This window comes from Podarcis erhardii (assembly GCF_964252035.2).
Source record: "Podarcis erhardii genome assembly, chromosome: 1".
Taxonomy (NCBI): domain Eukaryota; kingdom Metazoa; phylum Chordata; class Lepidosauria; order Squamata; family Lacertidae; genus Podarcis; species Podarcis erhardii.
The window spans coordinates 59,516,342-59,587,703 of NC_138497.1; the positions used below are offsets into that span (position 1 = coordinate 59,516,342).

A 71,362-nucleotide genomic window follows, 5' to 3' on the forward strand; every position below is an offset into this window, starting at 1 on the left:
TCTCTGTCATTCTGGAGCCCTGAAGACTGCCCTGATCGCAGCACCGCCACTTAATCCAAACAGCTGGGCCTCTCCAGTTTGCTTTCCTCGACGACGTCTATTTACTTAAAGAGATCTAAAACCAATTAAGAAGGGGGAGAGGAGGAAGAGGGAGGGAGGAAGACGAGGAAACCGACCTGGATTGAAACAAACAAACAAGCAAGCAAGCAAACAAGCGAGCGAGCGAGCCAAGGAGCCCCCCTCCCGCCCGACGAGAACCACAACCTAGCGGCCGCCTAGTCCATGCGTCCCGATTGGACCCGGCGTGCCGCTGGCCACCTAGGAGAGCTGCCTCGGCCGCTGCAGCCCGGCGCTCTTCCCTGATGGGCCCGTCGGGGTTGTGCTGTGCCCGGAGCTGAGCGCCGCTGCGGCCCCCGCCATGCCACAATGGTGACCGCCTGGCTCGTCCTGCTGAGCGCCTTGCAGGCGGTGCGGGGCTCCCCCGGGCCGACGGCGACCGACGGGGCCCCTGTGGGGCCCCCGTGCGCCCGGGGAGGGCCGTCGTGCGACCCCCGCTGGCGCAGAGACGCGGGCGGGCGCGGCGGCGTCTACGAGCATCTCGGCGGAGCGCCGCGGCGCAGGAAACTCTACTGCGCCACCAAGTACCACCTCCAGATCCACGCCAACGGCAGGATCAACGGCACCTTGGAGAAGAACAGCGTCTTCAGTGAGTACCGCTTGGCCCCCTGCCCGACCCACACCCGCTAGCCGAGCTCCCCGAGACCCGACGTGGAAGCCAGCCCCCCCCCCCCCCAAAATCTGGCTCCCAAGTCGAGGCGCATTCAGCCCCGACGACCGGGCCTCGCCGCCGCCTCTCGGCGATTCGACGGCTCCTCTTCGGCCACCGCTTTTCGGTACCGGGTGACGGGACACCTGGAGAAACCCGCCCGATGAACCCCATGAGCCGTAGAGAATTAAAGGCTGCCGCTTAGAGGCATGCAAGAGGGATCAGGCGTGTGCGCTGAGAGGTTACCCACGGGAAATTTCTCACCCAAGGTGAGATTTTTAAAAAATAAAAATAAAAATCAGATCAAAGCGGGCGGTTTTAAAGCAGAGGTTGGACGGCCATCTGTTAGGGATTCTTTTGCGGCGATTCCTGCTCTGCAAGGGGTTGAATTAGATGACTTTCAGGGTCCCTTCCAACTCCACATTTGCCGAAATCCCCGTGCCCGTCCCGTCCCGTCCTTTGTGCAATCTTGATATTTTGTAACAATACCTTCGCTTTATTTGAGCCAGGGACTAAAATTTGAGCTCAAGACCCTGCTTGAGGCTTCAAGCACATTATGTTTTTTGGGTGGGGGAGGCACTCTGAAAAAGAATAAATAAACATTCGCACCTAGCTCCGGAAACATACCGTAGCATGTGTTGACTTTTGCCAATTCAGCTTGAGCGAAACGTAGAGGAATAACAGTCCCTATTGTACACAATGGGGAAAAAGCAGGCATTTTCTGGCTTTGCCAGTCCAGCCTGGAAAATTTTAAGCAATGATTGGCAACCTGTACAGAGAGATGCTTGGGATAAAGGGTCTGGCCAGGGCAAGTGAGAACCATAAGGATAGGACAACAAGACCATGCTTCTGGCCATGTGCAAAGTATTTTCTGCTGGCCATTGGATAATCACCAGCAGCTTCCATATAAGGCAGTGGCTGTAAAAATGTGCATGATAGATGGTTGGCAGTGCTTGTCTTTTTAGGGATAAATTTTAGAAAGGTTATTCTACCCACCCACCCTCAAGCAACCAGCCCAGAAGACATTATAAATATAACCCTCAAAGGAACACAACAAGTAGGTTAAACATCAATTTCATGGAATATAAAGGCTGTCAGTGGTTATACTCTGTCTCCATGGGTGCAGGCAGTAGGTTTCTGAAGTTCAGCTGCTGGAAGCCATGGGAGGCCCCACAGGCACCAGGTTTGCCAGTGAGAACAGGATGCCAGGCTGGACAGGCAACTGGCTTGATCTGGCAGGGCTCTTCTTAAGTTATGTTCTTGTGCTTGTCAGTCATCTTCCAGTGGCTACCACTGATGCAGTGGACTAATAAATGTATTAGTCTTTGAGGTGCCATGAGACACATTTGTTGGTTTTGCTGCAAAGAAAGAAAGAAAGAAAGAAAGAAGAGAAAGAGAGGGGGGGCGGAGAGGGAGAGGGAGAGAGAGAGACTACCAACACTACAGCTCTGGAAATTACCGTAAATCTGTTTCTGTGGCAAGTCTTAGTCTAAGAATTGTGGCTGTTTTGCTTCCACGTATTTAATTTCTAATGTTTTTCTTTGTTTTCTGCCTTGCACTTTACATATCAAATACTCTCTGCAGCCAAACATAAGACACAATGGGAAACAAACCTCTCTCTCTCTCTCTCTCTCTCTCTCTCTCTCTCTCTCTCTCTCTCTGTGTGTGTGTGTGTGTGTGTGTGTGTGTGTGTTCACATCCACACTATCCAGTTAAAACACTCTTATGACACCTTAACTTTAACCATCATGGCTTCCCTCAAAGACTCCTGGGAACTGTAGGAAGGGTGCTGGGAACTTTAGCTCTGCAATGGGTCTCCTAACAACTCTCGCACCCTTAATAGCCTACAGTTCCCAGGATTCTTTGGGTGGGAGCCATGGCTATTTTAAGGGCTTTAATGGATGGTGTGGATAGAGAAAGGCTAGTTCCATCATGACTAGGACTAGTGAGACTGAGATCCTTTTCTTTTTTTGCCTCTGGATGATGTGAGTGGGGAATATATATATTTTGAAAGCAGCTTCTAAAATTACCCCCACGCTAGGCTGTTCCTCTGCTGCTCCAGACAGAAAGCAAAGGGCACAAAGGAAGGGGCTGCCAAGAATCCCCAGCAAAGGTCTTTTCAGGTTTGTCTCTCCCCAAAAGGAGAGGAGCGGGTGGGAGCTCAAAGGGCTTTCCTCTCCTCTCCCTTTTGTTCCTCCTCTTCCTGGAAATCTTTCCTGGACTTAACTTGTTTCTCTCCCTCTCACTCCTCCTCATCCCTCCAAATATACATCCCTGTGAAGGAGAATCAGTGCTAGAAGAAGCAAAGAAGCTCTCTGGGATTGACAAAAGTTGAGGATCCACTGGGGACTGCCCCTTAGTTTATCGTCTCCTAAGGTGTGAGTTCCCAGGACCAGCTTTCAAATCCCTCTTCCCTTTTATGACACCAGGTCAGATTGCAGCACTAATCCTGGAGAGGGAGGCGGCTGGTTTGTAAATAATGTGTCAAGATGACTTTCACACTTCCGTCTGTTCATCTCAGCCTGTTTGTTTGGTTTCCCTTCCCCTCCTATTCACCTTGTTTGATTTGTCTTTGGAGAGTTAGGGCACATTTTCTGAATGGGCTGCGGACATGGTAGGATGGGCACATTTGCTTATCAAAGGCAGGCTGCCTGTGTTAAAGACTATCCTGTGCAAAAGGAGGAACATTGCAGCCAGAAGTCAGGACGCACTCAGACATGGACACCCATCACTCAGTGGCAAGGGTGCAGGGGTGGCATAATAACTGTCATCTCAAGCAGTGCTTTCAGGCAGCACAGTAATTTTCAGTGGAAGCAGTTCAGGCCAAAGCAAAGCACTCTAGCAACTCCTGCACATCAAAGGGACTTAAAAGAGCTTAGCTTTGGCTCGGTTTTGCCACACCTGACTATGTGCATCACATACCTGGATCATGGAATCATAGAAATGTAGAATTGGAAGGGAGCTCAATGGTCAACTCCTCGAAACCCCTGCAATGCAGGAATCGCAACTAAAGCATCCATGACAGATGGCCATCCAACCTCTGCTTAAAAACCTCAGAGGAAAGAGAGTCCACCACTTTCGGAGAGAGTCCGTTCCACTGTTGAGCTGCCCTTCCCATCAGAAAGTTCTTCCTGATCTTTAGTCAGAATCTCCTAACTTGAAGCCATTGGTTCGGGTCCCACCCTCTGAAGCTGGAGAAAACAAGCTTGTTCCCTCTTCCATGTGACAGCCCTTGAGATATTTGAAGAGGGCCATCATGTCTCCTATCCTCTGCTATGACCAGCTTATATTCATTGTATAAAACTTTCACGAAGTTTCCTCAAGACTGTGGAAAGAGGAAATATATTTCAATTAATGTATAGTGGGCAGATATAAGTGAAGCAGATTAAATGAAACAGATTAAGCAGATAAGAATTAAACTCATTGAGATGTTCAAATCTTGGTCAATTGTGTACAGCATAACCCCTCCATTGTACCACAACATCATAGAATTGTACTGTAGAAAGTGAATCAGTCCTAATCTCTTGCTTCAAGAGGTTTAATCTCAGGCATCTTCAGGTAGGGCTGGGAGAGGCTCCCACCTGAAACCCTGGGACGCTACTTTCGACCAATGCAGGCAGTACTGAACTAGATGGGCCAATGGTTTAATTTGGTTTAAAGCAGCTTCCCTCTTGACACATACCTACCCAACCTTTTTTCCTTTGATCTCAAAGGAGAGGAATATCATTTCTGGAATGCTTGCTGTTCAGAGAAGAAGTGAAAAACTACTTATGGGTAAATTTACACATACATCCACTCAGTGGCACTCATTCAAGTGACAGCTTGAATGTGTGAAACAGCCCTCACTGATCAAACACTTCAGACAGAGATTTAATAGCACAATACTTTTCAGTGGTGGCAGATCACACAAGTAACTTAAAACCATCAAGTGATGCCATAGCACAATGGTGAATGTGCAGTCAAGTCAACAGTTTTGCTAGATAGGCACAGGATAGGAGCTGAAGCTCACCGAGTTTTCCTGTAAACTTGCTAGAATGAACCCTGTGAGAGACACTCCCACTGTGCCCTGACAGAAGGAGGGCATAGCTATATATTCTCCTACCTGCCTGGGCACACCCTCTTTCTCTCTCTCCATTTCTTTCTGCTCTGCCAGCAACATGAGAACATCTGCTGGGTCTGAGCTCCAGTGCTTCGACTTCATCTTAAGCTGGACCTAAGTATGTCTTTGTAACTGAATTACCATTTTAAGCCTGAACAAAGCAGTGGTTATCTGTTACTCTTCAACAAGTATTCTGAGTGAGTAAATGTTATTTCTACCTGTTAAAAGATTGTTATTGCTTTAAGGGGGAGAAAAGAGGGAAATACAAGGAGAATCCAGTTTGCCTTAAATCATCCTGGATTTCTTAAACTAAAAGGCTAAAACTAGCCTATCTAGCTTCCCTTTTAAGCTGCAACGGGGTAGCACTCTGCTGAACTCACAAACGTGAGGAAGGATGATAGCTACTAAATATACCCTCTCCTAGCATCTAGTCACATCCCAGTGCCAAGCAATTCTATGGTCCTGCCATGCTGGCAGCCAGTTTATGCCCACATATTGTCAGTACATTACCCACCATCACATGTGACTTGGGTGAAAAGGATATATGCACAGAAGGAGCAGTATTTAAAATATGGCTTACTTCTTCATTGCCATAGAAATCCCAAAGCAGGTTACATTCAAATAAAATGCAAGATGTATATTAGAACAAACCGGGCAGGAAGAAAATTGGTTCATCTGTCTCTATCTATCTATCTATCTATCTATCTATCTATCTATCTATCTATCATCTATCTATCATCTATCTATCTATCATCTATCTATCTATCTATCTATCTATCTATCATCTATCTATCTATCTATCTATCTATCATCTATCTATCTATCTATCTATCTATCTATCTATCTATCTATCATCTATCATCTATCATCTATCATCTATCTATCTATCATCTATCTATCTATCATCTATCTATCTATCTATCTATCTATCTATCTATCTATCATCTAGCTATCTATCTATCATCTATCATCTATCTATCTATCATCTATCTATCTATCTATCTATCTATCTATCTATCTATCTATCTATCTATCATCTATATCTATCTATCATCTATCTATCTATCTATCTATCTATCTATCTATCTATCTATCTAGATCTATCATCTATTTATTTATCAATATAATAACAAATGATTCAGGAGTCCTCACAGAAAAGCCTGGACAAATACTTTATCTGGAACTAAAAAGAGTTTCCTCTAGCCATAACTGAGAAAGGAGGGAATTCTGTAAATGGGGTGTCAGTACCATGAAGGCCCTGTCTCTCCATTAGGCATCTGTGTCTTGAGCTGTAAATATATATATATATATATATATATATATATATATATATATATATAACTTAGCTCAGCAGCGTATATAGGTAGCCATTGGAATTCTTTTAGAACTGGTGTAATATGCTCACAGTAGATAGCCCCACACAACAGCCTAACTGTGGCATTTTGTGTTACCTGCTGCTTTGAACCAACCTTAAAGATGTAGAGCTCATTATAGTAATTCAGAGGTGGGGAGCTGGAGGGAGCTGGTGGGCCAGAACCATATAACACACCCCAATGAGCAACTTTGTTGGTCACCTGGTAACAGCAGGTGCGTCTTTAGTGCCAATCACCTGTTTGGAAGTGCACCTTCAAAGAGGATCCCTGTAACCATTGATCAGCTGGTCATCAGTTACTGGGAGCCCCTTTGAAGTCTCAGTAGTGGAGGAAATACTCCTAAAATGGAACATTTTCAAAGGGTCCCTGAAGGGGAAAGCCATAGTGCAGCTGATTCCAGCTGATTGTCAGGGCTTTAGTTTTGCAGGGCTCTATTCAAGCACTGACCACCAGCTTATTGCGTGGCAAGTCACCTCCCCCAATGAAATAAAGACACGGACACAATGATGTAAGGTTAATGGGCATAAAAGGCCACAACTTTATTGATTACGGAAATTGAAGGTATTGGCCTTAGGCATTGGCTCCTATCGACTACCCGGCATGGTGACCGGGAAGGGTTGAACACAACCGCGGGAGTCCTGTTGAAGTACGCCAACTAGGATCCCACGGGCGTCACCGCTCGGGGGCGTGCCGGGGGCCCTACCTCACAAGGCTTCGGACAAGGCCACGCCCCCCGGAGTCCTCTACCAGACTACCCCTTCACATTGGGGGAAGGTGATGGCGCTTCCTTCCCCCCCTCCATTTGTCTAACATTGCCCCATGCCAATGCCTAACCACCAATACCGAGAAAGTTGTGACGATTGCTACGAGGTAGGTGAAAAAACCAAAAGGCCGGAAATTGCGCCAACTTGGAAAAATTCCTACCAGGCCCCTTGCGGCGACCAACCAAAGTCTATAGCAACGCCAAGCCTGCCTAATCTAAGGGTGGGTGGGATGGGAAAACCGCTCCTCAGCTGGGCGAGGGGAAAAAGAGGGCGGTCCCCGGGCGTGCCTGGCCCTAAATAGCCCGGGCCACGCCTCCCCCGCCCGCTGATTGGCGGGCTGGGTGCAGTCACGCCCGGGGATTCCCCCAAGTCTCGCGGGGGCAAGGGAAGCCCCCGCGAATGTGGGAGGATCCTGCACGCAACACCCTCTCCGCTGGAAGGGGCGGAAAGGGCTTTGTTGGCATCCATGCTGTGCTTTGAAGCCCCAACAATCTCTTGAATGGGTTTCAACAGAAAGCATGGCTTGAAAGTGCCTTGCAACTGTACAATGATCAGCTGTAAATCCCTGTTTGGTCCAGCCGTGACTTTATTACAGGGCAGGTGACTGGTCTGGCCAGAACAGCCTGGCAGGCCAAATCAAGCCCATAGGCAGGTTTCTCATTTCTGCCGTCATCCCATGATATTCACACGTTGAGTCTGGACTCCTATTAATATTCATATTCTTGTTTAAATTTATTAGTATCATTTTCTTGCCGTAGGCAGCTCAAAGCAACTTGACAAAAAGCTAACAAAACAAAAACAAGAAACCCATACATTCATAAAGACCAAGAAAAAAAAATTACATTAAAAATATCCATACAGGATGAAAGCCTACCTAGAAGCTGAAAGCCTGCATAAAAGGCTACACAGAGAGAGGGCTAGGCTGGTTCAGAAATCCACTTGTAACATGGACATGTCAGCATGGAGCATGGGGAAGCTGCATGATATTGGCAGCATGGAGAGTGGTCCATTCTCCCTGTCCTGTCTAGGCATGGTCCCTCTTCACATTATTAGTACAGTGGTACCTCAGTTTAAGAACAGCCCTGTTTACAAACTATTCGGTATACGAACTCCGCAAAACCAGAAGTAGTTTTCCAGTTAGCAAAATTTACCTCGGTCTACAAATGGAAGCCACATGGTGGAAGGGCACCTGTGGCGGGAGGCCTCATTAGGGGAAGCCCGCCTCAGTTTAAGAACGGTTTTGGTTTAAGAACGGACTTCCGGAACAGATTAAGATCATAAACCAAGGTACCACTGTATAGGAATGGGGCTATAGCCAGAATCCTGTTCTATGTAGTGACATTGCAGGTGGACTGGGAGAAGGTGTGGACTGAGGCTATTCCTGCCCTGACATGCCCCCATTGCTACCACTCTCCAGTCCTTCCACTAGCAGAGTTGCGTCAGTGGTGGGGACTTGCCAGCATATCTCTGCTTTGCCAGTCCATCCCCGAAGTTACATCAATGATGTTTTTCTATGATCTGCCAGTGCAGAGGACTTACACCAAGTCTTGAGGCTTCTCTGCCAGTATAGGATGATGCTCTGAGTGATGTACATACATGCAGGTGAACTGGCCATAAGACAGTTTCAATGCAAAGAGAGTACAAAATAGCTCCACTATCCTTCCTGTGAAGGAGAAGGCAGTATTTTTCAAAAACTATTAAAAAACCTTAACTGAGTTTAAGCAGGAATAATTTCTTAGCAAATGAGATACCAAATACAGTAATGAAAGCAACAAGCTTTTAAACTACTGGTGTCATAATCTGAAATGAAAATAATAAATCTGTGCGTGAATAGTGTTGATTATTCTGACAGCATCTCCCAAGTGCTTTCCTATCTGTTGGGTCTCCGCACATATAACATTTTTTCAGTGTACATATAAAATCAGTTTCCCACCCCACTCTGTGGAATGTCTAAAACCATCAGGTGACTTTCATGAATGTGATGGACAAGTGTTTGAAAGCGTATGTCTAGTTATTTGTTTTTACATATCATGTTTTCTACTGTTAATTGTACAATGCTTTGTGAGTCTTGGGCTTTAAAGGCAGAATGCATTTAAAACACACACGGAAGCAAGCAGGCAAATACGTGTCACATGGCTACTTTCCTCAGAGAGCCAGGCTTGCTTGCACACTCTCTTTTGGATGTTAACATAGTGGGAAACACGAGTTGGTTGCTCTTTAATGTGTGAAGCAGTCCGGGATACATGCATACCTTTGGCTTTCTTGTTGTTTCACTTGTCTGGGCGATGAGACCCTTCCCTTTGATGGTCTGAAATAGTTCCACTCTTTGAATGTGGCTTAGACTGCCACATTGTCCTTCCCTGCAAGGGCCGCGCTGACTTTCTAAATGACAGACTCCATTCATGGTTCCATACGTGGCTTCTAAGATGCTTCAGCCTCTCGTCTGAACTCCATTTTGCCCTCTGGAGATCTCAGCCAAAGCATTGTCCCGAAATGGGCAGCTTTGTGGTTTGCTTCAGTAAGTCAAGCACCCTTGTGTCCCCTAAGAAAGGCATTAAAGGGGATTTAAACTTTTTATAGACATATAGGATTAGGTGGCCCTCTAGTTCAATGTCAGATCTTTCTTTTTCTGAGGCAGTTCAGTCTCAATCAAACAGCTGGGGATTTACTAGCAAGAGTTTGCTTCAAACAATTCCCATGCTCTTATTTTTCTTCCCCTTCCCCTTTTCTTTTCAATACAAAAGGGTTTGCTTATGAACTAAGTCATGAATGCAGGTATCTTGTGAGATGGTGTTCTTAAACGGGATGTTTCCCAGATGGAAGTAGCATTTGGGCAATTTAATATTAACAGCCAAAGACACAGCCCATTCCCTGGGAGACCCAGCTTCACAATTCTTGCTCAGTTCTAGATTCAGTCCATAGCCTTGGACAAGTGCATCATTTTTTCTGTGGGAATTATAATAATCGACTTCATCAACTTATTGGGAGGATGAATGGAACCAGAGCTCCTGACAACCAGTATGATGTAGTAGAGTGTTGGACTGGGACCTGGCAGACCAGGGTTCAAATCCTCTCTCACCTGTGAAGCTCACTGGGTGGCCATGGGCCAGCCATCTGCTCTCAGCCTAACTTACTTCACAAGGTTGTTGTGAGGATAAAATGGGGGGGGGGGGGTTTGTGTATGCCGCCTTGAGCTCCTTGAAGGAAAAATGGGATACAAATGAAATAAATAAATAAAATGAAACAAATCACTTTGCAGAGCAACATGTCAATTATGAACACAATTAAGTGGGAGATGCAGAGATCTCTGGGGTGTCTCGTCCATCACAGTGTTGGGTTTCATATTTGCAATCCGGTGATCCCCAGAGCTTCTGGGTATGAGTGCCTGGCAGCACAGATCTGAAACAAGTATGTAGCCCCAGTGACAACAAGTGGTTTTACCTGCAGGTAAACATGGGAGGTTCATGATGTAAAAGTGCTATAAAATTTGTTGATGATGATGATGATGATGATGATGATAATAATAATAATAATAATAATAATAATAATAATAATAATTCATTGTACATCATTGTATATCATTAAGCTAAAGCCTTCCTTTTCTGTTTTAGGCATCCTCGAGATTACTGCAGTGGACGTTGGAATTGTTGCCATCAAAGGCTGTTTCTCCGGCAGATACCTGGCCATGAACAAAAGAGGCAGACTTTATGCTTCCGTGAGTGCTATTTACAACAGAAGCATCTTAACTATGGCAAGGAAACTGAAACATCCTACACTGGAGTGCCAGTCATTTTCAATGGGGATTTAAATACCATTGTAGTCCAAAGGACGCAAATACTGGTGTCTATGTACAAACGTTTATAGAGAACAGAAATATGTCCTTTGGTTTTAATGTGGGGATTAAGTAGCCAATGCTTGGAGGCCTCTAGATAAACTATTATGGTAAGCGCCAGGCATGCTCATTTTCCTTTCATGTGTGCTGCTGATCAGCCAAGGAAGGAGGGAGGGAGGGAGAGAGAGAAAAAGAGAGAAAGAACTAGTGAGCGAAGGATTTATAACTACATAAATTTACATGTCAAGATATCCTTTTAGAGACTGTAAGCAACTCACTCAGGTGAATAAGTGTAAAGAGGTAAGGAAGTCTACAATTCACATTGTGATTAGGAAGGTTTCTCAAAAGAAAAATCTCCTGGGGATGTCAATGGGAGTCCCATTTGCACAATGCTATGAATGGGCTCCCAGTGTGTGTAAAGTAATTTAAGTTGGGATCTAACGCAGCAGAGAGGTGCAGCACCAAAGCTGCTAACAGACGGAAAGAATGTGCAAATGAAATGAAGTTTTCCTCCAACACTTTCCAATTACCCTTCTGTACTTTAATCCGACTTCCTGGTATGTATATGATAGGATACTTTACAATGAGGATTTGAGAGATACTGCACTGCCAGATAAGGAAGGCTGAAGAAGGGTTTTAATACACATTTACTGTGCATATTATTTAATGGAACCCAGTGCAATGTTGGGGGGAGGGTGAGAGAGAGAACTGGGAGAAAAGTAAGAGAAAAGCATTAATCTGTAGTGTTAAGATGAGGAAACGACCCCATCGTCCCTCTCAATAACCCAGGTGCAACATGTGACTGAGAAATGTTAAGTGACTTCTCACAGAGCTGCCACCCTTAAAAACCATCATTCCCAGGATTCTTTGGGGAAAGCCATGACAGTTAAAATACTATACCACTTTTAAAGAGTGCTTTAAAAGTATGGCATGGATGTCAGTTGGCTGCATTACTTAATTAATTACTGGATTCCAGGGTTAACCAACCCCCCCCCCCAAAAAAAAACTCAGAATGGAGCATATGAGTTTCCCAAGTATTTTCCCAAGCATTGGGGATTCTTGTGCTCTAGATCAAGGGGCTCCTAAACTACACTTTGGACCCCTAGTGGTCCATCAGTTTTGTTTCAGTGTCTGTAAAAACACATTTTTAAAAAAACCATACAGCATCTAGCACAGCACATTAAAATTGCTACAAAAGACCAACAAATCACTGAGTGGTCCCTCAGGAATTCTCAAATGGTCCATGGGAAGAAATGTTCTGGAACCAATGCTCTAGATGAGATGTTAGAATCAGTGGGTGAACTAGCTAGAGCAGCAGCTGATTAATTGCTGGAGGCCAAACTGCATCATTGAGGACAAATTTTAATTAGTCAGGCTGAGAGAAGATAACTTTCCTTGTAAGAGCAAATGGCAGACTTTTGTTCTTTTGCTTTTGGTAACTTAGGCATCTTTAAATATCTCCAAATGCATACACACAATATAAATCAATGCAATTCAGTGATTATAAATTTATACAAGTCATTGATTCATGAAACATTGACTAAAGAATTATTTAGGTCAACAGTCGCAATTAAATTCTACCTATTTTTGTTAATTTTTCATCTGCAGTTTCCACCTGCAACTTTCTATCAGCAATAGGTATTTTTCAGCACTTATCCTTCAACTTGGAGGGCCACAAAAATTGTGACCCACCAAGCCAAACACAACCCACTTTTCATAAAGAGATATATAAAGATGCCATATTTAGGGGAGGATCTACAGTTCTTTCATATATGAGTTGTCCACAACTCTGCCATATCTCCATAGACCTCTATCCTGTTAGGCAGCTTTCCTTAATAACTATAACTATGGTTAGCTAAAAACAGAAGCAAAATGTCTGATCTTCCCATGTCCATACCAACAGGGGAGAAGGCATGGAGTGTGAGCCCGGGCCTTACCCAGCCTTGTTGCCATAATGGCAAAGTATGGTTTAGCATTAAGTCTGAATGCAGCCACTCAGGCTTCATTTTGTCTTCTGACACTGTTGCCTTCCTTGTTATGTTGTGTTTTAATGTTGTAACCCATCCTGGGACCTTAGCTTGAAGAACAGATAACAACAACAACAACAACAACAACAACAACAACAACAACAACAAGGCACCTTGTTTGCCTATAGAAAACCATTATATAAAATAATTGCAATTGCTTCATTAAACTTCTCTTTATTAGTGTTTTTCTTATGCATTATCCTTGTGAGTTTTGCACCCTTGGATTCACAGCTGGGGTCTACCTGGGGGTCCCTGATGTAGTACAATTGAAGAATGGATCTATTGACTCCCTCTGCTGGGCTAACCGATAATTCCCTTCTTGTGGCCTTTTCAATCACATCATGCTAGGAGAGTAGCCAGTGGCTGTGCTCCCAGTTCCAGGAGAATCAGTGAGCATCAGAAGTAAAATATGTGGAGAGCTACAAAACAGATGAAGGAAACTATGGAAAATGGGCATACCCTACAGACAGTTAGTCAGTGGACTATTGAACTGGACATCTCTACAAGTGCTGATTCTGCTGGAATTTAAGCATGTCTAATATTCCCCAGAGCAGAGGTAGAGAAGCTAATTTTCAGCCTCAGGTCCACATTACTTCATGGGCAACCTTTTGGGTCACATGCCAGAGCCCTTAGTTTTGCTTAAATTATGTGAATAGTTTTCAAATTGATTCTGCATGAATACAGAGTTTTTGATCTTTGGAGGCCCCAAGTACCCTCTTTTATGTGTCACTGTTAGCTTGCATGAAGACAGCTACATTTGATCTGAAATAGCCATTAGTTCTTCTTTAGGATTTCTGGAACTTATGGTTCTCCTCATTACATTACAGGAAACCTACAATGCTGAGTGTGAGTTTGTGGAAAGGATTCACGAGCTAGGCTATAATACGTATGCATCCCGCATATACCGGACTGTGCCCAATGGAGCCAGCGGTAGGCGCAAAGCTAGTGCTGAGAGACTCTGGTATGTCTCCATCAATGGGAAAGGACGACCCAGAAGAAGCTTCAAAACCCGTCGGACCCAGAAATCTTCTCTCTTTTTGCCGCGGGTGTTGGATAACAAAGACCATGATATGGTCCGACTATTCCATACAAATGCTAAGTACAGAGAGAGCCTGCTAAAGCCTCCGAGCAAGAACCAGAGGAGACGCAGAGGAGACTAAGGGATGCTCTGTGGGGAGGGCAAAGGATGGAGAAGCAAGAAGACAAGTCAGTGTTCATAGTGCTACTAAATAACTAACAAATATGACTGCGTGATCAATGTGGACTCAGAAAGTAATGTTACGCTGCATGTATATATTTTACCAGTTGTCTCACCAAACATACTTGCTAATAGGTGTTTTAGACTTATAATCCATTGTTAAGGGCATATGATATAATAAATCACAGCATGTCCACGTGTAAATTAGATGGATGCAACAATTCTCATTGTTTGTCTTTGACTATTCTTTCTCAGTTGCTTTTTCATTAAGTATTGCCATTTTGTTAAATTAAGAATATTTAAACACAGTCATCTCCATTCCTCCGTAGGGTTGTAATCTGTTCAGAGAAAACTTACTCTGATGGAAATCAAATTAGTTTTAATCAATTACATTTGTATACATTTGATCTTGAACAATAGTTGAAGAAACCCTTCCTTCCTTCCTTCCTTCCTTCCTTCCTCCCTCCCTCCCTCCCTCCCTCCCTCCCTCCCTCCCTCCCTCCCTCCCTTCCATCACTTGAACCTAGTTCCCACTGAAATTATGGGATGACAGACCTGTCCCATTGATTTCAATGAGACTTTGGGTCAACTAATGTTACATCTTTACATCTGAATCCAGCCCAGTGTTTTTAGACAGTGTATGTATGTGTCATGGTAAGTACCACCTTAGAGGAGGCATAAACATGCTGTTATATATTTTTAAAAAATAGCTTTGAAAAAAGAAGTATTGCCCAGTTAATTTGGGATACATTTTGAGTTTATTAAAAAATATCATACAGTGCAATTCTGTATGCACATACTCAGAAGTAAGTCCCATTGAATTAAATGGAGTTTACTCTCAGATATGTGGGTATAGGCAAAAGGTTACAGCCCTGGCTTTCAGGTACTTATCATTGTGCAAACATAATATTCCCCTGCTCCAATTTAGAACCAATATTAAGAACTGCAATTTAAGAATGATTTATTTTGTAAAATCTTCTTTAAATTAATTTGCCTTTCATTTTAATCAACAGTAACTACCAGATATTAGTCATTACTCTTTATTAATGTGAAATGCTAAGCAGAGTGCATTTCGGGAAAGATGCATGCTGCTAAGACTATTGTTCTCTTTTTAAAAAGTATGTTTTGTTTGTTCAAAACTTGAGGATATTTTTAAATAACTTCCTGTGCATATATAAAGCTTGCTGAAGTGTAATATACATTATTTAAAATCAGGCTTCAGGAGAATATTCAAAACAGGTTGCTAAATGCTATAACAGCTTCTCTGCTTTGACGTGGAACTATGTTAAATCACTTCATTGAAAGAGAATAGCAAAGTTCAAATATCATCTCACACTACATTAAAAAGTACATTGGAGCCTTTCTGAAATGGTGTTTGTGCCACTTGTTAACATATTCAATGCGAGATAGAATGTGGGATGAGATCAAATGCAATACTGGCCAGTGGCCGCTACAGGATTTTTCTTTTCTTTATAAACCCAAACTAATTTCAGAGTCTTGTGTGTAATTTTATTTAGGTTCATATCAGCAAGGAGGTCAAAAGAGTTTTGGTACCTTAGATACTCAATTATTGTGGTATGCCTTTTCCCAGGCAAGAGCTTGTTTCATTTGATGTATGAAGCATATATAAATAATATTTTTTAAAGTTCTTTTGATTATCAGCAATGCTAAGCTGGTTCTTTCTGTTTCTCTCTCTCTCTAGCCTGGATCACATGTTGTGTTAAGCCAGAGTAGAGGGGAAAGGTTTGTAGGGAACACAGCGCTTGGTTGGAGATCTGGATCATCTGATCTGATGCAAGGATAGAGAACCACTTTAGCTCAGTGGGCCAGATCTTTATCTCCTCCCACCCTGCAGGCCAACTTTGACAGGTGAGCAGGGCTGCCCACATGTCAAACATCTGACATCATGATGACTGATAGGCAGTCCCACTCACCTCTCAAAGTTGACTCACAGGGCAGGGGGTCCACTCTGCAGCACATTCCCTGCAGAGAACATGCTGACAAAGCAGCACTGAGCAGGATTGACTTCTCCGCTCATCAGTCCTGCTCCCTGAAGCTATGTGGATAGGATTCAACTTTAAGGTGAAAGGAGAAGTTTCCTATCTGTCAGGGTCAAGGATGAAGGCTGCATATACACCATACGTACATTCAAAGCACATGACTTCACTCAAAGAATCCTGGGAATTGTAGTTGTTAAGGGCTGGGAATGGTAGCTTTGCAATGGGTAAAACTACAGTTCCCAGGATTCTTTGGGGGAAGTCATGTGCTTTAAATGTGCTCATGTGTAAGTGTGCATGTACAAGGGGACAGGGGATTCTGCACCTTGGTGGCGTAGAATTTCAGCAGCTGTAACTTCTCTTCTGCATACTGTACTGTAGGCTGCACTCCAGGCGCTGATTTTGTTTGAAAACCCCGGCTTCAGCAACTGAGTTTAGGGATCTTTCTCCCTATGTCTGGATTAATGTATGGCAACCCACAACCTCAGCCTTACCCTGATGCCACATGAAGGAACGTTGCATTTTGTTGGATGCAAAGGCTAAGGTCAGAGCTATCATGGTGGTTGACAAAATAGACAGGTCTTGCAGGCCAAACCGATCATTTCGCAATCATATCAGAAAATGGAGAAATCACAGGGCCTCAAAGCTATACTGATTTTCAGAGATAAATTTAAGGATCTCATAGCTACCTGAGCTCTCTTGACTGCTGGGCTTGAGAAACAAGCAGCTCTGTAATGTGTCGTTCCAGAGAAATATGACCATAACGAACTGAATTGGCTTTAAGAAGGATGCAATTTTATGCTTTCCATTCTACCTATCCATTTCCTCTTCCTTTCTTCTTTTTTTCTTTTCATTTCCCACTAGTAAAACCCTTTCTATATAGAAATAAGTATTGGATGCTTAAGACATCCTCCCCTCTTTGAAAGAAAGAAAAGCTATTTTAAATAGGCCTTTGAAGATTTCAGCAAAGCTCAAGTTCAAATGTCTCCTGTTTCCTTTTGGAAGATCTGAAGGATTTGGGAAGGTGAACAAGCAAAGCTATAATTAAAGAACAGTTGATGGTAACCATCCCCTCCTGGTTAGCATTCTCAAGCCACCTCCAAATATAGACTGCAAAAGAAAACTTCATCCCGTTTTAGGCTTGCAATAGTTCAGATGCCTCAATGGCAGAGCAGAAAGAAAGGCCTTCTGAAAAGCTGAGGGCATACACAGAAAGTAGTAGTAATAATAATAATATAAATAGCGTGCCCTTCCCCTCACACAGAAAATCTCCCAGTGTTCGCGTGGGATGACTGAGAAGCACATTTGGATGATGGCCGGTTGCGAGGGCGCCCTCTGCAGGAATTAAGAAAGATACCTACTCCTCACCAATCCTCCGTCCCGCCCTCCGCCGTGCTCTACACTCACAGGGTGCTAAAGCTGCCACTTGGGGAGGTTGCTGGCACTGGCAACCCATGCTATGTCACTGTCTGGGAGTAAACCACACAGAATTATATCAGACATACTTATGAGTAGGCGTGGTTAGGATTGCACTGTAAGTTTCTGTGAAAACTGAATTTTTAAAAATTGGTTGAGATTCTTGACTGGTGAGGAAGATGAAGGAGGTATGGGGGCTGCATGCCATGGATTGAAATGTTTTGATGTGGGCAGTTTGTGCACAGATATGTTTATGTCTTCTTCCTTGCCTCTGTGTTTATCTCCACCCTCCTTGCATAAAATGTTTTAGAAAGGTAGGTAATAAATGCTACTATAAAAAAATAACAGCACAATCCTGTACATTTCTACTCAGAAGTTAACGCCATGTGTATATAAGCATACACATGCATCAGAATGATTTTCTTTTATTTCTAAAAAAAAAAGGTCTTACAGATAATAATCCAAGAAACATTAGAACATGAACATCCATAAATGTCATTAAAAGAGTTTTTGTTGTTGTTTTCCTTTAAACGTGACATCATGTTATTTTAAATTAAATAAGTAAAAATCAAATCAAATAAAGATTTAATGCCATTACAAGAACAGAATACTCAGGCTCACAACTCAGCTAAATCTCTTGTACTATGCAACACAGAATGTGTAATTATGCACTGTGGGATAAATTCAAAGAAACGCTGTGACTGTTTCAAAGGAGGGGCCATGTGAGAGAATAATGAGTTGCCTTGCTTTTCAAAAGAAACTCTGGGCACATCTATAGGGCATACAAACTGGAACAGACCTCCCTCAAGGCATGGTGGTTGTGGGATTGTATGCTCTGATTGTAAAGGCCCCTATGGATGAGTTTTCTTGGAAAAACAGGCCGTGACCAACCAGGGTCCAGGCCAAGCTTGCATCAATGTTTTGTATTCAACAGCGATTAGCCTCTCTACCCTAGAAGCTGATCTTACAAATAAGTCAGCATTGTGCATGGAATGGAGGCAGTTTAAACAGCGACCCTCTTCCATGGTCCCGCTGTCAAAATTCAGTTGCATTCCAGCTGGAAAAGCAACGACAGCTATGAACATGATACAAGTGATTTCTGTTAAGCGGCTATTCAGCATTCCTATTGCAGAAATCATCTTCATGTTTGAATAACCTATTTGGATTCTTTTTCCATGAAAATAATCACCTATTTGGATTCTGTTTCCGTCGAAAAAATATATCATGCTAAAAACCGTCTCTATGAATTTCTAATTTGATGTGCAGCATTTTATTTTTTGTAAGTGGAGTAGTCAAACATGCAGCTTTCACAAGAGTCTGAATAGTTTGCTGAAACTATATTACATGATTCTGGTGTTTGTGCAGATCAGCTGTAAATCAGGCAATGGACAGAGGAATGATTTGATGCAAGAAAACCTAGGGCCCCTGTTGGACTCCACAACTTCCATCAGCTTCAGCCCCATCTACTGTGGCCAATGTCCCAGGATGGGAACTGTAAACTAGCAGGGGAGGTTCCCCATTTCTGTTTCAATGAACAGGTAATTGCCATGGATGTTCCAAAATCCCTTAACAGCAAGGAATGTATTAGTGCTCTGCATTGTTTGTAGGAGCACACTTGCCATCATTGGACATGGGTCTGCTATTACAATGGCCTGACAGGTGTGTTGCTTACATGCAGTTGGAAGGGTAGTAGCTGCATCTGGAATGGCCAATCCAGTGTAGACATCGCTGAGACTGGAGTGCAAGCATGCTGGGAATGTGAACTTGGGAGAGCACATCTTTTGTTTGAGGCTCTGTCCCAAAATCTTGTGATGCCCCAAATCTTGCTGACGCAGCACATATGAAAGGCATTGAGGCGTCATACCTGACGGTTGTAAGTTGCCCATGACTCACCTCCATAAAGCAGCGTGCTCAACACACAAGCCTGGTAGACCTTCATCTTGGTATTGGTCATTAGCATCACATTCTTTCATACCCTTTTGGAGAGGTGAGCCATTGCTGTAACTCACTTTACCAATGGCATCAATGGAAAGGTTGTCAGTTATGGTGGAACCCAGGTAGACAAAATCGTCTTCCACCTCAAGTGTGTGGTCACCAGTGCTGATGCATGGAGTGCTGGTGATGTCCTAATGATCCCATAGCAGTAACTTCATGTAATGGTTCTAGGGGTTGCTCGTGCGTAAGCCGGTGCTTATCTCCCCGGCTGGGTGCAAACACCTGGCTGGGTTGCCTAAGTGAACCTTTTCTGTCCGGACAGCCACTCACCCGTGGCTGACTCAATCGCTGGCAGAATCAGTCAGTGGGTGTTTCTTAAACTTCTTGCAGCAAAGAAGCTCTTTGACGCCTAGTCTCCTCCTACTCTCTCTGTGCGAAAGCCTTCTGCGCAAGGAGGGCGTGGGCAGCGGAGGACCCCTACTCTCCCCGCTGGTCCCAGGCAAGGAGTCATGGGACCGCCTCGCCGCTTCCCCCATCTGCCCCCCTTCTCCACTGGTGCTACGCTGATTCTCTTTCCCAGAAGATGGGCTGCTTCTCCCGATCCCTGGCCGCTCTCTGGAATCCCTCTGGCTTTTGCTCTCTCCCTCCGGCACTGATGGCAGTTCCCTGACACTTCAGTATGAAATATAAACTCATTGGGTTGCAGCCAATGCTAATCCTACCCAGAATAGATCCAAATTACTATTACATTGCTTTTGTGCCTGGAGACAGATTGGTGGGAGCTCCTGGTTATAGCAATGCTTTTAGAATGAGATTGGCTGAGTGGTGCAGAGTGCTGATTATCCAGAGAATGGGAGATTGACAGAAATATTGCACTGAGCCTCTCTAAATTCTAATGGATTATGGAAGGATTTGTAAAACAGGAAAGTGTGTGGCTTTGAGATTTGGGGTATTCTATTTTATTTTTCGCTTGGTAGGGCTAAGCCCTGGTTGCCCCAATGGACCAGCCTTCACTTGTTTTAATCAGGGAGTAGGAAAAATGAAGAGTGGAAACAGTGCGACAAACTAACATACTAGAATTCAACAACAGTAATTCACTGTAGTCATGTTTCAAAGGTATCCTCTCAGTTAACAACGTATACAGCATCAGATTGAGGGCAGTGCAGATGGTTCCCCCACACAGGGGAAATCAAGAAGATCCATAATTGAGAAGATCCAATGGGGGTGCTAAATTTTGGCCTTGCTCAGGGTGCCATTCTACCAAAGATTACCAAAGCCTGCCCCTGAAGAATACTAGTATCTTGGGGGGCCCTCAGATACATGGGGCCCCAATTCTGTGCATACCCATAAACCCACCAGTCGTTTCAACTATTAGTAAATGCATTCATGTCCATATTGACACGACCTGATGTGGACCTGGTTCTGCCCCCTTCATGCTCACCCCCTTAGTTACTATTTTAGCTATGGGGGGGGAGGGGAGTGACTGCCGTAAAATTGGAGGAAGTTGGCGGTTGTGCTCATGGATTTCATTAAGAGGCTCCTCCATTTTCCTCATAATCAAGGACTGGTTTAGAATAGACTAAATAGATGCACTATTGCCATGTATAAGGTTGGTGTCTATTAACATTGGTAGGAATGTATTGTTTTGCACATAGTCTATTATTGGAATATTTGTACCACATCCAGTGCACCATTTATGTCTCAAACTTTATTTCCCAAGATCAATACCCAAGCAAAACCTGTACTGAAATCAAGCCTATTTATAAGTATCTTCACCTCTGACACCCAGATCTGAGATCTTGCATCTGATGTTTCACTTTACATGATCTGCCATTTGATCGGCAGATGCCAATCTTCTTTCTGCATAGAGTTCCCAAGAAGCAGGAAGTTGCTGTGTTGTTATCAGTGTGATTGTGTCATTAATGATGGCCCTGCCAGACCATTTGCTTGGCTGATTAAGGCCAAAATAGTTATGTCCACTTCAGTCTCAGTGAAATTGATAATACGTAAGTGCACATAACTGAGCTGTACTGCGATTCATGTCTTTGCTATAAGATCATCTCCTTGAGACTGCTTGACAAAGGAAGTAACTTATATGACTGAAGGCTGGAATTTATAGATCTACAAGCCAGATCCAAATATAGTGCGCTATAAATGTGTAAGTATCTCTGCTGGCCACTTTTACCCTTCCACCAACTTTCTCTACCCAATGTATCATGATATCACCAAGAGTAATTACATTAATTTCTTTAGTGCTTTATTTTCTATCCATACTCCATTCACATTAGCTCCCAGGTCTGTTTTCATATCTCTAGAGTACATTCGACCTCATGCTGGACCTTGTTGACATTTGTGATGTATTTCTCAACGCTTCCCTCCCCCTCCGTTGACATCACAACTTTATTTTCAGCTCAGCGGTTTTCTTGGCTTTGAGCAATGAAACACTGCCTGCTCTTCAAGACTAATATATGGCCCCTGAGTGAAGGCGAGGGTGTGATCCAAATCAAGAGTTTTGTTGACACCATAATCCTTAGGAGTGCACAACTGGAGCATTTCATGAGCAGTAAGCAAAGGCTCCCTATTGATTTATGGCCCTGGTATTTGATCAGGAGTCCATGTTCTGTGTCACTACTACTACATGCAGACTTCTAATTAAGGAAATTAACTAGTTGTCTGACTTGTAAGAGGAGAATTGTTATATCTGTAGCATGAGGCTGCTTTTATGGATTCTCCCTATTTTTACAGTGGATAGGCTCCAGGCATCTAAGAGCATTCAGTAGGGTCTGAAGAAACATCCCTAAAGTTCTAAGATCCAAACTTGCTACTGCAGTTGTCACATTATCCATCCTTTGCCCAACCTTGGAGAGGTACAGGAGGATATCTCTTTGTGGGCAGGGACAGAACTGAGGGCAGAGAAGTGCTGCATGACAGCATGGGGGTGGAGCTCAACCAGGGTATTTATGTTGGCTCCCTGCTTTCTCCTCTAGTGACACCCAGTCCTCCCTTGCTAAGATATCAGTACAGGATTAGCTGGCATGCTTACATTGGTCTGTTTTTTTACTCCCCATCTACTCTGCACCTGAGAACTGGGGGTGTGGGTGTGAGCAGGTAATTGATTTAGCTGGGGGTTGGGTTTGTTAAGTAGGTTGATTGTTCCTTCATAACCTGGCAAGCCTGTGTGGTAAGTGAAACAAGGAAGACCAGTAGGGGAGTATGTTGAAACAGCTTTATGGTACACGAGAGTTGTCTGTGGGGCTTTGGTAGCTATCGATAGGGTAAGGACCAATGCTGTGGCTAACTCTTGTAACAGGAGCATCTCCACCCACCCCCGTCGTTCAGCCCGGACACTGAGGTCCAGCTCCAAAGGCCTTATGGTGGTTCACTCATTGCAAGAAGTGAGATTACAGGGAACCAGGCAGAGGGCCTTCTGGGTAGTGGTGCCTACCCTATGGAACACCCTCCTGTCAGATGTCAAGGAAATATACAACTATCTGACTTTTAGAAGACATCTGAAGGCAGCCCTCTATGGGAAAGTTTTTAAGGTTTGATCTGTTACTGTGTTTTTATATTTTGATGGAAGCTGCCCAGAGTAGCAGGGGCAACCCAGTCAGATGGGCAGCACATAATTAATAAAATTATCATCGTCATCACACTCAGAGTTGACATGCAAGGCAATTTTCCCATTTAGAGGAAAATCTGCAAATTCTGTGTCCATCCATAAAGGTGGATGGTTCCTGTGGATTCCCTAATAATTGCTCAGAATCATGAATTCACATCCTCTGTTCACTTTAGGGTATTTGGAACATTAAATGCACAGATACATCTGTAGGGTTCAAAGGCAGAAAAAAGAACACTGGTGGTATAAAACTCTGCAGTCAGGAGGAGAAGGGGTGGGATCAGCACAATTTTTGTCTATAGCTGTCTGGATACAGCATCCTATAATCCTATAGCAACTTAAGTAGAGGCACTGACTTTGTAGAATTCCCTCCTAGATGATCTCCACTGGGCTCCTCTTTGCCTCTCTCTATGACTGGCAAATACTTAAAACAAAAAATCTAATTGGCTTTTTCCATATAGTCTGCTGTTTTACACCTTGCATTCTACCCATTGCATTTTTCCCCCTTTGCTAACATTTTAACTGCAGCTATGCAGCTATTTAATAGTTACTGACTTGCTGCTTTTAATATTTACATTTTGTCCTCTTGCACTTTTGGATTTATTTGTTTTGCTTGGTTTTCACACAAAGGCAGGTGATATTGTGAAATCAAACCAATGTCATTTCGGATCATGTGGTGTAGTCTAAGAATTTGCTCCCCCCCCCCCAAGTCCAAACAAGTTCAGAGCACACCATAAATGGATCATCTGAATATCAGCCTGCCCATGACCAATGATTCAGTTCACCCATTCACCACATGCTCAACTCATTCTGGGATGGCGGGTAAAAGTCCTTGGTCACAAGGGGAGTAGCTATATGAGCTGCCCCTTACATAAATGCTTTACTCTCTTGCCATAGGAGCCAGCTTCTAGGGACCGTGGGGGCTTCGGCCGCCCACAATAAAATATCTGAGGGGGCTGCCCCCCACAAAGTTGATGTGCATTTGCATTCAAATGGGGTGTGCACACTGTGTCATGTGATTGATTTTATTTTATTCAAGTTAGCATCCTGCTGCATCCATGCTTTGCCGTTTCAGTGTTTACTAAGCACAACTAAGAAGCTCCCATGTACTCGATTGGGCCATTGGTCCACCTTGCTCAGCATGGCCTCTGCTGATTGGCAGCCATTCTCCAGGGCCACACGCATTTCACATCACATGCTACTAGAGCCTTTTAACTGGAGATGCCAGGAACGGACTCTCAGGCTCCTGCATGGGTGCTCTGCAGTCTCACACTACCAGCCTTAGCTGCTTAAACAAATCTCTGCAGCACAGTGGCCATGAGGCATCCATCCTTTCCTTGCACTCCCTGTCAATGCATACCTGTGAAGAAACTGTTGGCATGCCAGCATTTTCGGCTTGCAAACAAACCCTTTTGCTCCTGCAGTACCAGCCAGCAACCACAGAGTGTCTTCGAGCCGGAGGATGACACCCTTCCCACCCCCCTCCCGCCCAGCAATCTGCCATTACTCCCCTCTGACCTGAAGTTCTCTAGATTGTTTCCAATCCTGCATTGCTAACCTCACGGAGCCAATAGTATTCCCAGTATTTTGGGGTGGTGACTCACAAGACAGTTATGAGGGCTCCTTAAGGGGCTCTCGGAAGTCTTGGTGTAAGCAACACTCTCTTTTGACCACAGCTGTAAGCCTAAAACTTTGCACACATTTAAGATCTCTCTCTCTCTCTCTCTCTCTCTCTCTCTCTCTCTCTCTCTCTCTCTCTCTCCCCCCCCCCCCTTTCTCACACTTCGAGGGTGTGCAGTTTTTTTCCTCCTCGGTTTTTCTTTCTTTGTGCACAACATCTTCAGTCTTGAGGATGTGCATCAAAAACATTTTGAAAGCTGTGAGCAAGGGAAGCATGGAGTGACATTCTTAATTCCCTCCCACTTATTTAATATACTTAATATTTAATATACTTTTTTTCTTACTTATTTTCCCCTCCTACTTTGTACCCTGAGGATCCAAAAGGTCCATTCCTTTTCTCTCACTGCAACTGCTGCTCAGCATATAGAGTAACTTCTCTCAGTTAACAACCCCCAGCTATTTATAATATGAGTTATAGGGTTAGAATCATAGAGCTGTGGGTCATGTGGCAAAGCCCTTGCAATGCAGGAATCTCAGCTAAAGCATCCAGTGTTTGTCATATTCAGAGTAGACCCACTGAAACGAATGGACATGCCTAACTTAGGTGCATTGATTTCAATGGGTCTCCTCTGAGGAAACAACCAAAACCTCCCTGTGTATGGCTCTTATACTAATGGTGGAGTGCTGTGATTGGATGTTATGACACCCCATCCAATACTCTGCCATGGCAAGGTGGGTGGGGCAATTGTCAATTCTGTGCCCCCTCCCCCTGCTCTTCTCATTGAAGCCAGTGGGGAGGAAATGGATTGCAACCCCCCAAAACATACTTAAGGGAAATCACAGGCAAAAAAAAAAAAAAAATGCAGATAAATGAATAGCTATTGCAATTTTAAAAAAATCTGTAACTCTGTGGTTGATTGTCAAGGGTTTTTGTTGTTGTTAGGGATTATTTCCACCGTTAATTGTCTAGAAGGAAATGCATTGCGTCAGGTCTGGGGGTGGTGTAAAGTTGCATCATTGATGGGATGTGGATGTGGTTAGAGGCAGTACTGGATAGAGTGCAAGTGTGCTCCCTGCTTATCCAGACAGGTATGCCAGTGTGTCTTTCACCCTGGCGGCATCTCTCGGGTTTCACAAGCTTAGTGGGGTTTCTAAACTATAGCCTCTCAGCTGGCAGAACTCAAGTGCAGGACTGGGCTCTTAGCCATTTAGCTCAGGAGTGTGGAATCCCATTTGGACAGCAGGTCACAGAGAACTGGGGCCACATCTGAAAGGAGGGAAGGTGCTGCCCACCAGTCATTCACCTGACATCACAAGGCATCAGGTGGATACAACTCCTGGGCTTGCATTTGGGATCAAATTTCTATGGTATTGAATGGAAGCCCCACTTGCTAGGGAACAACTAGGATTGCCCTTGAAAGCTCCTGATGGTTCCTTTGTAGCTGCAGCTTCACCTCTCCCACACCTGACATCATAAGACTTCAGCTGAGTGCCAGGTGGGCATGAAATGGCCTTGTGGACCAAATTAGGAGTCCCATGCCTGCAATAAAGTGGTACCTCGGGTTACAGATGCTTCAGGTTACAGACACTTCAGGTTACAGACTCCGCTAACTCAGAAATAGTACCTCGGGTTAAGAAGTTTGCTTCAGGATGAGAACAGAAATCGGGAGGCGGCGGCAGCGGGAAGTCCCATTAGCTAAAGTGGTGTCTCAGGCTAAGAACAGTTTCAGGTTAAGAACGGACCTCCAGAACAAATTAAGTTCTTAACCTGAGGTACCACTGTATAGGCAAACCTATCCAGATACAGAAAGTTGGCATGTGTTTTAACATGTACGGTAATTTTCTAACATCTGATTTTAAATGGTTGACTTTAAAGTTATCTTGTTCTTAACTGACTTTAACTGATAATTTTAAAATATATTTTATTTTGTGTAAAAGAGGTTTTTACGATTAAGCAGCAGACAAATTCAATTAAATAAATATACGAATAGGTGACATGACCAACCTGCTACTGGGTTTTCAGTATAAATATATAAAAATAAATTATCATTATATGTTGTATGAATTGCATTCCTTATATGACAACATCCATTTCTAAAAGCATTTTTACATTCAATTTTTATTGTAGTTCTTCCTATTTTAGTACTTGGAGGTTATACGTATGACAAATCATTTATAGTTGGAGACGTCTGTGCATAAATATATTTATTCTACTCTATTTTTGTTATGCTTTCTTTTCTTTTTTCTTTCTGTACAAGAGCCAATTTCAGCATATTTTTGCCCCATTAAGATGATGTCAATATAAAATCCTTTGGGGCTGATCCAGTTGGTCCTTTATGTACACCTGGCACAGCTAGCCAGCAACTGCTGCTCTCTACTTGAAGGAGGGCTGTGGGCTGATGCTATGGGGATGGTTTCAGCACCAAGAATTCCCTTCCCATGGAACAACATGCATGGGTGTGGAGTAAGGAGGGTCTGGTGAGCAATGGGATTCTGCCTATTGTTTTAAAATTTTAAAATTATTACAGATCAATTTTATGTCTCACTAGTCCCCCCCCCCCCAGAAAAGAAACAACAACTCGAAAATATTATGACCACAGATTAGTTATCTTTCATCACCTCACTTTCAACAAAATAGCACATAAGGTTCTTGAATAAATATTTTCCCCCTCCTTTTGTGCCAGAAATGGATGTTAAGTATTTGGAATTCCTTCCATCTCCATAATTTAAGTGAGCATCTGCCTTCTTCCATTGCTTTTTTTTTCTTTGTTCCTTCTGTGCCAGGTCTTATAAAACAAGATACCCTAGGATTTCATTCTAAAAATCTTATATTACTGCCTTGTGGTATACTGGACACGACAGATTCCTGCTTAATAATACTGTCTTACAAAATTCCTGCATGGTAACTGAATCCCAAGGGATTCCTTCCTGGTAATCATATCTCCCTGGGCTTCTGCAGCAATGCTTCCCAACAGGATATCCCTAGCTCCACCAGATGACAAGTTATGAAGCTTTCTTACCATTTCAAAGATAGTTTAACAACGTAAAGGACATGGACACAAAGGAATTGCATCATGGTTACATTCCTTCATTTATATGAGCTCATGAATGCTAAGATCTTCCTGTTTAAATTAGATTTAGGACCACAACGAGGGCATTGGCACATTTGGAGCTGTGTGGAAAGGGAGCAGGTATATTTTTCCCCCTTCATACATTCAATGGATCAAAGTATGTGGGATGTCCTCATGGGAATTCAGTCATATTTAGTCTCCAACCCAGCAGAGTTGTCTCTCCATTCCCTCATATTGCCAGGCAGCAGTGAAAAGAGTGGTTAGCCTAAGCTTAGCTGCTTTTACAGAGCAATCCAAGACGTGCCTATTCTGAAATAAGCTCCAGTGACGTCACTCCCAGGTAAGTGAGTATAAGACTGCAGCCTTAAGCAGCTGCAGTGGGACTTCTGTGTAGTTACTCCACTCAGGTGACGCTAAAGTGAAATTCCCATACAGGCAAATCTTGAATGTATGCCACTGAGTCCTCCAGAGCTTTGGCCCATTATCTTGTTTCTTGTTTTATTGGGCCTCCATACATCGTGGACTCCAACTTGGCCAGCCTGGTCAATGGACAGGTAATGATGTGAGTTGAACGGGATCTGGGTTGCCCACCCCCGGTTTAAATGCATCGTGGTCAGAAACCATGCTAAACAAATCATTTCCCTTAAAATAGAAAGAAGCTGTTTATGCCATTCTCTGTAACAGAACAAATACTGATATGCAGCAGAGGTATCATATTTGCACTACTGTAAAAGAAATACAATTGGGCATTTTCCATTTGTCAAGCTCCTCCATATAGACTGTTGTCATTGTTGGAATTAATTATGTGTATGATTGGCTGCAGTGGCATGGCCTCTATGCCCTGGTAAACTTAAACCAGGCTCATATACAGTGGTACCTTGGGTTAAGAACTTAATTCTGCACTAACTGCAGTTTCCAGACCAAGTGCAAGAGAAGTCCCATGTAGAGTTCATTGCAGTCCACTTTTGAAGTCACATCTGCACAAGAGTGGTCAAGTTCTCCTCATATATAAACAGTAATGACTAGATATGTTCAAGCAACTCATGTGATGATCATTCCTCAGTTAATATACAAAATGTGTATTTCTTCTAGGTAATTGTTTATTACCAGTAATTCATACAAGCACATCCACACAGTGCATCACATATATTCCAGGGGTGGCCAACTCCCAAGAGACTGCAATCTACTCACAGAGTTAAAAACTGGCAGTCATCTACTCCCTTTTTGGGGGGGTTCAGGTCAAAATTGTTGAGTTTTTCAGGGAGGAGGTAAAATGTTGAGCTTTTTTTAGGGGAGCCACAGTTGTTCAGCTTCTTTGCAGAGAGCCAATGATCGACCAGTGATCTACCACAGACGTCCAGTGATCTACCGGTAAATCACGATCTACCTGTTGGACATGCCTGACGTAGTCCATACCTTTTCAAACTGCTAGGTTGGCAGGAGCTGGGACAGAGTAATGGGAGCTCACCCGCCATCGCATGGACTCAAACAGCCGAGGAAAAGGTGGAATATAGATGCCATAAATAATAATCATTAAAAAATTGGAATCCTACTTTCCCAAATTGTTCAGAGCAGGAGACAACATAATAAAAACACAATTTTAAAAACAAAAATGCACTACAACATTTAGCATAACATCAACAGCAGCATCAAAACAGCGGCAGAAAACAATATCAAGAACAATATTGTCAGCTGAAAGCCCGATGGAGGAGCTCCTTCCAAAAGGCCATCAGAGAGGTCCCTTTCCTCACCTTCTGGCAGGAGACTCCACCATCCAAACCTGCTGCAAAGATGGCACAGGCAGTAACCCCTCAGGACTAAGTCACAACTGGCAAGTGGAAGAGACAGTCTTGAAGGGATGTGTGTGTTGGACATTGCACAAAATGCCTGTCCCTATTTCAAAACAATCGTTTTGGAAGCAACATGGAGCATACACATACATTCTAGTAAAGGATAGTGATGTAACTTTTGCAGGACAATAAAGAAATAATGTGTAAGGTGGCATTTATGTCTATCCATTTGAAGGGTATAGATGAAAAGTTAACACAATATTCTGAAACAGGGGAAAATGCAAGGCAGGTAGCAAAAGGAGCCTTAGTGTATCCCCTGTTTATTCAGCTAGTTTGTTGCCTGAATTGTGTCAGTGTACAATATACCTTTGTTTTCTGCTTCTGAAAACACTTTTCAAAAAACGAGGCTGAGAGGTATCAAAGGTAGGGCAGCTGTAAAGGTTTGCACCTCTGCAGCAGCTCCTTGCTGTCACTATTTGTTCAGCTTCCCTCTCTGAGCATGCAAGCAGATTATGGGACCGAGCCTCTTCCTTTGCCTGTCTTGCACTCTCCCTCCGAGCAGTTGTGCAAATTTGGCACAAAGGGAGAAGGAAAGTGAATGGGCAGGGCATCAGTGACCAGGCATTGGCTCCCAGGCTGGGCTTCTTTAAACATTTCACAGGGTTTGCCACTGAGCATATTCTCAATGTAGATGTATAGCAAAACCTCCCCCCCACCCCACCCTTTTTTTGCAGACACTGAATTGTTCCTTTCATAGGAACAGGAGGAGCTCCTTTATACAGTGTCACACCACTAGGCCACCTAACTCACTATTGTTTACACTGACTGGCAGCGGCTCTCCAGGGTCCCATTCAAGGTGCTCTCCCAGTCCTACCTGGAGATGCCAGGCATAGAACTTGGAACCTTCTGCATCCAAGGCAGATGTTCTAACACTGATTATGTTCCCAGGTACAGAATTCAAAATTATTGTACTGTATGAAGAGACCTTCAGCTTCCATGGATTTCACAAGAGTTGGAATGCCGTACTATTCCATGCAATTGTATTCCTCCCTGCCACATACAGAATATTATTTTCCCTCTGCATTTTGGCATTGTCTGGGGGAGGTGCATGAAACAAGCCAAAGTTGCAGGTACTGAACACAGTAAATAATGAAATACAATTTTGTAGGTGAGATGCAATCCCATAGCAGCAAATTATGATTGTACATTTAAAGTGGATTTGGAGCACTTTCACAATAAACCCTCAATAGGTTTTAAAAATAGAATTAGTGGGCTTATAATGTGTGTGTGTGTGTGTTAGTTAATTTGTTTGTGTGTGTGTGTTGCAGAGTTGTAAAACCTAGAAACTAGAGCTGCCTGGAGTTACTCAGTACTACACTGCCCATTCTGACCCATTCATACATCACTAACACTGCTTAAGGGACGCTGGTGGTGCTCTGGGTTAAATCACAGAGCCTAGGACTTGTCGATCAGAAGGTCGGCGATTCGAATCCCCGCGACGGGGTGAGCTCCTGTTGCTCGGTCCCTGCTCCTGCCAACCTAGCAGTTCGAAAGCACATCAAAGTGCAAGTAGATAAATAGGTACCACTTCGGCAGGAAGGTAAACGGCGTTTCCGTGCACTGCTCTGGTTTGCCAGAAGTGGCTTAGTCATGCTGGCCACATGACCCGGAAGCTGTACGCCAGCTCCCTCAGCCAATAAAGCGAGATGAGCGCCGCAACCCCAGAGTCGGGTCCCTTTACTCTTTACCTAAGACTGCTTAATGGGGAAAGATAAAACATGCAGAAGTTCCAATGGTGAAGGGAAAAGAGTTCATTATTTACAGTTACTTCATATTCACAAGGATGGCTTTGAATTCAAGTTTACATCACTGGAGGAAGTATCATAGCAATCTTGTGCAAGGAAAGAGAGAGAGAGAGAGAGAGAGAGAGAGAGAGAGAGAGAGAGAGAGAGAGAACACAAGAGGAAAGAGCAGAGCTTCAGTATTAGTGGGAAACAACAAAATGTATTTCCCCCGACTATCTGTTAGTTTCAGCTCTGCTGACTGGAGGCATGCAACGTTACTCATACACAACAAGAGCCCCCACCTGCACACAAAAAAACAAAACAGCCCTGGAATAAATAAGGTGATGAGAAAATGCACAAGGAAATATAGGATTACAATTGCTTGAGATGTCATATAACCTCTTTGTAAAAACAAATCAGAACGAAGGCCCAATAGACAGCCGACCTCTCAAAGCCTCCCGACAAACTTTGTGGCAACAAACAGGACAAATGCTCACTAAAGAGGTTGCCTTGAAGCTGCCTCATGGTGTTGTAAAAACCTTGTGCAAATATGGTCAGAAAGAAAAAGGGACAGAGACATTTCCCTTTTAGGCACAGGACAAGGGAGGGATGGCAAGGAGGCACAAAGCTTCTCAGAGATGTTTGAGGAAATTCTTGCTCCTGAACAGGCACTCAGGGACACCTGGGTGACCGACAGTAGGAAAGCTAATGTCACCTCAGTAGAGGGTTTGGACATACTTCATAGGCACCAACATGAACAAAATATTGGGGGTGGCACCTCTTCTCTCTGAAGGCACACCTTCCTCAATTGCATGCAGCTGGACTCAGGCCTCCCCTGTGCCCCCACCCTGCTCCTGCTCACCTCTCGTCCCCCACCCATGTGCAAGAAGTTTCTGCCTGACTGCTCACGCCTTGCTCTCCTACTGGCCAGCTGACCAGCCTGTCCACCTTCCTCTCCCTAGTTGCTCCAGCTCGGACACACTTTGCACTGAAAGCCAGGAGGCAAGCTGAGTAAAGAGAGCAATGCCAGGGGAGATGGCTGCCCAAGGGAGAGAGGGAGGAAGACATCAACTTGCATAAAATAGGGGGGGGTATTTTATTGGGGGGCAAAGGGACCAGGCCCCCATAAAGTTGGCGCCTATTATACTGATCATACATTCATCCTTAAAGAAAGAATAAAACTCTTCTGAGAGCACTGGAGACATCTGAACATGTTAAGTGGAACTTTGGTAAATATATCACTTATGGGGTGGGGGGAGGTAAAGGACCCCTGGATGGTTAAGTCCAGTCAAAGGCGACTATGGGGTTGCAGCGCTCATCTTGCTTTCAGGCCGAGGGAGCTGGCGTTTGTCCACAGGCAGCTTTCCGGGTCATGTGGGCAGGATGACTAAACTGCTTCTGGCGCAATGGAACACCATGATGGAAAGCAGAGCACACAGAAACCACCCCATCACGGGGATTCAAACCACCGACCTTCTGATCAGCAAGCCCAAGAGGCTCAGTGGTTTAGACCACAGCACCACCCTCATCCCTATCACTTATGTAGATGAGCAGGCAAGGAGAATGTAGCAGAGGTCCTAGAAAGATTACTAAACTAGTGCACATTCTAATTATCAATGCATTTCGACTTGTGGGTAAAACACTGAAATGAAATAAGCCTTTTTCTTTATTCTGTATATTTATTTCAGTCAATAACCAGTAGAGAAATTTATTTCCATTAGTATTACAAATAATGGACAACAAAGCATGCAAGAGGACGAGAGGAATAATCTACTACCAGCCTGGTAATGCCCCCCCCCAAGTATGAATCATTAAGGGAACAAAGAGCCTGTCTCTGTGCCAGAGGAAAAATGGGTGGGCCTCCCTCCCTGGTTAGTTAGAAAGACAAACAGCCAGAGTTGAGAGTTGAGTCATGTGAGCTAGAAGCTGGATGCAAAAGCTGCAGGCTAGAAAGGCAGAGAGAGAACCAGGCCTGATTTATGCTGGAATCTAAGGTTTGCAGCTATGGGAGAAGCAGGACCTTCTTGGGGTGTTAATGCTGTGAACCCCTCCATCTTAGGCTCAGGTTGTATACATGTGTAAATAAACCATATATCATAAGTCAAAACAAAATAAAAAAATTCCTTCCAGTAGGACCTTAAAAACCAACTAAGTTAGTTCTAGGTATGAGCTTTCGTGTGCATGCACACTTCTTCAGATACTTCTTCAGGTATCTGAAGAAGTGTGCATGCACACGAAAGCTCATACCTAGAACTAACTTAGTTGGTCTTTAAGGTGCTACTGGAAGGAATTTTTTTATTTTGTTTTGACTATGGCAGACCAACACAGCTACCTATCTGTAACATATATCATAAGGACACCACAGTCTCCACTGTGCCTCATTCCAAAAGGAAACATGGGTATGCACATAGAACCCTGGAAACCTGCACCAATCAGAGATTGGGGAGGCGGGCAACAATACATACACCAGGGATGGGGAACCCATGGCCCCCTAGATGTTGTTGGTCTCCAACTTCCATCATTCCTGGGCACTGGCTGTGCTTCTTGCCTGAGGCTGATAGGAGCTGGGCTCAAGCAACAACTGAAGGGCTGTAGGATCCCCATCCCTGATCTATACCATCAGATTCTGTTGTGGACAGCTCAGTTCACTTTTTCAGTAGACACCTGCCAGAGTTGAACAGCTCTGGGTCCAGATGGGCCAGGAAATCAGGACAGTTTAGCAGGGTTTGGGACAAGGGTCTTTTCCAGACCTTCCTGCTTTAGTGCTTTCCCCAGTAAATAATAAATAGCTGAAGTTTGTGGTGTGGTGCTGTTCTCAAGTGCAAGGGCCATAGCTCAGTGGGAGAGTACATCCATGTTCTATGTGCAAAAAGTCCCCCATTCAATCCTTGACATCTCCAGGTAAGGCTGAGAGACTCCCCCTGCATGAAACCCTAGAGAGCTGATGCCAGTGCATGCAGACAGTGCTGAACTAAATGGACCAATGATTGTAGGCAATGATCATGTCTACCTCCTACGGCAATGAGTTGATGGTACAATGACAACAACAATAATACAAAGCAGCCCACTACCTGTGTGCATTAACATTTGAGCACCTAGATCACTCTTGATGGAGTAGAAGTCTGTCACAGTCTGTCCACTGCTGACGGATGTTTGGTTCAGCCGTTTCAGACTCACTCGGTTTATGAATTGCTTTCCTTGTTTTGTTTTTCAGATTCCATGGGTCACAAAAATAAAAAGAGCCCTTCTTTTGCAAATAGCAACAGATAGGGGAGAGGGAGATGATATTTCAATAGCTCGCAAGCCCAACTCTGAAAGTTCCCAGGAATGAGGAGAATGAAGATTGATCTCCACATTGGAATAGGCCTGTGTTGTTTAATGAGCAACATCAAAAGTAACCGGGCAGAACAGAGGGCAGGAGCATTGCTGAAGTTCGGGAGGTTGCACAAGAGGGACAAAAAGCACCATCCCAGTTGCTATTTCACACAGGAAGTTTCTCAGCAACACTAGGTCAGCAGCCTTCAGCCTCATTCCAGGATGATTTATGAAGCTGAATTCTGCCCGCAAGTTACACCTGTGCCACCCTGTTGCAGGAATGGGTGGATGGATTGAGCTGACAGGCAGAACTGCGGTTTTAAGATGAACTCTTGGCCTATACATTCAAGACAAACTTTACTGCTAACTTCAGTGGAGGCAGAGTTTCATCCTTAATCTTGTAAATATCCAATACTTCTGGCCTTGGGAAATTTGCATGGTATTCATTTTCTCTGTATTGTAACAGTTAGGATTGTGCCCAGATCTTGGCACCTCAGCGGCCATGTTACATGTCATGATTGTGAGACAACGATCTGGGGTTCTGTGGGCAATTTGGAAGAAGAGGAGCCAAGAGGTGGTGAAGGGAAAAGTTGGATTTTGGTAGTGAACAGATGTCAGGGAGAATGGATCCTCAACCATGGGGTAACGCATGAAAGTCTGAACAAAACAAATCCATAACCATGGAACTTTGTATAACATGTTATTTTTCACAAATAATTATCCAACAGGCTTACCTTTCTTGTGCAGTGTATCCAAAAAAATGAAATCAATCTGAAACATGTTTGAATTGATTTTTGATTATTTTTTTTTTAAAAAAAACCTGCCTTGGGACCTTATGGTAAAGGGGTGGTAAGAAATTAAATAGCAATAAAAATAAAAATAACCAGTCATTTTTTAAAATAGAAAAAAGGGTGTTGGTTCTCACCATGTACCTGTAGTTGTTACAGTAAGTGAACACTGTTAACATTTGCAAAAAAATAATAAAATGTGCTGGTACGGTTCTGAGTACCCTCAGAAAAACTGTCATGTGCACTGATTAGGTAGCTCTGATGTCACAGGCACCAATTTGATAGTGCTTGTGATGTCATTGTTGACATTGGGTACAATTCTCCCCTTCACCTAATTCTGTTATTTTGTGAGGATTTAGACTTGCAAAAATGAGAAAACCCCTCCCAAACCCATATCCTTTAGAGGCTGATTGCATCACGGCTGTAATAATAATAATAATATTTATACCATGCTCATCTGGCTGGGTTTCTCCAGCCACTCTGGGCGGCTTACAGCATATCTAAAAACATAATAAAAACATCAAAACCACATAAAAACACCAAGCATTAAAAGCCTCCCGATACAGGACTGCCTTCAGATATCTTCTAAAAGTTGTGTAATTCTTTATCTCCTTGACATCTGAAGGGAGGGCGTTCCACAGGGCGGGCGCCACTACCAAGAAGGCCCTCTGTCTGGTTCCCTGTAAATTTACTTAGCGCAGTGAGGGAACCAGCAGAAGACCCTTGGAGAAGGATCTCAGTGTCTAGGCTGAGCGATGGGGGAGAAGACTCTCCTTCAGGTATACTGAGCCGATGCTATTTAGGGCTTTAAAGATTAGCACCAAGACTTTGAATTGTGCTTGGAAACATTTACTGGGATGTATTCAGCATTTATGCATCTCTTTAAATTTAGATTAAAAAGGGGAAACCTTCCAAAGAAGGTTTCTCCCTCTTTCTTTTTACAGTATTTAGGTCTTTGGATTCTGGTTCCTAGCTTCATAATTTATAGCACCAGTGATTATTTACAGCAGTAAATCTTGACTTCAGTTCATTAAGAAACGTTAGTGTAATGGTTCTAGGGGTTGCTTGTGCGTAAGCCGGTGCTTATCTCCCCGGCTGGGTGCAAACACCTGGCTGGGTTGCCTAAGTGAACCTTTTCTGTCCGGACAGCCACTCACCCGTGGCTGACTCAATCGCTGGCAGAATCAGTCAGTGGGCGTTTCTTAAACTTCTTCCAGCAAAGAAGCTCTTTGACGCCTAGTCTCCTCCTACTCTCTCTGTGCGAAAGCCTTCTGCGCAAGGAGGGCGTGGGCAGCGGAGGACCCCTACTCCCCTCGCTGGTCCCAGGCAAGGAGTCATGGGACCGCCTCGCCGCTTCCCCCATCTGCCCCCCTTCTCCACTGGTGCTACGCTGATTCTCTTCCCCAGAAGATGGGCTGCTTCTCCCGATCCCTGGCCGCTCTCTGGAATCCCTCTGGCTTTTGCTCTCTCCCTCCGGCATTGATGGCAGTTCCCTGACAGTTAGGTACTGAAAAATCAGGATTGAGAGGCCTTGTTGTCAGTGCTGGAAGATGTGTAGTCTAATGCAGTGTTTCCCAACTGGGAAGCCAGAGCTGCTTGTTGCTGCTGCCAGTGCTGGGCCCGGTAGCAGCCTGGGCCTGACTCTGCCACGTGCAGGGTGAAATCCACCCCAGCGCCTAGCAGATCAGGGCCTTCGGATGTTGCCAAGGGATGTAGTGTCACCTGGTGCTGTGCTGCTGTCTTGCATCTAGTAAATGACTGTTTACTCAGAAGAAAGCCATACTAAGTTCAGTGGGCCTTACTCTCAGGTAAAGGTGTGTGGGACTATAGGCAGCCAGGGCTCCTCTGAATGACAAGATCGGTGCTGGACTTCCGTGTCCGGGCTGAACGATGGAGGTGGAGACGCTCCTTCAGGTATACTGGGCCGAGGCCATTTAGGACTTTAAAGGTCAGCACCAACACTTTGAATTGTGCTCGGAAACGTACTGGGAGCAAATGTAGATCTCAAATGTTATGTGGTCTCGGCGGCCGCTCCCAGTCACCACTATAGCTGTCGCATTCTGGATTAATTGTAGTTTCCGGGTCACCTTCAAAGGTAGCCCCTCGTAGAGCGCGTTGCAGTAGTCCAAGCGGGAGATAACCAGAGCATGCACCACTCTGGCAAAACAATACGTGGGCAGGTAGGGTCTCAGCCGGTGTACCAGGTGAAGCTGGTAGACAGCTGCCCTAGACGCAGAACTGATCAAGTTTATGAAACTTTGATTCCAATTGTTCATGGTTTCAACTCCGTGTTTTCTCAGCAATAGCATGCTCTACTCCAAGTCTTAAAAGGGACGGTATACAAGAATCTGCACCTTGTTCATCCTTGGCTGCTGCCCATCAGTGCCCATACCTTCCTTACAATCCCACAGTGCACTTAGGTAATTTTTGATTCTGGACTAAAGAGTCTCAATGGGAGCCTGTTATTTAGGCGGCTGTGTGCATTACTTCACTCACTTCAAAATGTGATAAGCTTGTCCTGCTGAGTTTGGGGACTGTCCTGCTTAGTGAGGCCCTGTCCAAAGTGCACTACTGCTACAATCCCTTGAAATGATCATAATTGTGTCTGCACCATTTTTCCCCCCTGAATGGCAAAGGAAAAGTAGGTAGCCTACTGCAGTTGTTGATACACCTACTTTCAAACTTATCTAGGTTTATTTTGCTGTTGAAATGCACCCTGTGATTTCTAGGAAGCTGAAATGGTTTCCTTCCTTCTCCACCCCACCCCAGAAGAAGAAGGCCTGCCCGCTTATCCCATGACATTAGGGAGCAGCTCACTCAGTGTTTCCTTTTCTCCTATAGATGGCACCAACATTACTTAAACTTTTGGAAAGATCTGCACCTTCAAGAATGGACTGTTCTTTTCAGAATTATTATCAACAATTTGTGGGGAAATGTGGTCATTGAAATAAGAACAAAGCTGTTGGTTTCATAAGGCTTGCTCAACCCCTCCCCAGCCCAAAGGTCCTGGAAACTGTAGAAATGCCCAAATGTTGTAATAATAATTTTGCCCTTTTCTAAGTGCATCCCCCTGTGTAGATGCATTGAATCAAATCACATTCTTAATGTGCTCTACGCAGCTCATCTTTCTTCAGAGGAAATGCATTTCTTTAACAAACCTGAATCAATGGAGCTTGGAATAAGATGCAGATAGCAAGTTCAGGATAGATTGTATCTTTTTACAGTAAAGATCTGCTGTATGGGGTAGCTGTGAAACCAAATTAAATGATTCTAGAAGGCTTACCTGACTGTATGATTCTGGGCTGGAACTGAGGGTAAACTACATGGTACTTTAATTGATACTGTATAGTCAATGACTATTTTTGGGTGTTGTTGTTTTTTTAATAATAATGCTAGTTGCAGGGGGTGATTTCCACTGACTTCCACTTGTGTGAAGGGGAGGTTTGACCATTCTTCCCTAGCCGTGACAGGGGAGGACTTTATCTATGGTAATAGAGCACACTGAGCAAGGCCCAAAAAAATTTTCTACCTGGTATTTATTTCATAGAATTTTAGAGTTGGAAGAGACCACAAGGGTCGTCTAGTCCAACTCCCTGCAATACAGGAATCTTTTGCCCAACATGGGGCTCGAACCCACAACCTGGTGCCTCGAATGGATCTTTTGAATTATGGGTTTTCTCAATTTTGTGCCCCCTCGGCTCAGCGCCCTTTGTGGGGGAGCCACCCACACTGCCCTAAATCTGGCACTGGCCATGACCCCCCAAAAAAGAGGCAGATAGCTTTAGAAAGAAAGCTCCCAATGGCACAGATACTGAAAACTGGGAACTCCCCATCCTTAGTATTAGATAAAGAAAATATCCTGGTGGGTTTGCCTCTGACCCTGTACCCCATTTGTGGTCATTGAGGTGAAAAAAGCTTCCCCACCCCTCTCCTAAACAGTAAGGGTTGCAATTTGGAAGCCACCTTTTATATAACAGTCTGTAGTATCATCAAGATCTTAAGTCATCCAACCTTATATTGCCTGAAGTTCCATGCTTGGTTGCATGTGGTTATACAGCCACTCAGCACAATATCCCCCTCCTCCGAATGTCCACCACCTTCCAAAACAAAACTCTGTCCTTTGCTTCAATCTTGATACAGTGGTACCTCGAGCTACAGACGCTTCAGGTTACAGACTCCGCTAACCCAGAAATGGTACCTCAGGTTGAAAACTTTGCTTCAGGATGATAACAAAAATTGCGTGACGGCGGCACAGTGGCAGCGGACCCATTAGCTAAAGTGGCACCTCAGGTTAAGAACAGTTTCAGGTTACGAACAGACCTCCAGAATGAATTAAGTTCTTAACCCGAGGTACCACTGTATAGCTAAATAAATCCCATGTAATCTGTTCTTTTTCAACAAACCGGGTTACCACTTTGTTTGTTTTCTGGGAGGTAGAGGGAGTGGTACATTTAAGTTATTTAAGACTCTGATGAGACTTTGGGCCTTGAAGTGCTTTTTCTGGCCATGTCTCTGAGTGGAATATTTTGTGCCTGTATATAGCATTCGGGAAATAGCACAGCAGTGACTGCGCAGTCACTGTCTGAATTCCCTAGGCAGGGAAGTTTTGCCTCATTAAAGCATAATTTGCAGCATTAGACAGTGATTTTGTTCCTATCCTTCCATAAAGAATTGTGTGCAGAAATTTGCCCAGACTAATGCTCACATGTTCACAGGTTCACATGTAACACTCACTGTCTCAGGGGCAAATTGCACATTACACTGCAGCCACGTGTAATAAGGCCCTGGCAGCTCCCTCAGGATTTGCATCAGAGGAGGAACAGCACCATAAAGGCTAAGATTATGCAAACAACAACAGTAAGAATTTTATTATTTATATGCCACACATCTGACTGGGTTGCCCCAGCCACTCTGGGCGGCTCCCAACAGAATATTAAAAACACAACAAAACATTAAAAACTTCTGAAATATACTCAAAGTCGAGTGTCGATTTCATGCTCTTTATTTCAGCTCATGGCAAACAGGGAGTGAGTCTTCCCAAAAACCTCTGGCTATATATACGTTATTTACACAATGGCTCCCGCATGATTGGCTGATTCAACTCCCCTCCTGGAGCCTGATTGGGCTGCTGCTGCAGGTCAATCAGGTTGCTTATTCATTTCCTCCTGGAGCCAGATTGGACTGCTGCTGTAGGCCAATCAGGTTGTTGCCTTCTAGGATCTTACTTGCCTATTGTTCTAGGATCCAAGCTCAGTACATAACACCTTCCCTATATGGGGATGTCTTCAGATCATCTGCTGCTCCAAGACCTGTGTATTAAAATTGTATCAGATGCTCTGAGAATGGGCAGAGCCCTGGGGAGCCAGTCATGATCAACACGAAGTCTTGATCAGTGTTCTCCTGCCTTTGCTGCACACACAGCAGCCACGGTTCCCAGGTTTTACTGCAGCGCAAGTGGCCTTGGATCTGTCAACCGTTTGGGCTATTGCCTGCTGGGCAAGATCCAGCACTGAATTATGTAGGGTCAGCGTGTGTTGCAGGAAGTCCCTACCTTTTAATAATAGGCTGGCACTCTCCTTGTATTGTTTTAAACATCTGCTAAAAACTTTTTTCTTTAGGCAACCATATCCATGCATGAAATGTTATTATGCACATTTGGTGGTGGTGGTGTTTTAATAAAATGTCGATTTTAGGTTTATGTTGATAATTGTATTATGCCCACTTTTTATTGCTGACTTCAATGAATGTATTATACCATCTTATGTAAACAGCGTAGATATATAGCTATAGATATATTGTAGCTAGAGATAGAGCCATGACAGAGATATTGCTTAAGCTGTATAAACATTTTGCGAAATGCAAAAATGAATGAATGAATGAATGAATGAATGAATGAATGAATGAATGAATGAATAGACTTCTGGGACCACTATCTGGAAAATAGAGCCCCTGAGAACCCAGCAGTTGGCCATCTCTGTATTACATTGTGGCTTTTTGTTTCAGTCCTACATCATATTGATGGCTATTCCTCTGAGATCACTAGAAAATGGATTGGTGGATGGATGGATGGATAAATTGAAATGAAATATAGTTTCATTTCATTCATAGCTGTGGCAAGAAATGTCAGCTGGAAAATCTATATCTATATCTATTTTTGGATATTGGTACTGTTCAAGATGGTTATGATTTCCATGATTATCTCTGTATGTGTAGAGACAGATTTTACGTTAAACTATATGGTGAAGGTTTTTTAAAACTCAGCAAGACACGTCATTTGCTTACAACAATGAGGTTGCTGCGTAAGTATATGAAGATGAATCATAAAACAGAGGTCACCCCATGTGGAGAATGCCACTTCTATAAGGAACTGATGCTGTACTGTAAGGTCAATTCATGAAATATTAAAAGTAATAATAAAAAGAAAACTCAGGGAGCTAACTTTTATTACTGTTTCCCACAACAACAATAACAGCAACATTATTTTTCTTTCTTGTAAAAGATCAGCAAGGAAATACATTTTATAGGCTGGCAAGAAAGCAGAATGCATATTTTCATTCATTAATTTCAAAAAGAACGAAACACAAACAGTATAAGCATGAGAAATTAAAAAAGGATCAGTGACTATGATAAAAGGAGCTAGCATGTTTTTAATGGAATACGGTAATGAGCTATTGTAAAGAGTTGTTGAACAGAACACACCACAAAAACCAAGGGAGGGGCAAAATCTGTCCACCAGACTAGCATTTTATGAAACATTTCCTTATTCATAGACATGGTGCATTGCTAGATACATAAAAGATTTGGGGTGTAGACCCATAGACCCAAATGTGCACAAACACATATTTATAACTTAAATGCCAAAGAAAGTAGAACCAATTAATTTCCCATCCAAATGACACAAGATAAATTCTTCACTTACTTTGTACCTTATCCTAAATAAGTTCCTCTTTAATTCATTAGCCACAGTATTGGCAACTTCCATACTGAACTATTGCAGTGCACTCTAAGATGACTTGGAAACTTCCAAAGGACTAAAATGCAGAAACCAGATTCTTGGCTGGAGTTGCTTAGAACTCATATAATCCCTGTTTTAAAGCTGTTGCAATGATTGACAGTTTGTTTTTGGACCCAATTCAAGGTGCTTTAGGTTTAAAGGCCTAAATGACTTTAGCCCTGAATATCTGAAAGAATGCCTCCTTCTCATCAGACCCTCTTGGGTGTTAAAATCAGCAAAGAGCACCCTCATGGTAATTTTATCACCCCCAATAGTTCAAAACGCCCAGGAGAGGGAATTCTCTGTGGTGGCCCCTAAATTGTGGAATTCCATCCCCACAAATTCTGGCACCTTCATTATGTAGTTACCATTCTATGCTGAAGTCATGTCTCTTTACCCTGGCTTTTGACACCTGAGATATAGATATTTTAAGACTTGCACTAATCTTTCAACTGTAATTTGCTTTAATTTGTTTTTAATATTGTGTTATTAAATTGCTATTAACCCACCCTGGGACTTTATGGTGAAGAGTGGGTAAGAAATTGAATGAATGAATGAATGAATGAATGAATGGCTTAACCTCATTAATTTCCCAATAGATCCTGCTCCAAATCAATTCAATTCCCCTTTGATTACTTCCATTTATTAATCCCCAAGTAATCTGTAGTCACCTCAGTTTATTTTTCCAAATTACTATCCTACTCAGTAACCCAGATCCTGCTCCTCAGTTAGAAAAAGATGTGGGTTTTGTGCTCCTTCGCCCTAACAACATCTCTGGCAGTGCGTATATGTCATAAAATGCGGGTCTGGAAGACCAATCCCCACCCACCCCATTTCAACAAAACAATAACAAAGGCGATCTGAAGAGCATTTTATTTTCAGAGAACCAAACTGACTGAGAGAACAATCCACTGGGAAAGTTTGCCTGTTGAAGCACTGGAATTGTCTAGAAATTGTGCAAGGAAAACCAAGAGCATCCATTTGAATGGAACATCCCAGAGCATAGTGCCCATAATGAAGAGGAACAAACTTTAAAACATCACAAGTCACTTTTTCAGACCAAAACCAACCAACAAATAATTCAAAAGCCTTAGCTCATATTGCCCAGCAACATTTTCCTGAAGTGCTTTAGGAATAGTAGAAGAGTACATTCACATAAACGAATGTTGTGCACCAATAGAACCCATCACTTTGCTTACTTTTTCAAAAACAAGAATAGTAGAAGCCTCCTTACTGCATCTTTAGAGAATTTCTCCCAGAATAGGAGAAATCTGACCCTTCTTTCAAGGTCAAGAAAAGTAGGAACCATTGTACTTCCTGTTTGAAGAACAAGAGTTGATTGAGATCTGTTGCCTTTTGTTGGGAATTCACCATTTTTGTTTTTACTATACAATAAGCCATAAATTGGTGGTGTGTGTGTGTGTGTGTGTGTGTGTGTGTGTGTGTACATACATACATACATACATACATACATACATACATACAACAGAATCCAAAAACATAAACACATTTTTAATTAAAAGGCTTTTAGTTTTCTTAACTTCTTACAACAGAAATGTAGGCTGGAAGGTGTTTTGACAATAACAATATAGAATACACAAAAGTAGCCACAAAACAAGGACAAACACAAACCACTTAACACAGAGAATGTTTGCAGGTTAGCTGGCCTCTCCATGTTGCTCTGTCATGCTATTCCTTGCCTAAACAGTTCTGTATCTTTTCGCAACCTCCCTCTTTGGAGTAGATTGACTGATAGCAATTGAGTAAATATGTTCAAACTGATCTAATGAAAAGCTCACTGTGGAAACCCTTAATTTCTACCTTCCCCTCCTCATGTACTTCGGCCAGTGCCCACACCAACAATTTATTTAAAACAATATCTTGAACATAGTTCACACTGAAAGTGTGAACATAGATGAGAGATCTAGAGACTGCATGGACAGAGAACCGCAGGGTGGTCATGTCAGCTGACTTTCCTGACTTCAGATTCAACCTTGTGGACTTACCTGGGAGTAAGCCCCATTGAACTCAGTGAGAGTCACTTCAATCAAACTGTATGGTTTCAAGTGACCCTATGTAATCTTTCTAAGTCAATAGGACTTATTTTTGAATGTGCACACTTAGGATTAGGCTCCACCATGGTCCTGTACTTCAAACCTGTGTTGCTTGGCTGTGCCTTACTTTGGCCTCATTAAGAATATTTACTTTAACTTGCTTAGGCATCATTAATAATATTTAAGATTGCTTGAAAGTCACCTCCCACAATCCTTTGCACCTCACATAGGCAGAAGAATATTAGAGTAGCATCCTCCCTAATAAGACTTGTAAATATTTTCAAAAGCTTTGGCATCATCAATAATATAGTGGTACCTCAGTTTTTGAACGTCTCTGTGGACAACCATTTCGGTTTTTGAATGCCATAAACCTGGAAGTAAATGCTTCGGTTTTCAAACACACCTCAGAAGTCGAACAGGAAATGCGGCTTCCGCTGATTGCAAGGTCCTGAGGCCTAGCTGTCAGCTTTTGAGTTTTCGGTTTTTGAATGTTTCAGAACTCAAACAGTCTTCTGAAACGGATTACGTTTGAAAACCGAGGTACCACTGTATTTAAGATTGCTTGAAAGTCACCTCCCACAGTCCTTTGCACCTCACATAGGCAGAAGAACATTAGAGCAGCATCCTCCCTAATAAGACTGAAAATGTTTTCAAAAGCCACTAGACTATTGGGCAAGGCTTTGAAATCCATTGAGGCAGACCAGTCTTCCACAGCGTTGATAACTGATGTCATTTCCAGAAGCACATCTTCAGTTTCACCAATGCAGAGAATGAGGTAATAGCTGCTGAGATTGTCTATATGCATTACAATTTAAAAAAAAAAGTGGTGGGGGGAGGCGGGAGAGAAAGTCCCATTAAGGCTTTGTGTATCTTTGAACACATTTTCTCCACCTTACTGCTGCCTGTTTGCTCAATGCCCCATTGTGACTGGCTCTTGCCATACTCCATTGCCCCTGGCCGACATATTCCAGCGCACTCTCATCTGAAGGAGTACGTTTTGATCAGGGCAAGGCGTGAACAACGGCAGGCAACAAAGAAGCACAGAGATCAAATAGGGCAGTAGCGTGAAAGGGAGGAAGAAAGAGAGTTTGTGTGTCCATCGACTCGGATTGTCAGCCTGTGCCTCAATGTGCCTGCGCATTTCGTAGGTGGCGCGGCCTCCTGAGGCCTAGCTGGTGAGGAGTCTCCCAGGGACACTCGCTGGCCACTGGGCCCCCCAATACTGGTCTGCATTCCAGCTGGTTCTCCTCTGTCCCAGCCACACACACACCCCTCCGACATAGAGAATCAGCCAGACGTGAACGTGAGAAAGCTTGGGCAGTCGAGTCTCTTCCACTGATTGCTGCTGCTTGTTGGCTTCTGATATGATAATCATCAAAAGAGGCGTGTGCGATGAGGGGCCTGCGAGGAGGCGCAAGCCGAGGAACGGGCCCATTTGTTTTCACTGACCTAGTTACATACAAATACGGGGCGGAGGGGAATCCGTCCAACAATATACTTAACGAAAGGTTGATCTATTTATCCCGCTTGCCCCAATGAGGCAGATCAAAGGGTGGTGGGACAATGTGCTCCTTCAGTCTCGGAGTTTACAAATTGTGCCAATTTAGCATCCATTCAGCGGAGTGAATCATCAATATAAGTTAACTCAAAATATTGTCACTGAAGATAAATGCCTGTTTGTGCGAAGACGGACGGTATACCCCGTCGATACACTGTATGTCTGCATGTGATGAATAGTTAGATGGAGCATAGATTAGACCTGTAAGCTCAAAGCTCTAGAATAATTTATGGCTTTTATGAACTATACTCATTCTGCTCATCAAGCTCCCAAGTCCTTTTCCACACATTTTGATGGAGATGCCAAAATATTGTTGCACATCAATCTCTGAGAAATTGAGATTCCAGAGGTTCCAGGCATTTACCCAGGGTTCAATTTCCTTGGAATGAGGGACCGCAGAGACTGTGATGTCTTTATGATATATGGTTTCTTTATACATATATACAATCTGAGTGTACAATGGAGGGGCTCACAGCATTAACACCCCAAGAAGGTCTTGCTTCCCTCATAGCCACAACCTTGGATTTAAGCAGAAATCAGCCATGGCTCTCATTCTCTGGCTTCTGACAGCAGCCTGCTTCTAAGCCCAGCTTTCTCACACATACATTCCTCTTTGGTTTGGTCCTTCTCACTACCAGACCTGCATTTAAAGCCATCGCCAAGGAGCTGGCTTGGCTACTTCAACAATGGAATCCCTCAAACACCTCACTGCTTTGTGAAGGGAAAGAAGGACTTCTGTGCTCGGCTCCTTCTTGCAGGTGATGCCATAGCAGGGGCAGCACCAGATATTGGCAGGACAGGGATTCTCCAGAGCCCCAAGACAGCCAAAGAGAGAATAACACAAACATTTGACAGTTTGCGCAGAGGATCCAGGAAGATTGAATGCAACCAAAGAGACTTCTCAGTTTCCATGTCCCACCTCTTTCAGCTTAGGAAGGGCCACTGAGAGTGTCATGTCTGTGACTGAGCCTCTGAAATTCCCTGTCCAGGTAAACTTGCCTTGCCATTTCCTCCATGGCTTCTGTCGAAGTAGTGCAAAGACCTTTCTCTTCAGGAAGGTTTTTTAGTCCTTAGAAACTGGATGGAGCCACCTGACTTTTCATACTTGACTCCCTGACTGCCCTGTCATATCTCCAGTGGTTAACTTTGTATAGTGGGCTGCTGTCAGTTTCTGCTTTTGCTTATTGTATTTTATACTGTCCTGGTTGTTAGCCACCTTGTACTTTTCAAAGGAAAGAAGTGCTATAATTAATGAGCTTCCTGAAGCTCTGTGTGTATTCAAGTCTCCCAGTCTGATATTCAACATGGCACTTACATCAGGCAAACAATATAAAACCTCAGGCCTGGTCTTTACTAGAGGCCTGGTCTACTGTGTTTGCCTGATCAACATTGGGCACTTCTAGGGATATAGGAAGCTGCCTTATGCTGAGTCATTCCAATATATTGCCAGTACATGCTCCTCAAATGTTACTGGACTACAACTTCCATCATACCCAGCCAGGATGAGATGCTGGGAGATGTAATCCAACAACATCTGAGGCCCCAAAGTTGAAGAATAGTGGTCTGTGCTGACTGGCAAACCTCTCCAGGGTTTCATAGAATCATAGGATGGTAGAGTTGGAAGGGACCACAGAGGTTATCTAGTCCAACATAGCCAGTCAGATTATGGGAGTTGGAGTCCAGAGAACATCACGGGTTGACCATACTTGGTCTCTTCCCACACCCTCGGGGAATTATGGGGGTTATGCATGATGTGTGTGTGTGTGTGTGTGTGTTTATTACATTTTATATCTGACACCCCCCCCTCAAGGGAGCTCAAGCAGGGTTTCCCCCCCCCTCAATTTATCCTCACAACAACCCTGTGAGGCTACATTTGAAGGTGACCCGGAAACTACAACTAATCCAGAACACGGCAGGAGTGGCCACCGGGACCATATAACACTGGTCCTAAAGGATCTTCATTGGCTCCCAGTGCATTTCCAAGCACAATTCAAAGTGTTGGTGCTGACCTTTAAAGCCCTAAACGGCCTTGGCCCAGTATACCTGAAGGAGCGTATCCACCCCCGTTGTTCAACCCAGACACTGAGGTCCTCCTCCAAGGGTCTTCTTCTGGTTCCCTCACTGCAAAAGAGATGTTACAGTGAACCAGGCAGAGGGCCTTCTCGGTGGTGGCACCCACCCTGTGGAATGCCCTCCCTTCAGATGTCAAGGAAATAAGCAACTATCTGACTTTACAAGACATCTGAAGGCAGTCCTGTATCGGGAAGTTTTAAATGTTTGATGTTTTATTATGTTCTGATATACAGTATGCTGTGAGCCCCCCAAATTATAAAATGATGATGTAGATTAGATTGAGAGATAGTGACTAGTCCAATGTCACCCAGTGAGCTTTATGGCTGAGTGGTCTCCCAGGTCATAGTCCAACACTCTGTTACACCACAAAGGTGTAACACACATGATAGTATGTTCATATAATGGGGAGCTGCAATTTTATAGTTTTCCTGTTTTACAAGGACACTATCAGTACTAGCAGTATACAAATATGTACTCACAAAATTCTGTAACGTGCTGAAGCCCCTTTAAAATTTGCCTTTCCCAAAGCTAATTCATATTATGAATTCACATTATGAAGGATTTGATCAGGGTTCTGCACATCATAAACATGCATGCTCAACTCCACATGGATCCAAACCCCACATCCACCCAAACCCTAGTCCTTTAGCTCTGACCAAGACTTATTTTCAACCAGGGCTCACTCAAAGGCTTTGACCAAAGCCAGTCTGCCCTTGAAAGTCACAAGGGCAGGAAACAATAACCACAGCCATCTCCTTTTGCTCATCCCAAGGACTGGGTTCCTCTCCACATATGGAGATGGCAGCAACCTCAGGGCCAATAAAACCACTGACAGACCTGTTGTCATATTCATATATATATATCTGTGTGTGTATTCATTCTCTCTCTCTCTCTCTCTCTCTCTCTCTCTCTCACACACACACACACACACACACACACACACACACACACACTCCATTTGTATCCCACCTTTTTCTCCAAGGAGCTCAAAGTGGCACACATGGCTCTCTGCTTCTTCATTTAACCCCCACAACAGGTTAGGCTGAGAGGCAGCAACTGGCCCAAGGTGACCCAGTCAACTTCATGATCAAGTGGGGATTGGAACCCTGGTCTACCCAGGTCCTAGTCTGATGCTCTAACCACTAGACCACACTGGCTCTTTAGAAACAGCAGCCCATGTTAGTGGCCATGGTCCATTCTTATGCTAATGGATCCCCACTTAACACAGCTGATTACATGGGCACTAATTTAAACGGGGAGTTAAAGGGGAATGAAGGAGAACCAAACCATGTTTACCTCTTCATATTTAGAATTTCAAAACAGCAGACATATTTTTTCTTTTTAAAAAAACCATACAAAGAATAAGAACAAATAAAATTCATCACAGCAACAGAAATATATTGATATATTTTAAATATATGTGCACCATTTTGTCCATGGACATTATTTGTATATTCATTTCAGGTATTTATAGACTGCGTAATATTTGGAATGTTTAAGCGGTGTACACAAAACGGCTTTTAAAAAACCTATATAAAGAATACCAACAAAATTCATAGCAGAAACAGAAATAATCTGCATTGGGAGATTTAAATTTTTTAACTCCAGTAATTTTGGGTATGGGCATATTTTGGAGAGTATTACGTAATCACAGGTCTTGAATGATGAAGAAAAACAACGTAAATCTGAGGCTGAGCCTCATAGCAGTCAGGCTGAGCGAGGGGTGGGAGGCGGGTCGCTTTGTGCTGGGATTTAGCGAAGGTCGGCGATTTTCGCACCTAGGTGAGCTGTCATCTGGCTCTGGGCAATTCGCTTTCTCCTCTCGCATCTGTGCTGGACCAGCGGGGAACCTCGCTGGCGTGAAAGGGAGGAAAGCCTACGGGAAGCGAGAAAGGCCTGACTCACTCACTCACTCACACCACGCAGCGCACCGGCCTGTCGTCTGCTGTCCATTCATTCGTTCGTTCATTCATTCAGAATCGCAGAGAACACTTCTGACTCTCCCACCTGTTGCTTCTGAAGGACGAGTCTGGGCGCCCTCCCGAAACACCCTAAGATTACCTGGGAGCAAAAATACCCATTGCTTAATTAGTATAAAACGATCGATTATTATTATTATTGCATTGCAACAGTTTGCTTGAATGGTGTTGAGGCAGACAAATAAAAAATTGAATTCCTCTGAATTTACTCGTCGAAGGTGGCATGCCTCTGAATGCCAGTTGCGGGGGAAACACCAGAGGGGAGACACTTCTTGAACCCAGCTCCTGCTTACGGGCTTCCCACGCGCATCTGGGGGGCTAGATGGGCCACTGGCACAGGCGTAGCCAAGGGGGGGCAGGGGGCAGCTGCTCCCCGCCATCAAGAAAAACAATAGAAATATTCAACTAACTGACCAATCACGTCAGTTCTGCCCCCCATTCCTGGCTATGCCCATGGACACTGTGCTCGTTTTATGTACTGTACTCACGAAAATGCACGACCAAGGAGGCTCCTCTGAGTTCAGCTGGGCTTACTCGCAGGCCACGTAAAGGTGGACTCAGGATTGCAGCCTGAGCCTCATTGAGGGCATTGTGGGCGCGGGGGGGGGACGTATACACGCCTAGAATTGCTCTCGGTACGCTGCGTTGTAGCCATCCCTTGAAACCTAAACACCTCCCCCCCCCCAGGTGAACATGAAAGAAAGAGCTCATACGCCTCTTGTTTCCAGTGGGACGTTAATGCCCTTTAGAATGAAATCCCATTGACCGTGTAGACGACGCGCGAAATAATTTGTAGAGGTTAGAATGTTCGCGCACTTGGCACTTACAACAGCCCTGTAAGGTAGGCCGGCATTCTGACGTCCACGCGGCTCGCATCCAAGCCACCTCACCGGTTCAAGGCTGAGACTGGGATGCGCACTGGTGCGGTCCACAGCTCACTCTCTTAGCTGTACATCTACTGAATCATTTACCTCTCCAACCCTTGTCTTGCTTCAGAAAGTCCAGGGCGGTAACTTCTACAGAGGGGGAAGGCTCGTGTATTTGTTCATTTATTAAAATCATAATATAATAGGATCACAACACAGGAAAGGCAGTCTAGTCCAAACTGTTAATCACTACTCAATGTATGATCGCACGGGAGTATACAAAATCCGGCCTCCAAGAACGCCACGATCAAGGTTACACCATATATATATATTTATTAACAAGTCACTCCAGAATTAAAACAGTCCGGCTTGCCCACCAGAAACCAAAGGAGGTTCCTCCGGCAATGATGCTGATGGTGTTATTGCGCCATTTTTCGAATATGCTCGAGCTCCGGTTTTGGCAGATCTTAGAATTTAGAAGCGCGTAAATGGAAATATAGTAATAAAAGAATAGTTTCTCCAAATATACGTTCCTCTTCTTCTCAGCGTCTTGAGCGTCCTTCCTTGGAAGTAAAAGCCCTCTGAAATTAACAGGGATCCCCTTCCAAGGAAAACGTCTTTGGGCTGGTGCTGCCAGAATAGCATATATATCTATATTCTATATATACATATAGGCAGAAAAATGACTCCAAGGAGCATATATGTAACCAGAGAACAGCTCCTCCATTGGGCTGTCAGCCTGACACTTGAAGAAGCGTCTGTGTAACCTAAAACGACCAGATACCAAAAGTATCTTTAAGATACCATTCCAATGTATCCGGGTGATCGCTCGAGAATTTGCCTCCTTGCTCTTCCAAGCTGCTAGAGCGCATTTTTGGGTCCTTAGAGTGCAAGTTTAACCCAAAGTCTGGCCTTCCTCCCCCCCGTTCCCCGCTCTCGGTTTCCCCCAGTTTAAAAGGTCCCGTTCAGATTCTCGTTTTGTCTCTACTGAGCCCTTTAATACCTTCTCTTTTGTGCGCAGAGTTTCCCTTACTAACTTTTCTCAAGTTCGGTTTTCTCAGTGCTTTCAACCTCTCCTTTCTTGCAACAACTGTTTTGGCCTTTCATGGAGAGTTTTGTTTTGTTTTCTTGGTGGTTGTTGTGTGTGTTTTTTGCACACTCTAAAGCAATGTTACTTGGAAACCGCCGAAGCTTAAATTCCACAGACTTCCACAAAGTATGACATTGTTGGAAGGGAGACGGAGGCAGGCGTCTTGGGCATTCTTCTGCGCCTTTGGGGACTCGGACGCGCTTGGCGCGCGCTTGGCAACCAGAAAAGGGAACCGCGACGGAAAGTGCCCTGTTAACTCTTCTTTCAAAGGGTGTGTGTGGAATCCACTCTTTTTATTAAAAGTGGACTTTTTCTTTTTTTTAAATACTCTCTGCCCTTCTTCCTCTGCCCAGCTCCGCTTGGAAGTCGCGGGTGATGATCATCTCGGGGTGATCACTTCGCGTTCCGCTCAACTCAGCTGCTGCCTCCAGCACTCGGTGGTGATGTAATAGGTGCAAGCGAGGCACATGGATCTATAAATGCCGTGGCTTGAGGGGGGTCAAGGGGCTGATGGCTGAGCAGCCGGACCAGAAGATCCCCACTCGACAGGAGCCCTCTGGGACGGAGATCAAGTTCAGAAGGAGCTGGGGCTGAGTCGATCTCCCCAACGCCCCCACCTCTCTCTCTCTCTCTCTCTCCACCACGACGCTTCTGCCGGGCGCCCCCTCCCCGGGTCTTCGCCCAGCCCCTTCCCAACGTGGCTTGCTCTCCCGTGCAACCTGACCAGAGTGTCTCCAGTTCCTTGGGGGACTGAGCTGCCTGGGCTCCCTCTTTGGCACCCTCTCTCTCTCTCTCTCTCTCTCTCTCTCTCTCTCTCTCGGGCCCTCCCCCCCCCCCTTTCCTCCTGTGATCTCTCCAGTCCGAAGTGGGAAGCTCTCCTCTCTCTCTCTCTCTCTCTCTCTCTCTCTCTCTCTCTCTCTGTCTCTCTCTCTCTGGGCGCGCGGAGAGGGTATATTTTTAGAGCGATCGCCTCCCTGCTCGGCACCACGTGTGCTGCCCATGTTGCTCGGAATGACTGGCCCCTCTTCGGCCTGCTTGCCAGTCTTGCTCCTGGGACTGCTGTCGCCTTGGCTGGCCGGGCGCTGCATGCCCGCCTTCGCCCAGCCCCACCAGCCCCACCAGCAGCCCCAGCACAACGACACCCTGGAGTGGCGCTGGGAGACGCTCTTCTCGCGCTCCATGGCCAGGATCCCCGGGGAAAGGAGGGAGCCCAACCGCGACGGCGACTATCTGCTGGGCATCAAGAGGCTCAGGCGTCTCTATTGCAACGTCGGCATTGGTTTCCACATCCAGGTGCTGCCAGACGGCAGGATCAACGGGATCCACAACGAAAACCGGCACAGTAAGTCGCCACCTGCGCCCACCTGGCCAGGGACTGTGGCACTCTCCACGGGCGTGGGATCTGGTCGCTTTGCAAAGCCCCGCCAGCCCATTCCACAATTGTCTTCTGGGGAGTTTTGACGTTCCTTTAACGACAGGGTTAAATCTTACCATTTCGGAGCTCACCGGGCAGTTTTCTCCTGGGACCCGCTGGAGGGTGTGGGAATAATGATCATCTGATGTCATCAGTCCCTTATGTTCCGGTCTGGTCTGGAGCGCATTTTCTTGCATGCAGGGAGGTGGACTCTAGAGGACCCTTGGGGTCTTCTCCACCAGCTCGACAGTTCTGTAATTCTACCTAGAATCGCCCGAGCAAAGGTGCTTAGTCAAGCAATGCAAGGAAAAGGAAGGGAAAGAGCGCAGGGTCTCAGCAAAGCGGGCCTGCGCTGCTTTCGATGCCACCCAGGTGATCAAGTCCCTTAGACCAATAGTATTGACCCAGCCTCCCCAAAAGCAAAAGCAAACAGATTCGGAAGCCAGCAACTTCGGAGATGCCTCCGTTAAACTGGTGGAACTAAAGGGCGTTTTGTCAGGTTTCTATGGTTAGAAAACACTTCTGCAGACGGGGGAGAAATATGTCAGGTGTGGCGATTTTACTGTGTGTTGCTTCATCGCATTGCGCATATGCAGCAAAACGCATGCATGTGAAGATGATCGCCCCTGTTGATTTGCCATTTTCATGCTGTTTCCCTTATAAATAAGTTTATTCCTTGGGCATTTTGTGTGTTTGGTCCAAGGGAAATTGCAGTGTGTGAAGAGTCTCTTAATGGGATCTGTTAGTCATTTCTACCTCCATACTCAATTTTGAAGGGGGGGGGGAATAGTCATATATGGCAGAAGAGTATGATCAAATTATTCCATTTTTAAAGCCATTAGTCCTCATGAATGCATAGGGAAAGTGTTTAAAATACCTAATGCAAAGTGCCAGCTTGGGAACTATTCATTTTATCTTCTGTATAACAGCCCGATGCCATTCAGATGTTTTGGGTTACAACTGCCATCAGCCCCAGCCGGCACAGAGTTTGAGGGCGGGGGGGGCAACAGGTTGGGGATGACTTCTCTATCATTTAGGCAGCTATATATTCTGTGGCTGGCTGAGTTACTCTTGCTCTAGAGTGGGATACGGGAGGACGGCAATCTAAAATGTAAAAAAAACACACAGCATTCTTAAATTCTGGGTTTGTAAGCTTGGTTGCATTAGGTATTTCAAATGGAGTTCGGTCCCAGAAAATAGACCACTTTGCTCGTCCCCAGCTCTGAGTTCAGGAACTGGTTACACAGAAATAAAAAGTTGTGTCACTCCCACTGTGAACAGAATAAACTGTCTTGAAGCAATTGTTGCATGGGCTCCTAGAAATACTACTATTGATCAAAAGGAATCAGGTGTTTTTCACTGTCCCAGCGGGAAGCCTCCTGGTTTGCAGTGAGACACTGCTCAAATAGCACCCCCCCCTTCCTTTTGCAAAAGGGTTCCAAATAGTTTATTTGGGATTCCAGATCCCACAGAAGCTCTGCCAAGAAGTTAGGGCAGTCCACTAGGAAAAGCATCTGTTAGTGACTTAACCTCATGGCCCTGTGGCTCTAATTCTAACTACGGTCCAACTGAAACAATAGGACTGGGGAGGAAGGGTTAGAGACAGCAGCATGACAAATGTTTCACATGTCCTGAAACATATTGTTACTTATTTTAACCTGGACGATGTGGGGGATCACTGCCAACCATTAAAACATTAAAACATGCACACACACATACACACAAACTCTTTAACCATATCCGGGTGCTTTTGTGGTGCTCTGCTGTCACTTAATGAATGGAAGGAGTTTAAAGGAGTTCTGTTCACTTAAGGAATGGAATTGCACAGGACTCCTATACACACTTACCTGGGAGAAAATCCATTCATCTCAATGGGACTGACTTCTGAGCCTGCATGCATAGAGTTGCCAATGTAGACTGATTATTAGGCAGCAAACCTCATCAGGGTCAATCTACACACATGACAACTGCCACAGAGAACCACTTCAAACCAGTCCATGTGCAATGTTTAGCACATGGAAAGTCATTCAGTGTGGCCAACCAGAAGGGGTGGTTTGACCATGTCAACACAGTTCGTTCCTTTTCAGATATCTGGGCGATCATGGGGAAAATAATAATGCGTGGTGCATGCAGGAGTAGATGTATATGGGGAGAGGAAGACTAAATTGTGCCCCTGAGTAGAGATTCACCCTACTCTGCTGAAGCATAGTGCCTTGATAAGCGTGTGTGTGTTCAAGGCTGCAAAATGAAACTTGGCACCCAGAGCGTGATTCCTATTGTCCATTATTATTGTGTCATTAGTCTGCATCCTTGCTAGATGCTGCCAGCTTCTAGGAGCTGAGCCTCTATCATGTAACGGTCCTTTGCTTGCATCACCACAACTTTTCCAGTAATTTTAATGTAAGTTACTTTGGCTCACTCAGTGAGAAAAGCAATTTCTTCTTATTATTAGAAGATTGATCAGTAAATAGATAGATAGATTAGATATAGGCAGTGCTTTTTTCTGAGGGGTACTCAACAGTTTGTAGTACCAGCACTTTTTTTAATGGATATATTAAAAGTTTGGTACTTACTGTAACAACTTCATGCTGAATGCCAGCACCATTTTTCTAGAAAAAGCACTGGATATATTATTATTAATTATTATTATTTATTAAATTTGTAGACAGTCTTTGATGGGACACAGGAGGCGTTGTGGGTTAAACCACAGAGCCTAGGACTTGCCGATCAGAAGGTCAGCGGTTCGAATCCCCGTGAAGGGATGAGCTCCCGTTGCTCGGTCCCTGCTCCTGCCAACCTAGCAGTTTGAAAGTACGTCAAAGTGCAAGTACATAAATAGGTACTACTCCGGCGGGAAGGTAAACGGCGTTTCCGTGCACTGCTCTGGTTCACCAGAAGCGGGTTAGTCATGCTGGCCACATGACCCAGAAGCTGTACACCAGCTCCCTTGGCCAATAAAGCGAGATGAGCACCGCAACACCAGAGTCAGTCACAACTGGATCTAATGGTCAGGGGTCCCTTTACCTTTATACAGTCCTATACCTGTAGATCTTAGGGCGTTCACAACATGAAACCACAATATAAAAAAACAGAAAATACATAATAAAAACAAAAACAAAGACAACACAATAATCCCCCCTTCCACAACATATTTTAGAAGGGTATATACAGTAGACATAGAATTCTTAACAGTAGGATGTCCCTCCAACCTCCAATATCACACACTGACAGACACCCAGTTGTACATTCGCATGTTCCACCACACACACAACCATAGGAGAAAATTGCATCAACCTTGCTCTATACAGCTTAGCACATGAGAGTCACCACCAAGTGGGGCAACTGAAAGTATTTTCAACAAAGTGGCAGTAACATATAGAGCAAGCCTACATCTACGCATTAGATTGCCTTAAAGAAACCAAGCCTTTGGATCACAACTCGTTAATTCTAGAGTATCCCAAAGAGATCGAAGGAATTGCTCTGCAGCTGAGCACCTTGGAGATTGCTGAACAAAGTCATCTGTTCACAATACATAGGATGTGCTTAGGAGTGGACTATTCCCGAACACTTACTTCTGAGTAGCCCCATTGATGACATCAGAAAATGGATTCAGAATTGTATCATTGCTGCTAAATCAGTATAGCATCCTCTTATCCTTTTCCAGAGGGACATCTATGTTAGTCTCTTGGAGCAAAAACAACAGAGACCGGTGGCATCCTAAAGACTAATATATTTATGATGGCATAAGCTTTCATGGACTATGGTCTATTTCATCAGATATATGAAATGTTATTCTCAGTTGCTGGTATTTGTGATTTAAGAGAACAGCAATGGCTTACACTCAGATATATCTCTTAGCTGGCTCCCTATGCATTTTTCCCCTTCTTACAGGTTTGCTTGAAATCTCTCCTGTGGAAAGAGGAGTGGTGAGCCTCTTTGGTGTTAAAAGTGGACTCTTTGTAGCCATGAACAGTAAAGGCAAACTCTATGGAGCTGTAAGTAGTCTTGAATGTGCTCAACTGTGTGTCTTTAACCCCCCCCCCTTTTAAAGTGTTGATGTGTTGTTTTGATGTAAAATGGAGTGCTCCTGAGTCTTGACCCTCTCAAAATATATTAACATGGAAACCAATGAGAGATACCTAGCTAAGTAATGCTCAGAGCAGAGTAGTCTATTGATTTTAGTGGTTCTGCTCTAAGCAATACGAACATCGAATATCAAACAATAATTCCACACACACCCTTTTATTTGATGAATAACACTTTAATCTGCAGGAAAATCAGCATAGAAATATTTGAACCAATGCATATTTTAATAGTCAGGTTAGGTTACTGAGCAAGTCCCAGTGGCAGTTGTTCAGTTATCTTCAGTGTGGTCTATGGTAGAGAACTATAAGTGCTTGAGTACCTCCCTTGCCACTGGAATCTTAATGTGCAAGCTTAATGTGCAAAAAATAAAAAATACAGCACCTGGTTATCTTGTTTGGCAAGTTAAAGGGCAATACAAAAAGCTTCAATCTGATAATATAAGGATTTACACATATTTGTTATTACAAGGCGATAAAAAATAAATTCCAAACTGTGTTCCAGGGACACATTTGTGTGGTGCTATTGCACAAATATATTTAAATAAAATAAAATAAGGATGCAACCCGATATAGAGTACACTTACCTGGGAGCAGTGCAGGTCCGAAAGTCTGCGACAGGGACAAAGTAGCAGTAAAGAGAGGGGGCTGTGCTTGCTGTGTCTCGACACCATCTGATGCTCTGGCCTTCCCCCTTTTCAATTAGCCTCTGCTGGAGACTGCATTGAGTGTGACTGCACCAGTCATTCTGATGCAGAGGTCCAGTAGAATTATCTGCCCTCTGAGAAAGCCTGTGTAGGGCAGCAACATGTCATTGGACACCAGTTCCGTGGAGAGCCACAAGATCCCCAAAGCTACTTGATTTAGAGCATCCAAAACATCACAAAATAGTGAGCAAGCTTTTGAGTTCTCCGGGAGAGAGAAAGAGCTGGATATGATGTTGGAGTCCCAAAGCCTGCCACTTTTACTAGTCTTAAGATGGAGTGCCAGAAGAGTTTGGGATGGGGAACTTGGACTCTGGGTTGGACTCTGAACTCCCATCAGCCCCAGTCAGCATGGCAAATGGTCAAGGCTGATGGGAGTTGGAATTCAACAACATCAGGAGGGCCCAGTAGCGTAGCGTGGGTTGTCAGCACCCAGGGCAAGGCAAGTAATTTGCGCCCCTAACCCGTGGATTTGTGCCCCCTAACCCTAACCCCCAGATGTTGTGCCCGGTGAGGCCGCCCCCCCCCCCGCACCCCCACGCTATGCCACTGGGAGGGTCACAGGCTCCCCATCCTGCTTTAGATAGTCTCAAGGAGCTCCCAGGTCGAAGTTGGTTGTGGAATTGGCGCTGCTCACCCACACCGGTATTTGCAGGGTCTGCTGAACATTGTCATCATCAAATTGCTGGCATTTTAATCTGCATTCCTCCTTACTTCAGAAAATCCAACATGGAAAAACAACTCTTTCTCTCTCTCTCTCTGTCTCTCTCTCTCTGTGTGTGTGTGTATGGTTACTGGTGGTATGGAAGTTTATGCGTGCACTTCCCCTCTGACAGGTACATTGTCACATGTGAAGTGATGTTTCTGTGGCCTCTAATGCTGCGTTCTTACTTCCATTTCTTCCTCATTGAGGAAGCCATTTTGTTTTCAGTGGCCCAAAGGATAGGACCATGCCAGCAATTGCTGGATGCTGAATTCACATTTGAACATTCTAGTTAGGAAGAGCTGCTCTCTCAAGATCTCCATCCAAGACATTACCTTGCAGCTGGTAACGTAGCACATACATCATGCTATAATGATAATAATATTGATTGTAATGATATTAATAATAATTCTATGGAATGCTTGAGCAGTCAACATTATTCAAGCAAGTAAGCAAACAAACAATGGGAAACGGATATTCTACCACCATCCCTTGACAGCACAAGCCTTCAATTTGTCTATCATGACACATGATAACTAAGTCAGGCAACATTTGCTCTTGTGCACTAAGTGGCAATTTTTGGTGCATATTCACAGGTACAGAAATACCTGTGTGCATGCCCAGTATTGAAGATGGCTATGGATATATTGCATTATGGTCAACCCACTAATTTGGATGGCAAGCAGTGGAATAGCAATGAAGATCTATGACTGGAAAAATGGAAATGTGTTGAAGCTAGCCAAACACACACAGAGAACAATTGGATCTGAATGATCCAGTTGTAGTCTGGAAGCAATCCCAGTCTGGAAGCACCAAGCACCATTAATTAGCTAAGTCCCGGCAAAGTTCAAAAGAGCTTTCCTCTTGCACAAGGAGCTGCTGGAACTAAGAAGCAAGAAGTGCTGCTTCCTATATTTTGAAAATATAAAATCTAGCAATGGCTCAGACCTATCTCCAGCACAGATTCAGTCCCTTGTAAGGTGAAGTTTGGTTTCCAATTTTAATTTAAAAAGAACATGTATTGGAGTTATCTAAAGTGGGGGAAACACATTGTGCCGCAATCTGATGAGCAATTGCACCATTTGCTTATTGGCCATTGTTTGAAAAAGGGACAAAGCAAATCAGTAAATGATATTCAGACTTCAGATACACAAATATTCATCTGATCTTCTGGAAAAGGATTTAGTTGTTTGTATCTGCATTTTTACAAAAAAAAAAGTTTTACAAAAAACACACAAACAAACCATACACAATCTTGAGAACAAATAGCCAAAGGCATTTCATTTCTTGAGGCCCACTTGGTTACTAAAAATAATGCAAGTCTTGTTGATGGTCATTTCCAGCTGTCCTTCTCTTGTGGCCTCGCTGTTTGTCTAAGCTCGTGTGAGCAGGGCTTTCAGTCCCATGATTCCGCAACGGGATCACTTTTGCATTGACTTGTCCTAAAGAGCTATGGATGCAAAAGGCTCAAGGCTTTCATTGAAAAAGTCTTTAACCTTGGACTTCTTCTCACTTTGGGAGATATAATTGAGTCTGACGCTTCCTTTTGTTTTCTGCGTCTATAGAGATTTGTCACCAATTATCTTTTCCCTTCTGCAGTATTATAACATTTTGTGTGTTTGAGCAAAGGCTGCATCCTTTGCTCTACATCTCAGAAAAAGCCCTTAGAGCAGCTCTGCAGCAGCGGCAGCTCAAAGGCCTTTCTATTCCTTCTACCAGGGCTCAAAGGCAGGAACCCCTTTCCACTGTTGCTCCCCAGCAGCTGGGATTCGGTGGGTTACTGATTCCAGAAATTCCTCATAGCCATCATGGCTTGTGACTATTGATAGCCTGGTCTTTCATGAATGTCTCATTCTCCTTCAAAAGCAATCTAAACCAGCGGCCATGATCACCACGTCTTTGTGCTACTACATGCTATATAAGAACATTTGAGTATAAAATGTCCAAACCACAGTCCACAACACCTTAGTTCCAGTTGGAGAAAGTAGTTTGTGGATTACTGGGGTCCACAAGGGCCTTGAGATGCCACACTTGCATTTACGTAGCGTATTGAGCGATGGCATATGTAGTCTTTGGGTTGTAGTATAAAAGTCTACATGCAGAGAAGATGCAGGTCAGTGGAGACCTGGAATAGTGCAAGATCTTTTCTTGCAGTGTCTCTGAGAAAAAGCCAAAGCCTTGGGCTTGTAATGTATCCTCTAGCTGTGATGTTGCTATTTGCAACATTTGCAAAAGTCAAGATCAGCTCAAGATTAGCAAAGGAGAGGGGAGAAGTAGTGAACTTAATGTGAAGGCTCAGAAGGTCTGTGTTCCAGTGACCAGGGATCTTGATTTCCCAAGAGATGGGGCAAAACCAAACAATGGACAAGGCTTAGAATTGTGTACCTGTCAGTAACTCTGTCTAGCTTCCTGTTTAACTATATCTTCCCATTAGATTTAGTCATTTTCCTCATCAGTGTGCTGTTCTGAACTTCAACAACTCTTTGCAATTTGCTTAGCGGATTCCCATCAGTTTCAGAAAATCTGTTTCTAATAAACCAACAGTTCTGACTTTGACCCTTGGATAGTGATCAGCATTCTATGATGGAGATACATGGGTGTTTTCCCCCTCCCCCCTCCCCCCCCCCAGCGCTGGCTATTACATATATATTTTTTAACCTGGGAAAACACCATTCTCTTTCACTCCCTACCCGAGATAGTGCATCGATACAATAAAGATTGCACTGTGGAATGTGGTAGTGCAGGTATAATTGCGGCACCTATCAGATTTTGCCTGCGATATGTATGGAGATGAGCCCCACGACTCTATCCCTATGCCATTTTGTAACTTTGAAACGCCCTATTTCAGCAAGCCACAAAGCAGCTTTATTTAGGAAGAATGCTGGGAACACAAGCAAAACTCTCCCTGCCCCTCTCCCACCCTTGCCTCTTTATACAACCCTTTTAGCTTACTCCTCCGGGGCTGAGAATTCCCCCTTTCTAGTACTAGAGTGCATAGCTCCCCTGATAAAAATCTCCTTCGAGTCCTATCTCCCTTCTTCGAAACATCCTTAATGTAATGGAAAGATGTCTCCCTCCCACTTCATTTTTAAGGCAGCTGCCTGAGGATTTTCCATGCATGTACAGATCCTAGAGGGTTTACAGTTGCAAGTGTAAGAGGAGACTTTTCCCTGCAGTTGAGTGCATGCACCCACAAGCTTCAAACAGCCAATTCATTTAGTTTAGTGTGTGTGTAGCATTCAGCTATGCACTACTCAGAGTAGACCCATTTAAATTAATTTCAATACATCACTCAGAGTAAATCTTAGTTGACTTTGACCCATAGATTGCTGAGATGAGGCTGGAGGTCTGACTGGCCAAACAGTCAGAGAGCAGATTCCGTGGTGGAATCACTGTTGGGGTAGATATCCCTGGAATCATTATTGCGGTGGATTTCTGAGGTGGATACTGAGATCTACCCCCAATGTGGGTCAGAAGATAGCGGAGGCTATTTGCAGTTTGTACTGTGTTGCTGGATGGAGACATGCTACTGGAAAGCATTATGTACTAGCAGCTGAAAGACCATGCCAGTATCCTTAACTGCAGGCGGACTTGATGCTGTGTTTGTGCACCAAGCACAGATGAATCATTTTGTAAACCCGTATGAAGCATACAGGTAGGAATGCAGGCACCTGAAGATATCCAGGTGCTGAGTCCCAGTGGTGGTGGTTTGTGTGAGCAGATATGTAAGAAGCATTTCCAGGGGAAGGGAGAAGGTATACATTGCAGTAGGCATTGGGGTGGGCAGCTTCTGCCAACACTGTATTACCTATGCTAGTGCTTTGTTAAGGCCAAGAGTCCAGAAATGGATCTCCTAGGCCTGGAGTGTCACCGATAAGAAATTGAAAAGTTTGGAGACAATGTAGATTTTTATTTTGCTGCTTCTAACCATTTCAAAAAACCAGCGTGAAGTGAGATGCTGGGCTGTGCACCAAACAAAAGATTCAGTACAACCTACAGTTTGGCACATTGGAAAATTGCCCAATTTGATCTCAAACGCTTTGAAGGCTGCCCCATTTTACTTGGGTCTGAATTTGAATTCCTATTGAGAAAAAAATGAAGTGTCAGGCCTCTCCCATTAAGGGGATTTTAAAAAATGTCTGTAGCCTTTCCCTTTTGACAAAATTGGGTGAAAGTTTCATGCACCGTGTGTCTTTTATATGAATAAGGCCTTGCAGAAAAATAGGTCTAGAGGATTGTTTTGTTGTTGTTGTTCTGGACACCTTTACTTTTTGTTTTTAATGGAACTGTCCATATATCTTCTCTATATTTGTTGGCAGAATTGGGTAAAATTTGCAGGCAAGGTTATAATAATTTTACAGTGGTGCCTCGCAAGACGAAAAGAATCCGTTCCGCGAGTCTCTTCGTCTAGCGGTTTTTTCGTCTTGCGAAGCAAGCCCATTGACGGCTTAGCGGATTAGCGCTATTAGCGCTATTAGCGGCTTATCGGCTTAGCGGATAAGCAGATAAGCGGCTTAGCGGCTTAGAAAAAGGGGGGAAAGGAAAAAACCCCCGCAGGAACTCGCAAGACATTTTCGTCTTGCAAAGCAAGCCCATAGGAAATTCGTTTTGCGAAGCACCTCCAAAACGGAAAACTCTTTCGTCTAGCGAGTTTTCCGTCTTGCGAGGCATTCATCTTGCGGGGCACCACTGTATTATAATTTATTATTTCTACCCCCAGCCACTCTGGGCGGCTTCCAACAGAACCTTAAAAACAGAATAAAACTTCAAACATGAAAAACCTCCCTAAACAAGGCTGCCATCAGATGTCTTCTAAAAGTTGGATAAAGTTGGATAGTTGTTTATTTCCTTGACATCTGATGGGAGGGCATTCCATAGGGTGGGAGCCACTACCAAGAAGGCCCTCTGCCTGGTTGCACCTTACAGTGGGGTAGGAGAACTGGGGGGGTGGATCCCCTTTTATTTTGTGGGCAATTTGCGTAAAAGTAATGTATGTTATTCAGTGCTCTCATATAAGAAACCTGCCAAATTACAGGCAAGCAGGTCTGGGGTGCATGTGCTAGGTGCATGTAAAAATTGTTTTTTTAAGGGAGAGAGAGAGGAGCAAACCTGTTTCCCTCCCTGTGGTTTTGTAGGCCATAAGATTAGTATGAAAATGGCATTTATCATAGCAGTGCCACCAGGAAAGTAAGATGTAACATTTCAGAAGGATGGGTGCTGGGGCTACAGAGTTACAAAGAATGGGAAGACAAACAGCTTCACGTCTGCATTCTTTTTAATCGGCACAAAAGATCTCAGAAATACAGATTTGACAGGCATGGACTGTGGACTGTGCGTCTTTCCCAGGCCACACCCCTCACTTCCCCTGCTCTGTGTTCTCCTTTAGTACTTTTTTCTGGCTGGAATGGTCCCTTAAACTGTGATAATGTGATGGAGAGGGGGGGTGTATGCATGCATGCGAAATCCTCTGGTTTTTGTGTGGTTGCAATGTAGCCTAATGTTGCTCCATCCACTTTTGCCTATGACCACACCCACCACTGGCACACAGCATTCAGAAGGGAATCCACAGCAGACCTAGAGCATTTGCCATCTCTGTGCATGGATTTAGGTACCCACTCTTATCCTGTTTTCTCTGATCTATCATGTGGGTGAATATGCCATTAGGGCAGGCTGCTCATGAGTGGCTTGTGGATTTCAGAGGACTGAGCCTGATTGAATGTGTCCAAGACACGTCAATAAAATCTCCATGTGGAAGTGCTCCTAATCTAGGCATGGATTATTTGTGTTCATTCATAAATCTGTCCTGTCCAATTTCCTTGCCAATCTGCATATGTTTTTAAAACTCCTTTAAAAAACTGCATTGTTAAAAGTATTTTCCCCTCAGTATCTACAATTTTTTTTACATATTTCATTTGAAAAATACATATTTTCTGTATTACAACCTAAAATACACATTTCATTTCATTTGCATATTGGTACTTGTTGTTTTTTTTGACCCAAGAATTGTATTTCAAACTTCAGAAAAATGCAGAAACCACAGTGCCCCTATCATGTAATGTTTAAAAATGGTGATGGGGTGAAATTCTTGAGCAGCCCTCCAAGCGTGATTCAAAGCCTGTGGGGTTTTTTTAAAAAAAAAAATTTAAAAATCATGGTCTCTGTCTCAAAAGGGCAATTTGAAGCCTCAGTTGTACAGTATGATACACTTGAAAGGAAAACTAGAAAAAAGTCAGCTGCTGAGGTGTATCGTCCCTGCACCTGTTCTACAAAACAAACAAATCTTTTCTACATCTAAGTCCCTGTTCTGCAAGAAAGAGCTTGTGGTCTCTATGGCTCACAGGAAATATTAATGAACGCAAAATGGACCATCAAATACCACTTGTGTGAAGTTAACTTTCTGTCTGCTGTGCAGCTATGAGAAGGCACAAAAGTCCTCCCCCCCCCCCCAGAAAAAGTTGGCAACCTCTAAATTCTCCCATCAAATACTTTGAGAAATATATTATTCTTGAAAAGTGGTATACAGGTGTGCTAAGAGAAATATAATAGCATATTTATTTAATTTTGTAGACCGCTTTGTTTTTCAGCAGAAATCTCTGACTTCTGATGCCTAACAGAAAACTTCCATCGTTCTCTCTCCCTCCCTCCCTCTACCCCCAAATTCTCATTTCAGAATCATTTCAGTGATGAGTGCAAATTCAAAGAGATCCTGCTGCCCAACAACTACAACGCCTACGAATCCCAGATCTACCCCGGGATGTACATAGCCCTGAGCAAAAATGGACGAACAAAGAAAGGCAACAAAGTCTCTCCCACCATGACAGTGACACATTTTCTTCCTAGGATCTGAGCGCTTGTCCCTTCAGACTTAACCTCAGGGAAGTGGGGAGGAGGCGAGAGACCCGAGAGGCGGAGGAGGGGAAACCTATGGTGCACTTTTCTTGTAAGAGTTTTATGCAAGAGTAGATGTAAGATATTTAAATTATTTAATTCTGTATATATTGCCAGAAAGTTATTTATAGTTCTGATTTTTAAAAAAGAAATTCCTTTAAAAAAAAAGACAAAAAAAGCATAAAACAAAATCCTCTGACTTAAGCTATTCATTGCACAATGCAACGACAGAGGACTCTTTTGCATTGTGGCTTATTTTACTTTGTTTTGGGTAAGTTATCTCAGGTGTGCTGCTATTATGTGTTGTTGTTTTTTAAAACGTGAAATCCGATTCCTATATTTACAATGTTTTGCACTGTTCTCTGTGTTGTACAGTGTTGGCTAGTGAACATGAGTTTTTTGTTTTGTTTTGTTTTTTTAAAGAAACCAATGATAACTGCCAGGTAAGGTCTTTAGTCTTTGAAGAATGAGTGGGCAAAACCTCCCTCTTGTTCTGATGCCAGCTTGTTGCAAGCAATGCACAATGTCTGACCTCCTTTTGTGCAGCATTGCTGTTTCATTGAAATGGTATCAGTTTACTTCTGGTGCAGAAAGTGCAGTGTTGAAGTACCACCCTGAAAAGCTGTTTTTAGATCTGCTGCTGCTGAACTCTGAACTTCCCTGCAGTCAATCTCTTCGGAGCCCCTGAGACGCGATTCACCAAGTAATATGGGAGAATGACTCTTTTGAACTAACATGGAGGCTGCTCAGCAGCAGTGCTTGGTGAATTGTTCCCTTAGCAGACAACTCTTAAACTCTTAAAAGTTTCCAGGAATATTATTCTATTTTAACTTTAAAAACAAAAACAAAAAACTGGACAAAAGCAAACCTTTTGACCCATCAGTAACTGTGCTCACTTTCTTCCCTCCATAAAGGTTCACACTGTGTGAAATCAGTGGCGTAGCGTGGGTTATCAGCACCCGGGGCAAGGCAAGTAATTTGCGCCCCCTAACCCATGGATTTGCGCCCCCTAACCCGTGGATTTGCGCCCCCTAACCCGTGGATTTCCCTAACCCCCAGATGTTGCGCCCGGTGCGGCCGGCCCCCCCTGCACCCCCCACGCTACGCCACTGTGTGAAATCAGTAGGCCACAATTAATTAGTAACATTTAATTTAAATGTGATAACTCTATTCCTCTTCTCTGCCAAATGCATAATTCTGGCAATGTCTGAAGAGCATGTCATCAAAAAAGATCTCTCTTTCTTTCTTTCTTTCTTTCTTTCTCTCTCTCTGATATGGCCAGATGACTGAAGTTTCTCTACATCCTTATTGATGTATTGATGTATTGTTCCTCTACTTCCTTATTGATGTATTGTTTTTAATGCAATATTTAGAAGGAGAAAATGTGCTGCTGCCTTTAAGACTGCAATCCATAACCCACTACAGTATGTCTAAGTTACCTTAGAGCACACTGCTGTAACAGAAACTGGCTTTGATGCTCTGGTTGGTAGCTGTGCTTGCTGCAAAGTGATCATCTGAGTGATCGCCAGAGATGCATGAAGGCAGTCCCTCGCTGGGAAAGGGCCTGTTAGTGGTACGCTTTGGAGATGAGTCATTCCAGCTAGCAGCTGGAGATACAGCTCTCCTACTTTCTGGCATAGCAATAGCCGATTATCCTGGACCTCCGTAATTTTGTGAGAAAGCCTTGCCCGTGGATGGCAGCTTTCAGAAGCCAGGATCACAGGGCTGCTTCTGGGGAGGCCAAAATCTGCTGAGAGTACAGTCAGGATATGGCAGCTGAAGGGCTCTGGGATATGGTGGAAGCCTTGCTGCACTAGCAGGACCTGAATGAATGAATACGCTGGCACATCTCAACGCTGGCATATCTGTTTTGCAGGTGCATCAAGATGTGGGAAGGGAAATGGGTGGGGCAGAACAGATGCAGATGTAGAGCCAAACTGCCTCCAATGACAGTGCAGCTTTGCACCAGCTGTAGAGTGGGCATAAGGAAAATCCCATACTGAGGATGAAAAGGAGAGAGAGAAAACTACCCCCCCTCTCTCTTGCCCCCGGCATGATGGAGTAAAGGATATGGTGCATTGCTCCAGCATCAGTGCTCCCACAGCATCAGTGGACTATAGGATTGCTCTGCCTGTTTGTTACATAGGCTTATCCCTATGCAGTTGACCTACTGTGATGTAAATGGCTTATGGGTTGCAGCCTTAGGATTTCATTCCCTGACATAACTGATTCATGTCTACCTCACTCATTCTTGAAGCCAGTTTCCTAACACAGTCTGCATGGAAGGTGCATACATTTCGCTCTCTCATACCCCCCCCCCCTGTTCATTCAGTGTTGTAATTCCCCTGTGGGAGGGGGCCTCCAAAATCTCCCACTCCCTATGTAGCCAGAAGTATTCCAGATAGTGCTGGTTGCATCCAATTTGAGCCTTGTCACGTTTGCGCTATCTTTACCCAGTGATTTACTTTTAGTAAGGATAATCATGGTGAAAATATTTGCAGACAGCTGTCAGGCTGCAGCACTATATGGCCATCCAGTAACCCTATATTTTTCTTTATATATTTTGTGAATGTAAACCATGTCTTTAAAGCAAAGAATGAGCAGGCAGGTTTAAGAATGGTGGCAGGGGGATGGAGAGGCGGAGAAAAGGAAAGTCTAAAACTTCTACTAAGTTTTGAGCTGATTGGTTGTCTTTTTTAAATAGAAGTGAAACTTTGAAAGCAATATACAAAGTTCTTGGAAACAACAGCTAGGAAGCCTTAGCAATAGCTCACACGGTTCTGACTTGAGAGCTGCAGCCCCAGCAAATTGAGGGTTATGATGAGGCATAATTCTAGTTGCTGCAGAAGAGCAATATCACAAATACAATATTATGCTGCTGTTACTGCAGGCAGCCTTGCTGCCACAGAGATTTATGATGAGAGTGGGCAAGCTGATGCCCTCAATCACTTTGTCTAGATACGGCTGCTTTAGATCACAATCTGGAAACTATTCCCATTACTTCAGTGGGGTTTCTTTTGAGTATATATGCAAATGTCTTTAATCTATAGCCTAACAGTAGCTTTCTACGGCTTCAGATAGAGGTCTATCCCATCATCTGCTATTCAATCCTTGTAACTGGAAAAAGTCAGGGATTGAACTTGGAACCTTCTGTATGCAAAGCAAGCGATGATCCTGGCCCACCAAGTCTCAAGGGTGGATCAAAATGGCTGAGCTTGAGCCATTGTCCCCTTTTCAGGTGGCAAATCAGGTGTGGCCATATTGGGGGGATTTGGGGGTATTTTTCAGTTTGAGACATTTGTGTTTGGGGCAGGGGAGATTGCTGTCTTCCCGTTTCTTTTGTAACTTTGAAAATCTGCTGGGAGGGAGGGATGGTGGCAGCCAGAGCCCAGATTTTGTCTTTAAGGTAACCAAGTTTTGTTACCCAAACTTGGTGAAATTCGTGGGGAAGGGCTGTAGTTTAACATTCAAACATTTGCTTTGCATGCATAAGGTTCCAGGTTCAGTCCCTGACATTTCCATGCAGGGCTGGAAACAGCTCCTGTCTGAAACTCTGGAGAGCTGTTGCCATTCAGAGCAGGCATCCTGAGCTAGATAGACCTTCTTAGCAGGAGAAGATAAGGCAGCTTTCTAGCCAGCTTGTTTAAATGCTGGTCAGTATCAAACCATGTCTGATAAACTTGACTTGCTGACTACTTGTAGTAAGCTAACCAAGTTCAGACACTGCAGGGCATTCTGCTTAGTTTAAAAGTGAAAGTGAAAGCTCCTCCTGTTCTGCTGATAGCCACAGAAAGCCGAGCTGGGAGCCTTCAAGCCTGGGGCTCATATAAGCTCATGCCTGTGCACGTAACAGTAAACTGTAACTGGTGCCATGGACGTAGCCAAGAGGGGCAGCTGTCCCCCCCAATCAATAAAAATCAATAAAATTACATAGCAAACTGAGGTTCTCCCCCACCCCACCCAAAAAATCCTAGCTACAATCATGGTGCTACATTTAAAAAAAACCACCACCACCTTATGTCCTGGAGTCATGTGTGTATCATCAAAATACCAAGGCTGCAGAAATTCATCTTTCATTTCATTTTCTTTTCTTTTTTTACATTCCTGTATATTACTAGAGTTACACATACATGAACCATACTGTGCTTATGAATGACTTGCATAGATACTGTAATTAATGGATGATCTTGAAGAATAAAGCTACGCATAGGTATTGTTGGAAGCTAATTCAGAATTTGGGGAGTATGGAAGATGAACTTCCCTGGTCTGAAACACACACACCCCAATTATAAGGTGAGGCCAGACCCCTCCAAAGTTGGGTCTGGCACAACATGGGGTTCCCAATCCCCATTGCTAGCCAGTTCTCTCTCAAAACCATTTACCCTCTCCAGTTCCTCTCAAAACAACCTTACCCTTGAGAAAAGGGAGGGGGTAACCACAGTGGCAACGGGCAATTTTATGTTTTGGACTTAATGCTCTTGCATTAAGTGTGTTACTTTGCTCCAGAAATGTGGTAAGTCAGCCCTACTGTGTTTGGAAGCAAAAGATTAGTTTCCCATTTCCTATTTTCCCCCGGGGATAACTTGGAAATAACCAAAGGGGCTTCCCCAAGCATTATTTGAGAAAGCTGGGACAAAACCAGCTGATTCTAAACAGAGCCAATGGGAGTATTCCATCAGTGCGATCAGAATATAGCTGGACCAGGGTTTCATTAAACATAGGATGGGAAACCTGTGGCTCTCTTGATGTTGTTGGACCACACTTTCCATCATCTCTGGCCATTTTCCATGCCAGTTGGGGCTGAAAGGAGTCTGACAAAACCTGGAAGACCACAGATTCTCCCATTCTCCAAACCATCTTGCTTCTGTTTATTTTATCCTAAGTGAAATAAGCTCTTGGCATCATGGGATGCTAAAGTGTTTTTGTGCAGACTGAGGTATTTCTGTATCCTTCCTCTCTCTCTCTCTCTCTCTTCTCCTCTTTTCCTCTCACATGTGGGTATTTGCATTTGTAACCATCATGACTACTATCTGGAAGCTCAAGTATTTTTGTTTCCAAAGTCAAAGCAACTGGAAGCATTGGCTTTTCCTAAACCCATTGGGTGTAGTCAGTTCTCCTTCAGTGTTCCTTTTGACTTCCTTTTAGTGCTCAGCTGACAGCCTCACCCTTGGTGTACTCAGAGGTAGTTTATATTGTAGTGTTCAGATAATGTTGTAAAACTTTGATATCAATGTTACATGGTACAAGCTTTCACCATTTACCAGATCTGTCTGTAGTTTTATACAGGTGTTGTTTAATATTGTGGTGTATGTGCTGTGCACATTTAAATGCATAATAAATAGATAAATGTTTACAACGAGCATGGTGCACTGGCTGAAATTATTTCAAATGCCATTGTGTCCACAGGTAGAAAACAAAAGTACTATATCCCCCCCCCCTTTTAATAGTATAATAAAGTATAATAAAATGACTACTTCACTTACAGCACAAGTTGAAGCATTTTTTTATGCAGAATCAAGTCCTGCTGTGTCCATTTGAACTTACTTCCTAATCCTAAACATGCTTA

The 71,362-nt window shown here is 43.9% G+C and overlaps 2 protein-coding genes and 1 long non-coding RNA gene across 4 annotated transcripts; 2 read left to right on the forward strand and 1 right to left on the reverse strand.

Annotated features, from left to right (window-relative positions):
• The first annotated feature begins 418 nt into the window (after nt 1–418).
• On the forward strand, nt 419–14,479 carry FGF3 (fibroblast growth factor 3). The gene is made up of 3 exons (XM_081836346.1): nt 419–706; nt 10,614–10,717; nt 13,689–14,479. The coding sequence occupies exons 1-3, from the start codon at nt 427–429 to the stop codon at nt 14,019–14,021; spliced, it is 717 nt and encodes a 238-aa protein (XP_081692472.1). The 5' UTR covers nt 419–426; the 3' UTR covers nt 14,022–14,479.
• Nucleotides 14,480–49,644: 35,165 nt separating this feature from the next.
• Nucleotides 49,645–52,033, reverse strand: LOC309335008. 2 transcript variants are annotated; one of them, XR_014153316.1, is made up of 2 exons: nt 51,919–52,033; nt 49,645–50,131 (listed from the first exon to the last, which is right to left on the reverse strand). It is a non-coding gene; the product is annotated as an uncharacterized lncRNA (long non-coding RNA). The 2 variants fall into 2 exon arrangements; XR_014153317.1 differs by lacking the exon at nt 51,919–52,033 and adding an exon at nt 50,763–50,805.
• An 851-nt stretch (nt 52,034–52,884) lies between these two features.
• FGF4 (fibroblast growth factor 4) lies at nt 52,885–66,726 on the forward strand. The gene is made up of 3 exons (XM_081854614.1): nt 52,885–53,347; nt 57,311–57,414; nt 65,579–66,726. The coding sequence occupies exons 1-3, from the start codon at nt 53,005–53,007 to the stop codon at nt 65,753–65,755; spliced, it is 624 nt and encodes a 207-aa protein (XP_081710740.1). The 5' UTR covers nt 52,885–53,004; the 3' UTR covers nt 65,756–66,726.
• The last annotated feature ends 4,636 nt before the right edge of the window (nt 66,727–71,362 follow it).

What these genes read in the sequence shown, in the direction of transcription:
- FGF3 (XM_081836346.1), top strand. Translation starts at nt 427, where the DNA reads ATGGTGACCGCCTGGCTCGTCCTGCTGAGCGCCTTGCAGGCGGTGCGG. An exon ending in GGAGAAGAACAGCGTCTTCA is followed by an intron (nt 707 to 10,613) that starts GTGAGTACCGCT and finishes TTTCTGTTTTAG; the next exon opens with GCATCCTCGAGATTACTGCA. An exon ending in GAGGCAGACTTTATGCTTCC is followed by an intron (nt 10,718 to 13,688) that starts GTGAGTGCTATT and finishes ATTACATTACAG; the next exon opens with GAAACCTACAATGCTGAGTG.
- FGF4 (XM_081854614.1), top strand. Translation starts at nt 53,005, where the DNA reads ATGTTGCTCGGAATGACTGGCCCCTCTTCGGCCTGCTTGCCAGTCTTG. An exon ending in CCACAACGAAAACCGGCACA is followed by an intron (nt 53,348 to 57,310) that starts GTAAGTCGCCAC and finishes CCCTTCTTACAG; the next exon opens with GTTTGCTTGAAATCTCTCCT. An exon ending in AAGGCAAACTCTATGGAGCT is followed by an intron (nt 57,415 to 65,578) that starts GTAAGTAGTCTT and finishes TTCTCATTTCAG; the next exon opens with AATCATTTCAGTGATGAGTG.